The 72,089-nt window shown below is 36.5% G+C and overlaps 4 protein-coding genes and 1 pseudogene across 4 annotated transcripts; 3 read left to right on the top strand and 2 right to left on the bottom strand.

Annotated features, from left to right (window-relative positions):
- The first annotated feature begins 12,946 nt into the window (after positions 1-12,946).
- Positions 12,947-13,885, top strand: LOC113176404 (olfactory receptor 8B3-like). The gene has a single exon (XM_026380887.2). It carries the CDS (start codon positions 12,953-12,955, stop codon positions 13,883-13,885), a length of 933 nt encoding a protein of 310 aa, XP_026236672.2. The 5' UTR covers positions 12,947-12,952.
- A 9,726-nt stretch (positions 13,886-23,611) lies between these two features.
- LOC113176403 (olfactory receptor 8B3-like) lies at positions 23,612-27,919 on the top strand. The gene is made up of 2 exons (XM_026380885.2): positions 23,612-24,541; positions 27,899-27,919. The coding sequence occupies exons 1-2, from the start codon at positions 23,618-23,620 to the stop codon at positions 27,917-27,919; spliced, it is 945 nt and encodes a 314-aa protein (XP_026236670.2). The 5' UTR covers positions 23,612-23,617.
- A 1,151-nt stretch (positions 27,920-29,070) lies between these two features.
- On the bottom strand, positions 29,071-37,680 carry LOC144254318 (coiled-coil domain-containing protein 146 pseudogene; annotated as a pseudogene).
- A 3,219-nt stretch (positions 37,681-40,899) lies between these two features.
- On the top strand, positions 40,900-41,844 carry LOC113176409 (olfactory receptor 8B8-like). Its single transcript, XM_026380893.2, has one exon. The coding sequence runs from the start codon at positions 40,903-40,905 to the stop codon at positions 41,842-41,844; it is 942 nt and encodes a 313-aa protein (XP_026236678.2). The 5' UTR covers positions 40,900-40,902.
- Positions 41,845-65,516: 23,672 nt separating this feature from the next.
- On the bottom strand, positions 65,517-66,464 carry LOC113176402 (olfactory receptor 8D1-like). Its single transcript, XM_026380884.2, has one exon. The coding sequence runs from the start codon at positions 66,462-66,464 to the stop codon at positions 65,517-65,519; it is 948 nt and encodes a 315-aa protein (XP_026236669.2).
- Positions 66,465-72,089: the final 5,625 nt, after the last annotated feature.

The following is a 72,089-nucleotide window of genomic DNA, read 5'->3' as shown; positions in this document are numbered from 1 at the left end:
CACAATTAATCAACAAATATATGAAGAAATGTTCAACATCTCTAGCAATTACAGTAATGCAAAACTACTCCTAAATTTTATCTTACTCCAGTCAGAATAGCAGCTATCAAGAATACAAACAACAATAAGTGTTGGTGAGGATGTGGCAAAAAAAGGTACACTCTTACATTGCTGGTGGGTTTGCAAATTGGTGCAACCACTCTGGAAAGCAGTATGGAGATTCCTTAGAAAATATGGAATGGAGCCGCCATTTGACCCAGCTATCCCACTCCTTGGTTTATATGTAAATGATTTAAAAACAGCATACTACAGGGATGCAACCACATCAATGTTTATAAAAGCACAATATATAATAGCTAAATTGTGGAACCAACCTAGATGCCCTTCAGTAGATGAATGGATAAAGAAACTGGTATATATATACACAATGGAATATTACTCAGCATTAAAAGAGAATAAAATCATGGCATTTGCAGATAAATGGATGAAGTTGGGGAATATAATGCTAAGTGAATAAGCCAATCCCCCAAAACCAAAGACTGAATGTTCTCTCTGATATGTGGATGTTGATTCATAATGGCGATGTCAGGGGAGCATGGGAAGAGTACACAAACTTTAGATAGGGCAAAGGGAAAGTAGAGGAAGGGAGCAGGTGTGAGGGTAGGAAAGATGGTGGAATGAGATGGAAATCATTATCCTAAGTACATATATGAAGACACAAATGATGTGACTCTACTTTGTAAACAACCATAGAATGAAAAATTGTGCTCTATATGTGTACTATGAATTGAAGTGTATAACAAATTAGAATAAATAAAATTCAAAAAATGTGCAGTCATGTAAAATTAATGAGATTGGACAAAAATAGACCATCTAATATACTGGGTTGGAAAAGGAAACTCACAAGTCTTGTCTGTGCTGTTTCTTCTTTGCTCTCTATGTGGCATTCTTTTTTCTTGACTATGAGAGAGAATTTCTTTTAGAATGAGAGTCTTATGATCTACTATCTGATCAGAAAGGTCAGGGATTTCTTTGTGTCCAGCTCATACATACAGAAAGGTGGGAAAAGGTTTGAATATATTTCTAAGTCTCATGATTGGCTTTGGGAAAGAGGGGCCTTAGTTTCTATGGCATGCCTTTAAGAAGAGGAATTCTTAGTTTCTGTGGTTTGCTTTGGGGAATCAAGGGGAACAGAAGGAAGAAAGATGGGAGACAGTCAGGAAGAGACTTCTTTCTGAGCCCTTCTAATGTCCTTCAGTTCAAATACCCAGTATGCCAAAGTGCTATATATTGGAAATCATTCTCTGAGTTCCAAAATTATCAAGGGGACATTTCACAATGTCTGGGGGAAATTTTGATGGTCACAACTAGTTATTTTCTTTAAAGAGTTTTTATGTGGGAGTTAGGATAGGATAGTACTATCATCTAATGGGCAGAAGCCAGGAATTCTGTGCAATCTACACTATACAAAATTAGCCCCACAAAAACCTACCTCATCAGTCAAAAGTGTTAGGATTGAGAAGCCCTACTTTATAATGAATGTGTATGTAAAACAAGTGAAGGAGTTAAAGGTAATATCACCTATCAGTCATTTTTTACATGTCAGACATGGATCTGATATGGTCATCTAACTTAATTCCCACAACTCAATTAGGTAGGTCATTTATGAGCCTCATTTTGTAGATATGCACATGTATATGTAGAAACAAATATAAACAAGGATCAGTGAAGTTTGATCACTTGTCAAAAGTTTTAGAGTCATTGAGTTGAAGTGCGGCCCGGGTTCGATCCTCAGCACCACATACCAACAAAGATGTTGTGTCTGCCGAGAACTAAAAAATAAATATTAAAAAAAATTCTCTCTCTCTCTCTCTCTCTCTCTCTCTCTCTCTCTCTCTCTCTCTCTCTCCTCTCTCACTCTCTCTTTAAAAAAAAAAAAGAAAAAAAAAAGAAAAGTCTATTTAAACTCATGCAGACTTGAAAGCCTACTTTTATTCTTTCAGCCTCTGCTGCAACATCTCTTTATTAAGGTGAATTGCCCAAGCATGTTGAGTGTTAAAGTTATGACCCAATGATTATTAACACAATCCCAGAGGCTTGTAGGAAAGGAATAGAAATAGCAAGTACTATGCCTTGCACTTTCTTCTTGAAGAGCTGAGCAAGGCATGACAAGAAGAGGGACTCTGGAAGCCACCCAGTACTTTGCCCTAGATATCAGGAATTTCTGGTAGGAAATTGTAACTTGAATAGAACTTTGATTCTCAAAAGATCTAATGTTCTGTTATTCAGGATGTAAACACAGTCTCAGTAATTTCTTCTCTCAAGTGGCTCATCCAACTGAGGAAATCACAAAGGACAGCATAATTCTCTGTGCTACTAATAAAGTTTCCCAGAACCAAGGGGCAGGAAATAGATTCTCATTTAGGTGAAGTGATGTTTTGGAGGATATTTAGCTTCATTATCTTAATCTCTTATGCTTTGATTCTTTATAACATCCTTCATATGTCCTCAGCTAAGGGTTTATCCAAGGCCATGAGCACCTGAGGTTCTCACACAGTAACTGTTGGCTTCTTCCCTGGGTCTGCACTGCTCATGTATGTTAAACCATCATCTCCTAGGTCTGTGGACCAGGGGAAAAATTTCTTAGTGTTTTACACTTTGGGGGTTCCCTTGCTAAACCCCCTCATTTACAGCCTCAGAACAAGGAAGTCAAATTTGCTCTGAAGAGAACCCTGAAGAGAATCACAAACAGAGAAGAACCATTGGGGATGCCTTAGTTTCTGTCTCCATTGCTGGGCCTTTTTCCTTCTTTTCCTGCCCTTCTTTGCCACCTTCCCTTTATTCTTCTTCTGTTTTTCTTCTTCATTCTATAGTCTGGGAATGATTATGTAGAATATCTTTTCTTCCTTAAGCATAAAATGTAACCAAGTGGGATAATTTTTGGACTTGAATTTTTCCCTAGTCTCAAGGTGTCTCCCATCTGTCCTATATTCTCAGTACTAGACGGAGGCACTGGGCTGTTTTCTTTTCCTATCTAAAAACAATCCCCCCTCTGATTGTTTTCTTGCCTGTATCTCCATCCAAAGAAATTGAAGAAGTTGGATAAAGAAGATTCCTTTTCTAAAACAATTATATAAACTCTTTCCTGTTTCAAATATTTTATTACTTATACAAGCATTTAAAGAGAAGTGATGACAAAAAATTGTGAACATGGCAAAGTTGTAAAAATTTTGAAATATTTTTCACCATTCTTTTGGTAATGGTTCTTATTCTGGGATTTTAGTCTCCCACCAATAATGGAATTATTTATTTTATTGGGCTAAGGTTCTGTTCTTATTGTTATGATTGAGATATACCACTGCCCACTTATTTCAAATTTCACCTACAGTATGAATGGATTGCTTATTTAATATTTTGTCACCAACAGAACTGAAATTGTCACCTATTTATTTCATGTATGTGTAGATTGGGCCTGGGATTTTGTTTCAAAATTGCACAATATTTCTAATGTAGAACACAGTCATGTTTAATGTCAAGGTTCTTTTTTATCCAGCTGCATATTAAGGATTAGTTTCTGCAAAGGAAGAAGTATTTTTTTTTCTTTTAAAAACACAAACAAAAATATGCGGGATGAATCTTGCTGTATTGGGATTTATTCGTTCAATGTGTAAATAAATATGACTACTCTTTTGTGTCTCTTAAAATAATAATTGGACTCAAGTGTCCATATCATGGGCCACATTCTTGACAAGTCCTATTATGCTTGATTTCTTCTTACCTTGCTCTCTGGATGAGAAATGGCTATGTGACTTGCATTAGGCATAGAGCTAAAGATGCAGAACCCAATTTTTGAACTTATTGTGCACCCTAGGAAGATACAGAAGGAAAGAAAAGAGAATTGTGAAAGAAGAGAGAAATCTTCTGTAGAGTTGTTTCAGTATGAGCCTGACAGTGGGAGTTCTATGAGGCTGATATCCTCAGCCAAGAAGCCATAGCACAGAGATGACCTACACGGCAATAAGAGGGGATTTCTGAGATGCCCTAAATTGAATTACAGGCCAGAGATGAAAGAAAAGAATGGATAATAGGATGTTAATTTAATTGGCAATTATAACTGAAATAAATGAAGCAAAAGAAACCAAAACATAACTCCGCTTCACTTCCCTTTCCCACATGTTGAAGATTAGCCATCAGGGCAAGTTTCTATTCTGCTTTCAGAACAAACCAACTAAAAATAAGCAAAAAATTCTTTTGTGTTGAGAAACTAATATGACTCCATTTTTGAGAAACCAGCCTCTACCTCAGAGCAAAGCCTGTCCAAGGAAGGGGACATGACCCTTGTCCTTGGGAAAACCCACAGAGCACTCCTAGGCACATACCCATCCTGCTGAGTTGTTTGTTTGCAAATAACAGGAGAGATCTGTGGAGCTAGGTGTCCCTGACTCAGTTAGGCAAGGTGAGGACCCATAGCAATTCCTAGCAACCATCAGCATGAGACAGGGAAAATACCTGGGATGCCAGATGACCCCCCCTCCTCCACTAGTTTATGGTGGTTAATAACATGTTGGGAAACCATGTAGTTTAGCACATACATCTCTCTTGGCTTAAACCAATCAGTTCAAACAAATCCCCCTCTTGTACTAACAAATCACCCCTACCCAATTTGTCCCTGCCACTGAATGTGCTAATCAATGTTAAGAGTTGTCATTTGACTTTCCCGTGGTGGTGTGAAATGATTTGCTGTGTGATGTTGTGACACATAGAGTATCCCCGAAAAACCTATAAAATCTCACTGAACAAAGAACCAGGGCTCACTCCTTGGGACTGCTGCATTGAAACCGGTTGTGAGTCCAGGCTCAGGCTCGAGCTTGCAATGAAGACTCTTGTGTGATTGCATCGGATTCTGCTCCTGGAGGTCTATTGGGGTCCCAAAAATCTGGCATTACACCATGGCTTCTTAGATTGGTGGACATTTCCCCAACTGTTTTCTGGCTATGCTTCTGTTAGTTTAGAAAATCTGTCTTCCGACTGGTTCTTTTATTTTTGGTTAGCATCTGTAATACCTAAATAAATCCTTTTATCTCAGAGATCTTTTGGTTTCAGTGTTGATTTAACTAAGTCTTTGATGATTAACTAGAAAAATGTGCATGACCCTTCGGGAGTCTGATTTTAAAGTGATATAAATAGGTTGAGCTATAAAAAATGTTTTATCCCAATATTTTTATATTAGTGATTTTTTTTTTTTTTTTTTAAGAATGGTGAGGCTGAAGAGTTTGGTACAATCCTTCTGGTTAGACATATAATGATTTAAAAAGTAGTGAAGCCAGCATTAGACAGGGAGTCTGTATAGGTTGGTAAACGGAGTCAGGTCAGATCAAGGAGGCCCCAAGGGATTGAAATGTTAATTCCTTCAGAGCCCTTCCTCTACCCTTAACAAGAATCTGTCCCTGCTCCTGCCTGTTGCTAAGGTAACCTGTCCCAGGAATTTCCCCTTCCTACCGGGAGCTATAAGGTTAATTAATGTGTCCTTGGCTGCTCCATTCTGCCCTTCCCCCTTCAGCCCAACAGTTTCCCACCTTTTGGCCATCCCACAGCATTCCTGAGCCTAGTCAGTATGCAAGGAGAAAGATAAGAGGAAGAGAGCAGGAGAACAAAGGAAGCCTAGGACATATTAAAAGGGCAGAAGCCTAGCTTCTTATGATACCAGGATACCAGCTATGGCCTCCTTCTCCCTCCCAGAAGTCTGTTACCCCTTTCTAAAAATAAACCCTGCTTTATGTGCTTGCCTCAGCATGCTTCTCTAATGTTCAAACTTCAACTTGTGAGGGAGCAGAACTCTTCACCAATAACCGGCAGTATCAGGCAGTACCAGTAGAACATGCTTATAGATATTATGCCATCATTTGTAGACAAAAAGAGTTTTTTTAATAAAAGAAAATAATGCACTACAAAATTTTCTTATATAGACAATGAACTATACTGTCTATCACTACCTTGAATGAGTCTTGGCAAATACCTTTCAGCAGATGTATCCTAGTCAGAGGACAATGGCTCATTATCATTGTAACTGTGTGTGTGTGTGTGTGCAATAAGAATTAAACCTGGGATCTTATGCATACTAAATATGTAATCTATTGCTGAGCTATGCCCCCATCCATTGTTATTTTGTGTTTATACTAAGATAACATGATTTTGAAAAGTTCTAAAAGGTTGGTTTATAAGAATAACCTCAGAAGATAATGATTCCAGTTAAGATCTTTTATTTTAATTTGACCATGATCATTGCTATTAATTCAGAAAGTATTTGCATTTATTATAATATTTATCTCATTATTACAATGTGTTCAAAATTTTATTCCCTCATCAGAGTCCAGTGTCTACTTCTATTTTTTTTTTTTGACAACATATCACAGTGCTTGATTAAAAAGAAAGCTTAACACTGTTTGGTTTGATTTTTTGCTTTAAAATACATCTCTTATTAAAGACACATTATCATCCCATAAAGATACCGAATGAACTCAGCAATAAAAGAGAATACAATCATGGCATTTGCTGGTAAAAGGGTGGAGTTAGAGAAGATAATGCTAAGTGAAGTTAGCAGATCCCGAAAAGCCAAATGCCCAATGCTTACTTTGATGTAAGGAGGCTGATTCATAGTGGGGTAGGGAGGGGGAGCATGTGAGGAATAGACAACTCTAGATAGGGCAGAGGAGTTGCAGGGGAAGGGAGGGAGCATGGGGTTATTAATGATGGTAGAATGTGATGATCATTATTATCTAAAGTACATGAATGAAGCCATGAATTGGTATGAATATACTGTGTATACAACCAGAGATATGAAAAATTGTGCTCTATATGCGTAATAAGAATTGTAATGCATTCCACTGTCATATAAAAATTTTTTAAAAAGATGATAGAGAAAAAATATAATCGGAAAAAAAGACACAGAATGAGATGTTGTTTAACATCCATATTTATAAACCATTTGTTCTTAACTAACAGGTGAAATGTGAGTCACAGGCAGCACATAACCTGTGGTCTGAGTACAATATTGTAGGCAGCAGCACAGCCTGGTGGAGAATGAATCAGCAAATAGGCTCAATTCTGACATCAATAGGCTCATTTTATGAGTCTAATTTCTAGTTTTGACTTTATACATATAGTTAATTTAATATTTTAATGATTCAATAATATTTATAGACAGCATTATTTAAACTTAAGGGTAGAATTTTAATGTTAGTATTGTATGGATATGAGGTGTTCCCCTCAAAGCTCCTATGTTAATGCAGAAATATTCAGAGGTAAAATGATTAGATTATGAGAGCTGTAACCCAATCACCCCATCCTACTTTGAATGGATTGACTTGGTGGTAACTGTAGGCAGGTGGGGCATGGCTGGAGGAGATGGGTAACTGGGGCATGCCAGTCTCCCCTCCTTCTGTTTCCTACAATGAATGCAATAACACTCCTCCACCTTGCCCTTCTGCCATGATGTTCTGTCTCACCTTGGCCCAGAGCAAAGAACTTGGTCAAGCACAAACAGAACCACTGGAACCATGAGCCAAAATAAACTCCCATTCTTATACATTGCTCGTGTTGTGTCTTTTGGTCAGAGCAATGAAAAGCTGACTGACATAATAAGTTATATGTGAATTAATATATGATATTACATTTAGAACATGTAATCTCATTTTACATTTTATCGAATGTTTAGAAATATTATATGGGTAACTTGGTAAAGATATGGATATTTTCCATAGATCTTATTCTTCTATTTTATCATAGTTTCTCCATATGCACAATTTGAATTTTTTCTCTTACCACATATTAACATGTTAAAAAGCACATTAAGTCTTTTTTTTAACACAAAAACTTTGTTACATTAAGTATAAAAGGCTTTAATATATTAAATAACATTTACTTGAAAGGGGACTGTCCTAAGATTTACCTTTCAGGGAAAATAACATTAAAAAAATTCAGAAACTTAGTATTTGGTGCTCATAAAATGGTGCTTGCTTACCCATCAATTTTATTCCATCACCCAAAGGAATTGAAATGTTTTCAGGTGGCTCTTTTTACATAGCACTCACGTTTATTAATTAATGGAAGGTTTTTAGATGTTTCTCTCCAAAATTTTCTTTCTTTTCTCTCTCATGAATAAAGATTAGGAAACAGCTTTCTAACCATCACAAAACAGACAAAATGGAAAAGGGGGAACAGGTGAAGGTATTGATCCCAGGCCAGTCAGGTTTGATGTGGTACAGCTGGAACTAGTATCTGGTTGTGCTGGCAGATTTAGGCTCAGAAAGGGGCCCCTTGGAGGTCAAGAGTAAGGAGTTCTGGTGTGAGAGCATAACATGGCTTTGGCAGGAGCAAGAACCATAAGATAAGTTAGTATTCCTGCTCCATTCAAATAGCTAAACAAAGAGGTGCCCCACCACCCAGAGAGAACTACAGCAGTCACAGGACAGAGCCCATTGTGTGCAAGAGGCCTTTGGGCTGCTGGTAGAGTTTGTGTTGTCAGGTGCCCAGGAAGCACCAGGCTGAGCCTCAGGTGCTGTGTGGTCTACAGTTTAGCCTGTGCCCCATGAAATCAGACACTTCTCTCCATTTCTAGCTGGTGTGATCTCATAGTAAGCTGATACTCATATCACATCTTCTACAAATTAGGGCATCTGTGTTATTTTGAAGTATATGAAACAAGTGTCCCTGGGTTCAATCCTCAGTATCAAAAACAAAAACCAAACCAAAACAAACAAGCAAAAAAATCAAAATACAAACACTCATGGTAATAATTGGTGACACTCAAGGCATAAGACCTACATGAGGAGTGAAGACTTCCTGCAATTGTGCATGACTGTTGTCTTGTTAGTACTATGTATTCACCCCAACTTTAATTTTTTTGAGGTTTTAGAAAAAATAGGTTGAATAAAATTCAGACTTTCTTTTATGGACACATTATAGTCCCATTCAAGTGGAAAACCATCCATCCAGCCCAGAATTATGCCTCTGATTGTACTGTGTGAGGGTTTGGGTATCTCTACTATTATCAATATTAGAGCTTAAATAAATTTGATAAAAACAGTTTGATAAGAACAGTTGTTTTCTATAACATATCCCAGCAAAACTTCTGAATAGCATACTGTTCAAAATTTGGGGGTACACAAAATTTTCAGATTTTAAATTTGACATTTTTCTTTTCTTTGCTTTTGTTCTGGTGGGGATATGTGTGCCACGGATTGAACCCAGGGGCACTTAACTACTGAGCCACATCCCACACCCTTTATAATTTTTATTTTGAGACACAGTTTCACTAAGTTGCTTGGCGCCTCACTAAATTGCCAAGTCTGGCTTTGAACTTGTGATCCTTCTTCCTAAGCCTCCTGAGTCACTGGAATTATATGTGTGCACTGCCATACCCAGCTTGATGTTTTTCTTATAAAAAATGTAATATATAAAATTTTTTTATTAGTTCCTTTTAGTTATACATAATGTTAGGGATTTTAATATAATTATACAAGGAATGTAATTTGCTGTAATTCAGTCCCAAATACTTTCCCTTTCTCTCTCTTTCTCCCTCCCCTGTTCTGTTCCCCACTCTGCTGATTTTTCTATTTATAGTTCATATTTTTTTAAATTAGTGTCTTGTGTATATGCATGAAGATGAGATTCACTGTGGTATATTCATATATGTACATAGGAAAGTTAGGTTAGATTCAGTTCACCATTCTTTCCCCATCCCTCCTTCTTAACCTTCATTCCCCTTCCTCAACTCCACTGATCTCTCTTCAATTTTATCTTTTGGTCAGGACCAAACTGCCCCCGCCCTCATGTGGATTGAGCTCTCACTTCTTACTACTATGATTGCAGGAGTCTGCTCTGTCCCTGCCTGGGTTCCCATGAAAGTTCTTAGCAGCAGTGAGCTAAGCACTTCCCACGGTTGTGGGTCTGCCACACTTTGCTTTCCTTGTTCTCTCTGTGTGGGGGTGGGTTTCATTAACTCCCAGCTAGTATCGGTCCTTCTATAATTCCTTGCTATTTTATTTTTCTCGTAGAAATGTATGTGACCTGGAATTGTTTCACAGCTTTACCAGGTTTGGGTGTTAGGTGTTTTTTGTTTTCTGCCAATTTTTACCAATAGAACAACTATATTGTCATACAAAATAAAAAATAATAAATAAAACCATATAGTCATGCAAATTTATGAAGTGGAAACTCATTTGGTATATATGTTTAATTTTTTTTTTTTTCATTAAGAAATACTTTAAATAGAGCAAAAGTTCACATTAGTTAGTACACAGTTCTGGACATGACAAACACATGAAGAAAAATACAAGATAATTCTCCATCCTCCTTTGTAAGTAAAACTTCCCAACCCTTAACTATGGGAATCCACTGATCTGCTTTCTGTTGCTCTGGTTTTGCCTTTTTCAGAATGGCATGTAAGTGGAATCGTGCCAAATCTTATCTTTGACTACTCCTGGGTCATAAAGCTTTTATTTTTTATTGTCTTTTAAAAGTGTTAAAAGTTGAATGTTTACATTTATATCTATGATTCATTCATTCTATGGCAGTTTTGTTAACAGTCTAAGGCAGGGATTAAGGTTGGTTTTATTTATTTATTCTTTGTGTGGCTATGTGAACATTTTATACAAAATGTTTTATTGCTCGAAAAGCTTGTAATTTCCTCATTAACCTGCCTATGCACTATTGTCAAAAATCAATAGACAATTCTACATTTATATATAAGTTCAGTAGCACAGTAAAAACATTATCCCAGGCCCAAGAAAACTACCATCTTACATTCTGTAGATTTGCCTATTCCGAACATTTCACATAAAGTATTTCTGAGCATGTGTGGTGACTGGTGTAAAGGGTCAGAGGTCATTGCAATTAAGAATTCTCTTCCTAAGCATGTGATAAGTATAGGAAAGATTATAAAGGATTTCAGTTAAGAATATAATTTCCACAAATATTTTAGGAGTTTCTTCTACATGTTCTGCACTGTACTTAGCACCAAGAGATAAGTGGTAAGTAAGGTAAAATCATCTTTTCCTTACAGAACATATATAGTTTAGGGAAGAACAGGAGGAGGTAAAGGGGTAAAATCTCTGATGAGGGTTAACATAGAGAATGTACTAGAATTTATGAGATCGTGCATTATAAATGCTGATATTTGTTTACTATTTACTTGTGCCAGATACTATGCTAACCGTTTGGCTTAAGATAGCTCATTTAATTGAAACAACCTGTTGAATAAGTAGTTGTTATTATCATATTTTATAAATCATGTGTCTGAAATGCAGAGAGGTTAAGGTATTATAGTTAGTAATACTGAGGGAGATTAAAACAAAGGCTCTCACAGTCCCCACTCTTCTCTATAATGAGAAAATATTGATGAGCCTCATCACTGAAATGTTACATTTAAAGACTTAGTGGACCACTTAGGTAGAATTTTCTAGGAGGTATACAGAAGCAAAAACATTTAATAGGAATGTTAGCTATTAAAAGATATTTTGATGCTATTCCAGGTGATCTAACACTTTAAGTGACTTAATGAAATCCTTGAAATTTTTCAGATAAAGAAATAAAGAAGTCTGGAGGCAGACCCTGTGGGAAATTCTACTTAGGATGGGGAAAAAGGAGAGTAAGAACACAAACAATATATTTCCCTACAGAATTCAAGAGGGCGAAGAGATAGGAGTTCATTTTTGCCTCTGTCTTGGGGATGTATGATCTCTAGAGTGAAAAGAAAATAACTAAAATAGCAAGTCCTCCAGGAACTAAAGATAGATCATCATCCACAGTGTGAATACAATTCCCTTATTTCCCTTGTACATCTAGAATCTGTTCTTTGGCAAAGTGACTGAGCACAGTTCTACCTTGTTTATAACCAAGTACATTATATCATGAAACTAACATGTAGTCTTCTGTGTCTTATCAGGTAGCAATCAGGATAACAATAAAGACTTAATGGTTGCTGGAAAAGATTGAAAGTCATAACCATAAATTATGATCTGAAGCTCAGACACAGTTCAAGGACATATAAGAAATTAAACCTGGATCTTATCCTCCTAGAATCAAAGGACCCTGAATCTTGGAAATTACTTTTCCAAGAATACAGGGACAAATAACAAGGATAAGGAAGTGCTGAGGTCTGGATTAAGAAAGGTGAGTTCCTGAATTCCTGGTATGTTGATACTGTCCTTAACAACATATTTATAATTATGTCAAAATGGATTCTATTGTCATGTATAACTAAAAAAAAAATAACAATGAGAAAATAGAAGGCCCACACTCTAAATTATACCATTTCCTCCCAATTTTGCACATTCCTAAGATTCAAGTGAAATAGGTAGAAGGAAGTTCCTGAGGAGGCTTGAGCATCTCTATCAGTAGTTCCCTCTCCATGGACAGCTCTCTCACTCTTCTAGATTCCTTCCTTCCCTCCCTCTGTCCCTCCCTTCCTATCTCTATCTCTATGTCTATCTTTATGTATATGTGTATCTCTTCTTTTTCTCTCATGGGTTATTAAATAATCTCTCCAGTTTTTTGATTAGAAACAATGCTTTGAATTCTACCCCACCAGCATTTAATGTTCATTAGAGGTCAGCACCAGGTTGCCTTAGGCTTCTGCCTCCAGTTCATCTGGTGAGAGAAGGTGCCGGTGAGGAGAGAAATGATAAGAAAAGAGATAAATTCTTCTTTCCAGGTCTACTCTTCTCCACCGTCCCCCCCACCCCCAAATTCATGTTTGTACTTGATATCATTGCTTTTCTTGTTATAGGGTCAGTTAGTTGTGCTCTGCAAGGGCTGATCCTATATGTTAGGTTGGGTTAGTTTCTGACATCCCCAGTGTGTATCTGAACCTTGGGGGAAGGAACAGTGTTTGAAGAGCTGGCTTGTCCTCTAACGTAGCTCTTTCTCCAGTGTCTATAGGCTCTCTTGAAGAATGTCTCCTGGAAATGGCTCTTTTGTGACTGAATTCATTCTGGCGGGGCTAACAGACTGGCCAGGCCTCCAACTCCCTCTCTTCTTCCTATTTCTGGTAATGTATATGGTCACTGTGTTGGGAAACTTGAGTTTGATAACTCTAATTGGGCTGAATTCACATCTTCACACCCCCATGTACTTTTTCCTCTTTAACTTGTCCTTCATTGACCTCTGTTACTCTTCTGTCTTTACACCCAAAATGCTGATGAACTTTGTATTAAAGAAGAATATTATCTCCTACAGAGGATGCATGACCCAGCTTTACTTTTACTGTTTTTTTGTGATTTCAGAATGCTATTTGTTGATGTCAATGGCCTATGATCGCTATGTAGCCATCTGCAATCCACTGTTGTACAATTTAGCCATGTCCCCTAAGGTGTGCTCCAACCTTATGCTTGGTTCTTACTTGATGGCATTTTCTGGTGCCATGGCTCACACTGGATGCATGCTGAGGCTGACCTTCTGTGATGTGAACATCATCAACCACTATTTCTGTGACATCTTGCCTGTGATGCAGCTCTCCTGCACCAGCACCTATATCAATGAGCTGGAGGTTTTCATTGTGGCGGGCATCAACATCATTGTCCCCAGTCTCACCATCATTATTTCCTATGGCTTTATCATTTCCAGCATCCTCCAAATAAGCTCCACTGAGGGCAGGTCCAAAGCCTTCAGCACCTGCAGTTCCCACATAATTGCTGTCTCTCTGTTCTTTGGATCAGGTGCATTTATGTATCTTAAACCATCTTCTGCTGGGTCGATGGATGAGGGCAAAATCTCCTCTGTCTTTTATACCAATGTTGTTCCCATGATGAACCCTTTGATCTACAGCTTGAGAAACAAAGATGTCAAAATTGCTCTGTGGAAAACACTGAGCAGGAGAGAGTTTTGATCAGGTACTGTGTCTTCGTCCATGCAGTTGCAGAGTAGGGAGATTCTGTGTAATTAATTATACTGTTTTAGTGTCAGCCTTTTTAATCTGTTTATTTTTACTTAGATAATTTTTATTGTACTTTTTAAAATCTAAAGTATTTTAATTTATTTAATTGACAGAAAACACTATGCAATTTTAACATGTATAGCATAATGGTTTGAAATCTAGATAGGTGACATAAAGATTAAATCTAGTCCTCTTTCTTTTTAATCAAGGTAAAGTAAATTTATATTCTCTCAGTTTATTTTTTTAGAGTGTGTTTTTCCCTTTTTTTCCCATTTTCACTATTCCTTTTGCTATTCACCATGCTTATTACTTAAGCATAATGATGTTAAGAAAGAAATTCATTTTTGATTTTTATTTTTTCATTGTTACTATGGACTTTCTTTCTTTTTTTTTCTTGATACCCTTAAAAACATGTATGAGGGCTGAGGATATAGCTCAGTTGGTAGAGTGCACAAGGCCCTGGGTTCAATCCTCAGCACAAGAAAATCAAACAAATAAAACAACAACAACAAATATGTATTATGTGACACAAGCTCAATATTGTCTTTTTTTTACTTCCCTTTTTATTGCTAAAAGATGATAAATGGTCTACAGATGATAAAAAATAGTAACACTGGGATTTTTTCATTGTGTGTTGACTTTTTAATCTTCCACTTGTAACATGCCATTAAGAAACTGAACCAGAAAATCTGACTCTTCTCCCTGGGCATCCTCTGTCAGGCAGAAATGTCATAGTCATTGACATTAGAGGCTCCATAAATTCTTTCAATTGTAACCCATTTTATAGCTTTATCTGTGTTTTTCATTAAGCCTTATTGATACAGATTTCATAACTGGTACTTAGTAGATTGCCAACAAACATTTATCATATGTACATGATATGAATGCTCAGAGAGGTTAATATTTACTAAAAATCTCATAGCTTCCTTGTAAAAAGCCTAGAATTTCTTATTTGTTTCTTATTTTAAGTATATTATTCCCTCTAGTATACTTTCTGTCTGCTTCATTTATTTTTATTTTAGAAAACATGAATATGAGAAAATATTTGTATTTTCAGAATTAATTGTGCTTTGTTCCTGGATTTTACAGAAATTTTTTTCTTGGTGCTTTATGTTTCAGTTTCTTTAGGATCATTTATTGTTGTGGTGACATTGGAACAGAGAAGACATTTTAGAATAGAGCATTAGATGTATTTAATTTTTTTTAATAAAATGACTTCAGGATATTGTATTCAGAGAACAGGATCTGAAACAGAGGGATCTGCTTCCCCAAGCTCCCATTTCTCCTTTTAACAGGAGTCACAATAGGCACATATGCTTATATATTTCAACTTGCCATAAGCTGACTCTTAAAATTATCCCACATACTCTTACCTTTGACAGCCTGTCTTTACATCTTTTTTTTTTTTCTGATTATTTCCCCACAAATAACATGAAAGAATGTTGCTGGCTGGTTGTGGTTCAGTGGTAGAGCACTTGCCTAGCACAGGTGAGCCACTGGGTTTGATCCTTAGCTCCACATAAAAATAAAATAAAGGTATTGTTCCACCGTTAACTAAAAAATATTTTAAAAAAGAATGTTGCCTATTATAAAGTTTATATTTCTGAGATCGAAATATTTCATACATATTCTAAGGCTCATCAAATGAAAGATTAGTTAGTGACTCTGTCAAGTTATCTCATGTAGTGATAAAATACATAAGAATAAATATATTTCTGATATGTTTACAAAGGATACTAAATAACACAAATGTTATTTATCTATTTAGCTGAAATTTATTTTATAAAGGAAAACAATTTTATCAAAAGGAATGCTAAGAGGAATTAGCATTATTGTTAGAATTATTGTTAAATGATTCTTCCTAAATCCCAGGTCAGCAGTAAGTTATTATATTCAATATCTTATCTAATCTCATAAGTGACCTTTGTAGATACCAATATGAGTAGCCCACTCGTATTATAGATCCACTCATAGTAGATTGCTTCTGTTCACCTCTTTTCCCAAAATATGTATTTCTGAGAATCTTGCAGTAGAGTGTGGCATGTAACAGTTCCAGAAATAGTGAACAGCCTCCCAGGGCCAAGATTTTGTGCCCTTTTCACATTCTCTTTATCTTTCTGTGAAGTGGATGGAGATAATAATGGAACCTCACTTAGATCATAAAGGTGTAAGGAAAACCCAGGAAGTGTTTGCAATAGAATCATGATTGAAAAGGAAAGAATGGATGGAGTTACCAGTAAGAATATGTATAAGGTCTGGGGTGCTGGCAATTAATTACAGGTCTGCATAGTGGTTATAAGCTGCTCATTTCATGAAAATTTACTGAAGTACATAATTTTTATATGTATTTATGTATTTATATATGTATTCATGCTAAATTTTATAATAAGACTATAAAACTTTTATTAGCACTCTACTTATATTGAATAATAAGCACATATTATGCAAACTTTAAGAATAAAGGCCCAAGTATATAAAAACAACCTAACAGAATGGTTCTGTAGAAACAGCAGAGACAGGTAAAATTTCAAAATAATCTAAACTGATCGATCCAGTGCAAAGACAATTCTTTTTCCTTAAGAAGGTAAAAAGACATCAATGTCTATCATAGGTGGAAAGTCAGTGTTCAGTCACCTTGTATAGATTTGTAGTATTATATATCCTTATTTTTATATTTACAGTATTGTATATTTCTCATTCTATATACACAATTTTATTTTCTGAATCATTTCCTCTATCTTGATAAAGTATTTTCTCAATGAACTTCTTCAGATGTTATTTTGATATATCTTTTATTATTTTAGGAATATAGAAATATTTAGGCGTAGTGAAAAGACTGCTACAATGACCAGAACTGTTATAGAACATAATAAAAAAAATCAGAATCAGGTGTTAATGCTGTATTTTAAGTTCATAGGTGATTGTGCAATTAGTAACTTCGTTTTGAGCCACAGAATATTTGGCTAGAGCATTTTAGGTTTTATTTTCCTGGGTAAGCTTTGTTCCTGGGAGACCAAAGTACACATAAAACTGAAGGTGGAAAGTCAAATATATTCAGTTAGTGAAAGTGAGAGAGAACAATTGATTGACCCTTGGTCTTCATATGCATTTATTTATAACGTGATCATGGGTTTTCAATTTCTATAATATGTCACAATATATAACTTTGAATGGGTTAAGAAAAAATAGTTTGATTTATAAAAATGATGAATATGATGACCTAAAATGTGGTGAAAATGAATATTTTCATAATTACTGCTAGGAATGACAAAGAACAAATGAAAGAAAATACTAGAACTAGAAAGAGTGAATGATGTAAAAAGAGCCAAGGATAAGCACTTGCTTTACAATATATTTACTTAAGTAGTGTAAGTCAATTAAGTATTGAATTTTTTCCCTTTGGTTATGAATATCTAATTGTTCCAGCCTCATTTTTGAAGAGCCTGAAATTCCATGAATAAATTGCCTTTGTACTTCTGTAAAAATCGACTGACTCAATATGTATATATGTGTGTGTGTACGTCTTGGAATCTATACTAATTTATTGGTTTATCCTTTTAGCAATACCACACAATATCATTATTGTAGCATCACAATGAGTCATAAAATAAATTAACATGAATTATCATTTGAAAAATTATTTTGATTATTCTTTTTTTCTTAGGATTTCTCAGAATCAGCTTTCTATAAAACATCCTGCTTTAAACTTAGTGTAATTGCTTAAAAAGTCTGCATCATTTTAGAGATGATGAACACCTTAGTAATACTGAATCTTTTAATCAATAAATCAGTGTGTCTGTCTTTATGTCTTCTAATTTTCATAGTGTAATATTGAACTCATATCTGTGGTTTTGATAAAATTCCTTATGAGTTCTAGGAGTGTTATCTTCTTATACATTAGGATATTTTTATTTTGACACTGTGTTATCATGCCACTTATAAATTTTAAAGTGTTATCTTTCTGTTCCAAAGACCTGCCATTTATTTATTTATTTATTTATTTGTTTGTTTATTTATTTTTTTATTACCTATTGCATTATATAAGATTTCTAGTACTGTATCAAAGAAAATAGTAAAAGTGGAAATTCTTGCCTTTTTAAAAGTTCACCTAAAGATTCATTATTTATTTACCTTTATGTATAGTATTTAAAAGCAATCAGTATATCTTTATGTTCCAGCTTCATTGCCATTCTCATGAGTATCACTTAAAAGACTTTTAATTCTTGCTTGTTAATTGTTGAGAAAAAATAAAGTGGTATTGAAATGCTTATAAACTGTTATTTTCCTTTTGTGATCATTCAGAGCACAAAGAGTAAAGGTGGGGAGGAAAGAGGAAAAGTCTTTTCATCTTCTCTGAACTACTCTTTGAAAGAATTGCTTCCATTATATCTTAACATTCAAACACTACAGTGATTCTCATAGTGAGAGAAGAGGAAATAAAAATAAATAGCAAAATAATTACCATGATGTTTTAATTCATAGTATTTTTCTGTAGCTTTTAAATTTAGGCATATATATATATATATATATATATATATATATATATATATTTGGGGAACTCAATTTCATCAAAAAATATCTTAAAGATCTTTCATTTGGTATATTCTGTAATTTTTATCTGTTAATTTAATTAAATCTCGATTGGTTAAGTTAAAAGTTCCCATCAGAGGGAGCTCTTGACCTAGATTACCACAGAAATATTCATTTTCAAATGAGAAAATTTCCATTCCATGATAGGAACCTATTTAGATTACACAACTATATTTCTTAATTCATAAGATGATTAACATAAATTTCCTTTTCACATTGCAGTAGTTTAGGCACAGAAGATAATTCTTATTTTGATAGAAATTGGGATTTTTAAAAGGTTATTTTTCCCTGAAGACCCAATGTTCCCTTTGTTATTTGCCACAAATTATATTGTAAAACATGTAGAGAATTTATGATCTAAAAAGTTGTCATAGGCAACAGATTTCTCTTGTAAGAAATAATTATATGTATAGACATTAGGACACAGAAATAGTCATGGAACTCCCACAGTATAAAAATAGATGCAATATTGAATAAATTGCTTTATTTAATATAATTATTTAATATAATTACATATAATTATTTATTTTCTGTACAGAATTTCCATGCACTTGATCTGTTCAGAATTCCAAATTAGTAAGTTTTGTGGAAGATAAAAGAGATCTCTTTGCTGAGATCCCCATAGTAACTACAAAAACATATAATATGTACAAAAGTATTAAGAGGAATGAATTAAATTGTATCACTATAAAAATCATCAAGTCATCTATAAGACATGAAAGAAACAAGAAAAATACAAAAACTGACCAAAAAAATTAGCAAAATATTGAGTAAATTCTTATTTATCAATAATTAATTTAAATGTAAATAAATTAAACTCCTAATGAAAAGACATACAATGACTAAATGGACAAAAATAAAATCAAGATACAATTATATACTATCTACAATAAAGTCACTTTAGATTTTAGGACATACATAGGCCAAATGTGAAGTGGTAGAGAAAACAATTCCATACAAATGAAAACTAAAAGAGAACAGGGGTGGTTATACTTACATGAGACAAAACACACTTTAGTCAGGAAGTGTCACAAAAGTTAAAGAAGGCCATTATATAATGACAAAAATGTTAAGTCAACAGGAATATATAATAATTGCAAATATATGCATCCAACACCAAGTCACCTATGTATATAAAGCAAATATTGTCAGATCTGAAAGGAGACATGGACACCAATATAATAACAGAACACTTCATTTTCCAGTCTCTCCAATGTATATATTATTCATACCAAAAGTTAATAAAGAACAACTCAGTTGAACAACATTATAGAACTAATGTGTCCAATAGACATAAGGAGAACTTTCCACCAAACAACGGAATTCATGTTTTTCTAAAGCTTGAATAGAACATTCTCCAGAATAGATTGCATGCTAGTTCACCAATCATGTTTTAACAAATTAAGATTAATATGACTTTCAACATCAAAAAATTAGAAATTCAGATTCATGAAAATAAATCAATATATTCTAATATATTCTTGGATAAATATTGGGAAATCAAAACAGAATTTAAAATGTATCTCTACGTCTGCCTTCCTATGTTTGTTAATGTACTGTTCACAATAACCAAGATATAGAATCAATGTATGTGTCCATCAATGGATGAATGAGTACAGAAAGTATGGCACACATGCATGGTAGAATATCATTCAACAATAAAAAAGCTGATATCTTATATTTTGTGGTAACATATATGAAAGTGGAGGACATCATGTTAAGTGAAATAATACAGATATGGAAGGATAAATGATAGATGATCTCACCCATATGTGTAATTTAAAGAAGCAGATCTAATAGTAGTGGGGAGGAAAGAATGAACAGTATATGAAGGAAGAGGAATGATGAGAAGTCTGTCAACAGGTGCAAAGATAAGCAGAAGGAAGAAAATGTGTTGGTGTTCTACTATACAAAGGATCAATAATAATGCATTGCACACTTCAAAATAACTAGAAGAGAGGATTATCAATGTTTCACCAAAAAGAAACAACAAATGTTTGAAGTGATGGACATGATAATTACTTTGGTTTGATCATTAACAATTCATGTATCAAAATATCACATTATACCCCATAAATTTATATAATCATTATGTGTTGGTTAAAAATGAAAAATACTAAAATAAATCTCTAGACAAACAAAAATGAAAATACATCATACTCAAACTTATATATTGCACTAAAAACTCCTAGGAAGGAATTCATAGTAGTGCTATGTTTGAAAAGAAGGCTCTCAAAACAACTTAAACTTCCAAGTCAAGGAGCTAAAAAAAAAGACAAAAATAATGTGTTTATTAAACCCAAAGTCAGCAAAAGGAAGGAAATAATGATTTAAGTCAAATACAGAGTATAAAAACAATAGAAGAAAAGTGCATATTTTTGTAGAACAAAAGCTAAATTGAGAAACCCTTAGACTAAGAAGGGTGGAAGAAAGACTAGAGAGAGAGAAGTCTTCTGTCCTTATGATGTTTTGATTTGGCTTTGAAAGCAAGATAATGCTGCCCTCATAAAATGAATTCAGAAGTGTTCTGTTATGGTTTGGATGGGAGGCGTCTGCCAAATTCTCATGTACAAGAAGTTTCAGAGGAGGATTATAAGAGTCTTAACACAATCTGTGATTTAATCCCCTGATAGGGATTCATTGAGTGGTAACTGAAGTGGTGGGGTGTGGCTGCAGGAGGTGGGAAAGGGATGTTGCTGGAGGGATATACCTCTCTAGCCAGTGGAGTCTCTCTCTCTGCTTCCTGCTCAGGATGTTACCTGCTTCCCTCTGCCATACTCTCGCACCCTGACATTCAACCTTGCCTCACGAGCCTGGAGGAATGGAGCCTGCCTTCTATGGACTAACACCTCTGAAGCCATGAGCCCTCAAATAAACTTTTCCTCCACTACAGTTGTTCTGGTAGGGTCCTTTAGTCACAGCAGTGAAACAGCTGACTGAAATTTGTTCCCTCTACTTTAGCTATTTGCAAGACTCTGAGAAGGATTGGTATTAGTTATTCTTTAAATGTGTGGTGGAAAATTCATCAGATTTCTTTCTTTTCCATGGTTTCCCCTGGTCAGAATATGCTAGGCCTTCAGTTCTCTGAAACAAGCCATACAGTGCTAATTTTTCTGGTCACCTAGAGATAAACTGGGTCATTGGACTTAGGATACATGACTTTTCCTCATTAGGGAAATGCTGGGATCTGGGATTTTCATGTGCTACAGTTTTGATGAATCTTGAGGAGGAGCTTTGATGATGACCAGTCTAATCCACTATCTCTGTTCTAAAGGACCTGAGCAGCAGGAGACCTGTGTCCCTTAAGCACTTCAAGTAGCCAGACCTCTGGGTAGCGCCCAGAAAATGTGTGGCATTGAAAGTGTAGTGCACTTCTTCCTTCCTTAGGGAGAAGCTGGAAGTTTTCAACTCCTATCTTTGTGCAGAGCTGAGGAAAACCACTAAACCACTCTGTCTATTCTCACTGGCACACAGTGAGCAGAGTATGTCATGTCCTGTGCCCAGTGAGCGCTAGGAGACCAGCTAGAGAAAATCAAGTTCTCTGCATAACTTGCAAAAAAGATGGAGACATGAATGTATGCTACACCTCATTCCCTTCTCAGAGAAAAATTTTGCCCCAATTCTATGGTGCTGTGCCAGGAATAGGGGTGATGGCAAGAGGGTAACTTGTATTCCTTCAAGATTCAATGGGATTGATTTCATGCTAGAATGGTGTGTAGGAGCAACATAACTAGTTTTTTATATTCTCCCAAATGGAATCTGTCCAGAAATGCTTTTGAATTACTGTGTCTGTGGAGGAAGGAGGACTTACTGTTCTACCATTTTGCTGACTGAGAAATGAAAGGCTCTGTCTGAGGCTTATGTGCAATTGCTAGAGTGAAAGGGATGCTTGAGTAAAACATGGAGTCCCTAAGGATACATTATGGCCCAGGGTGTAACTACAATCATCTTATTTTCCTATTACATCCATGTTCCCTGGAGAAGACACTGAGCAATCTTCAACTGTGCTTATAACCAGTTCCCTTACATCATTAAACTCACCTTAAATCTATGTCTTATCAAAGGGTAAAAGTGATAATGATAACTTTTTTCTCTGCTGCTTGAGAGGACTTAAAGTTATAATCATAACTTCAATTGTGTAGTTTAGAAAGATCTCCAGGACATATTGGAAATAAAGTCCTGGTTGCAATTTCCCTTGGGGAACCACCAAGGTAAGGTAAGTAAAACAATAAAGAAGAACCAAGGTTTTCTGACCATAGAAGTGTGAGTTTCTGAGTTCTATTTATACTAATGTCTTTCTAAAATATAAAATAGTCCCCTTTATTTTCCATTATTGCATGGACTTGAGATTCCTGTGAATGTTGTACAATAATCTGTTAAAAGGGGAGCAGAGAGTGCTCAGAGACATGAGGAAGCTCAGGGAATGCAGACTTCGTTCAGTATTTCTTTCTTCCTCTTCTAGATTTATGACTTTTTATTTTCTTGTGTGGTGTGTGTGTGTGTGTGTGTGTGTGTGAGAGAGAGAGAGAGAGAGAGAGAGAGAGAGAGAGAGAGAGAAAGAGAGAGAGAGAGAGAGAGAGGGAGAGAGAGAGAGAGAGAGAGAGAGATGAGACAGTAACTAAATCATTTCTATACCTCTCTTTTGATTTTGATTAGAAATAACATTTTAGTTCCCACTGCATGAGAGTTCAATCTGTGTGAGAGGCCAGCAACAGGTTGCAAAGTTGTTTTCCTCCAACTTTATTGGTGAGGGAGAAATGATGATCTGAGAGAAAGATAATTCTGTCCTGAGTCATGTATTTCCTTCCTTAGAACCTGATTTTTCAGCCCTCATATTTGCACATGGCAGCACTGGCATTCACTCTGTAGGGGAGATGTTTCTGCTATATTGACTTTGTTCAGATTCTAATAAGGGGAAGAAAGTGTCATTCAGCGTCATGATAGTAATAAAGGCTGATTCTGTGCATCCACCTTAGGCTAGTTTCAGTCAATTCCAGTGATGTCCCAAATTGTGTAAAAAACATTCTGGAAAGAGTTAGGTTGTCCTCTCATGTAACCCATTTTCCCTGTATCCACAGATTCCTATAAAGAAGAATGGCTCATGGAAATGGCTCTTTTGTGACTGAGTTTATTCTGGTGGGGCTTACAGACCAGCCAGACCTCCAAGTCCCCCTATTCATCCTCTTTCTAATAATATATATGGTCACTGTGTTGGGAAACTTGAGTTTGATAACTCTAATTGGGCTGAATTCACATCTTCACACCCCTATGTACTTTTTCCTCTTTAACTTGTCCTTCATTGACCTCTGTTACTCTTCTGTCTTTACACCCAAAATGCTGATGAACTTTGTATTAAAGAAGAATATTATCTCCTACAGAGGATGCATGACCCAGCTTTACTTTTTCAGTTTTTTTTCTATTTCTGAGTGCTATGTGCTGACATCAATGGCCTATGACCGCTATGTAGCCATCTGTAATCCACTTTTGTACAACTTTTCCATGTCCCCTAAGGTGTGTTTCAACCTTATGCTTGGTTCTTACTTGATGGCATTCTCTGGTGCCATGGCTCACACTGGATGCATGCTAAGACTGACCTTCTGTGATGTGAACATCATCAACCACTATTTCTGTGACATCTTGCCTGTGATGCAGCTCTCCTGCACCAGCACCTACATCAATGAGCTGGAGGTTTTCATTGTGGTGGGCATCAACATCATTGTGCCCAGTCTCACCATCATTATTTCCTATGGCTTTATCATTTCCAGCATCCTCCGAATAAGCTCCACTGAGGGCAGGTCCAAAGCCTTCAGCACCTGCAGTTCTCACATAATTGCTGTCTCTCTGTTCTTTGGATCAGGCGCATTTATGTATCTTAAGCCTTCTTCTGCTGGGTCGATGGATGAGGGCAAAATCTCTTCTGTCTTTTACACCAATACAGTTCCTTTGATGAACCCTTTGATCTACAGCTTGAGGAACAAAGATGTTCAAGTTGCCCTGAAGAAAACCCTGATGAGGAGAAATTGATGACCAGAAACACCATCTTTGTCTGCGTGTAGTTTTACAATAGTTCATTATACTGAATTACAAAAAAATTTAATGGTAGAATTCTTATCCCATTACTTTCTTTTTTCATTCTTTTCTTTTTTTTTGGCTAGCAAAGGAGAAACACAAGGGACTTCTGACCTAAAAGCTTTGATTCTCCTCCATGAACAGGAACAGTGGGCTTTTAAAGAGGTGATTCAACGGCCATATTCCACATGTTTTCTTTTGGAGTTGTAATTCACTTGGTAATTTAGGAGATTGTCATTTCTGAGATTTTATGGTACTATTTCCAAGGTCCGAATTACTTTTTTTTCCATGGTGGATGTGTATTAAGGAACAGAAAAATCTGCCTAAAATGGGGAAGAAAGGTAATCCTGTTCCCCTGAGATTAGGGAGGGGAGAGATTAAGCAGGAACAGGGAGAGAGGAAGAGAAAGATACATGTCCACTTAAAAAATAAGTTGCAGTGGCACAGCAGCAAGGGCTATATTCAAAGCACAAAGTGGACCACTGTTACATTTTTCCGCTGTCAATTCCTACATTCTATTTCTATGGACAAATGGGAGACAACATTTCCAAGCAGCTTCCTGCTGGAGCAGGAGTGAAGTTGGGAGAAGTAATCCAAAATTCATGCTCTCTTTCAGATAGGGCTTGGACAGTTAAGGGTATTCAGCATTGGAGCAGTCCAGAGGTCCACAATGGGAGATGGCAAGTGACCAGACAAGGCATACATAGGGCAGGTTATCCCATTACAGTCTTACCATGGTGAAAAAATTTGAGTTTTCTCTCAATAATTTATTTCCACTTTTTTTTTAAGAATGTCTTCCTTTTCATAGCATTTGCATAATTCCTTTATTCTCACTTTTTTCCCTTGAATAACTACTTTAGGGAAGAAATGTGTGCTTTTTAAATATTATTTTCAACTTTATTTTTTTTTCTTATGTAAAGATGTCAATGATGTAATAATGTCAGACCAAGTAATGCAAGGTTTACATCATGTCATTGTGGGAGGTGGACCTTTTTCACTTGCCATTGGAAGCATGCATCAGGCAGCATGTTTCTATTATCATAATTATTTCTTCCTCTGGGAAAGATCTCCTTTCAATACCAGAAATATAAGGTCCTACAGATGGTCTACTAGTGCACATTTTGCATGTGCAAATACTATGCACTCTTTTAATGAAGAGTTTTCTTATTTGTTAAGTTAATACAACATATAACAGAACATCAGTATGTATTTATTGCATGTATGCTAAAGTGAACCTCAGAGTGATTTACTTAATGATCTACTTAAAGTTACAGGGCATCTTAAAGAAAAACTCCAGATTAAACACTTGGATTTCAAGTCTACAACTTTTCTACAATACTTTACCTTTTTTTTTTTTTGGTTTAGTAAACACAGGATATGACAATAAATTCCTGCTTTTCAAGTTGGCTATGCTTTGTTTCAGTTTAACACGAGTTTCTTTTAGAATAGTTATTACCTTTTCATTGTTCATTTGCTTAAGGAAAATGATTTGATGTGTCTTTTCATTGAGAAACAGTAGGCATTTTGGGTTAGTATGATTATGAGATGATTTGCTACAATAGGGAATTTAAATTTTGAAAGAAACTTTTGATGAAATAAGCCAAATTGTAACTATATCTTTTTTTTTGAGTAGGATGTTGAATTATTTTTCTTTTGGGAAACATGCAAAAACTGATTACTCTAAAAATTCTCAGTCTATTAAATTGAATAACAGTTTAGACATTTTCTAAGATACCTAAATATTTTTATTATTACACCATTTTTATAAATTCTACTCAATATATACACATTTTGAAATTTGGCATATATGTTCTGTTTGCCTTTGTTTTGTAGATGTTTGTTATGGTTTAGATGTGATGTCCCCCAAAATCTCATGTGTAAGATGATGCAAGAAGTTTTAGAGGAGAAATGATTGGGTTACAGCCTTAAACTAATCAGTGAATTGATCTCTGATGCGATTAACTGGGTGGTAACTGGAGGCAGGTGTGGTGAGGCTAGAGGAAGTGGTTCACAGGGGCGTGGCTATAGTGATGACAGGCATGCGCTACTCCTACTCCCCTTTGGTGGAGTAAGATGGCTAGAGTTGACTACAGCCTGCTATTTTCCTTCACTCTGGTGAGTTAGGCTTTAGTAACATTCGCACCCCCCCCAATAATAATAATAATTTTGGGTAAAACAGTTTCATCCTGAAGCAGAACCTGTTAGAAGAGCAAAGTACAAAATTGTAGAATTGCTTTTCCCTCTGCCCGCATTGCGAAAGGTCTGTGTGACTTTGTGATATTTACTGTGAGAACATGATTGATTTCCTGGATATAAACTTCACAGAGGTGTTGGGGCATTCTGTAACTCAATCCCTAAGAGATTTTAAATCTCTTAATTGTTCATGCTGAGTCTCCACTGGAAATAGATGCAGGCATGTTTTCTGCTCATCTTTTTCCACTCATGTAAGCCAGGACTCCTTGTAATTGACTGTTTAATCTTGGTAGCAGAGGATTTCCTTGTGTCCCCATTTTTCTCTACAGATGCAAGAAAGCTTGTTGACTTTTCAGTCTGTTCAGATTTTCTGTTGTTCCTGAATTGCTTTTCATTCATGTATCTTCTTTGCAGATGTGTCTGTTCACATCACTTTCTCATTTATTTAGTTCACTGTTTATGTACTTACTTTTGAGTTTTAAATGTTTATTATATATACAAGATTAGTTACTTATTAGATAAATGCTCATTAAATATACTTCCCAATGTTTGTTTTCTCACCACATATTTTAAATATTGTTTTTCTCAGAGTAATGTTTTTGGTTTTGATAATATATAACAACTATTTTTTATATTTATGATCAAATTTTTTGTTATCTGAAGATAGCCTATTTCTGGACTCTCTTCTGTTATACTGAGTGATTTATTTATCTTTTTTTCCTTTTATTTTTACTTAAAATGTGAGTAAAATCATGCATTTTATTTGGCAAAAATATTGCATTTTGTAAACATTAAATTCATATATTAGAGCAGAAGAAATCATAGTTCTTAATAAAGTTAAGGAAAATATTTTATTTTGATGCATTTGTCTAAAAGTAATTATTGATTTTGAACTCTGAGTTTCCTAGGCTAAAACAGTTATAATTCATACAGTAAAAATTTACAAGTCACAGAAACCTGAATAGTGCAATTATTGCTATTAGTTCTGAAAGGAAGATTGCCATGTAGTAAATAAAGGCATTAAATATATACATAAGTTTAGAAATGATGGGCATCCTATCATGAAGCTTCCGATTCATAAAAATAGTCTATTTATTTTTATATGTCTTCCACCTGTTTAATTGGTCTGTTTAATTCATATGTACATATTTTATTGCTTATGCTTAAAGGTTTTTGATTTTTTGGTGCTGTTTTAAATAGTAGTACTTTTTAAAACTTTCAATTTCCTATTCTTGATTGTTAATCAAAAATCAATGTTGACCTTATATTCTGTGGTATTACTAAAATATGTTATAAATTCTATTATGATTATAACATAAAATCACATATTTACCATTTTTTGTGATGAAAATACTTGAAATGTATTCTTAGCAATCTTTAATAATACATTGTCATGAAGAGAGTACCATGTTTTCCACTAGACCTCTTAAATTTACTCCTCTAATTGAAGTTTTGTACACTTTGACTAACATATCTCAACAGCTCTTTAGTTTCTTGTAACCACGATGCTACCCTATGCTTTTTTAACTCTACCATTTTTTATATTCAGTATGTGAGATCATGTGGCATTTTTCTTTCTAGTTTATATTGATAATTTGTGTCTCCATTTTTTTTGCCTAACCAGTCTGTTTAGAGAATCATCATTTTTATTGATCTCAAAGCAACTTTTTAGATTAACTGATTATATATTAAATATATATAACTGATTATATGTATTTTACTGCTTTTTCTGTTATCTGTAGACAATTTTTTCTGTTTGTGTTTACTTTGATTTTTCTTATATAGTTTTATAATATGGCGAAGTCTTTGATTTGAGGCCTCTCTTTTTTAAAAAGTCATAAGCACTTAAGTGCCATTAATTGCCAATAAGCACTGCATTTATCTATATTACACACATTTTAACATATTGTCTTTATATTTTACATACTTCAAATGTTTTCTGACTTACTTATTATTTCAAACTTAAAACTATAGAAAACCTTCTTTTTTTCTTGATGATAATATCTTTTTTTTTTTGATGAAAAGTTATTTTATTCTGCACTTGTCTACTACATATTTCTGAAACTATGAAGAGTGAAAAATACACGAGTAATTAAAATATTTGCGTTGAAGTGTGGGGCAATTCTGTGTCTTTCTCAACATCATGTGAAACACAGAAGTTGGTTAGTGTAAAAAGAACCAAGTTGTACTGTTGCTGGTTGCGCTTCATTGATCTGCAGTGTGAGAATGATGATGCTCACGTGCTCTGGCTGTAGAAATGAGGAATCCTGGATTGGTCTACACATTCAAATTTCAATTGGCTTTATAACAGGTTTCCTTATATGCCTCATATTGGATCCAGGTTCACTGGGCTTAAAAGGAGCCAGAGCACCGTATGGCTTTGGCACGGGAAGAGTGGCGTCTGCTTCCGGAATGTAGGCATTTGGGCGCTGCTCCGCTGATGTGTAAACACCATTGGGCAGCAGTTGATTATCTCTTTCTCGCAACTCCCGAAACTTTTCAGTGAGGGCCATTTCATACATTTGTTCATCTCGAAGTACCTTCATCCATTCTCTCTCAATGTCTTTATTGAGTGGCAGACCTTTTTCTAACCTGGAATTGCAATAAAAGATGAATTCTTCTTTCTCTTTGACTTCCTTCTGGAGTTCAATGGTCAGGGCTTGTTTCATGGACAGCTCAGCAACAAGAGCCATCATTTTTTCAGTAACATCTTTGATCCTTTTCTGATAGCCATTCATCTTCTTAGCTAAGAGCAGCGTGTCCTGCTTGCAGGCCTCAGTTTTGCTGCAGAGCCTGTCTGTAAGTCGGGAGACCTGTTCGAAGATGAAATCCTTCTCTAGTCACTTCTCCTCCTTCTTGGCCAACTGTAGTTCCAGCTCATCTAATTTTTTGATCATTTCTGCTTCGGTCAGGTCCTTCCCTCGAAGGAGACGTATTCTGTTTTTATCCCCAGGATTTATAAACTGTTTCTCCAGGTCTCTTATTCTGTCTGTACACGGTGCAAACTGAATCTGGAGCACCGCAAGATCGGCATCCAAGGCACTCTTGACTGGCAGTAACTTCTTTGTCACGCTAATCTGTCTTTGCTTCTCGGCTATCTTCAGTTTTAGGAATCGGATTTTTTCTTCCAGGACATGTATTTCAATTTCCCCATTTAGTTTCAACTTCTCTTGGATATTTATTTTTTCATAAAAAATGCACACTTCTTCTTCTCACTCAATCAGCTGAACACCACTTTCATTTCGCCTCTGTACAGCCTTCTCATACTTTTTGCGGAGTCGCACCATCTCCTCTTCTATCGTTGTGATCGTATTGGCAAGTCTGTCCATGCTGGTTAGCTGGGTTTCCTTCTTCTCTTTCATTTATTGAAGTTTTGATAAGATTTTGCACACATCGTTTTGCATGCTCTCTCTGATAGTAACGTTGTTGGCATGTTTCAACACAGAATTTTGTAGCTTTCTGTCCTGAGTAATGGCACTATTTCTTAAAATTTCCAGTTCATTTAATGACATTTTATGCCTTTCTTTTATTTCATTTACTTTCTGGTGAGCTTTGTGAAGTAGGTTAACAAACTTGTTTCTTTCATTTCGAATTGTGTCATACAACTTTGCAAACTCTCTGAGCCTTCGATAAATTTCACGTTTTTTCTTCCTGTATATTCTGATTTCAAGATCCTTTGCTTTGATTTCTTTAACAATGTTGTTATATTTTTGCTGAGCTTTCAGGAAATCCTTGGACTTTTGGTCCTTTTCATCAATTTTGATTTGTGTCATATGGACAAGGTGGAACAGCAGTTCTCGGAAGTGTTCTTGCTCCTTTAAAAGCTTGTTTTCTTCTATAACTTGCTTTTCTACCAACTTTAACTCAGCTTCTGATAGAACTTTCTGTTGGACCAAATTCCTCTTAGCTATTTCAACTTCCCTGTGGAGTTCTTTCCTTCTCTCAGATAATACAGAATCATCTTTAGGGATTGCTTCAATCTCTAATTGAAGCCTTTTATACATGGCTTGAGTTTGAGTAAGTGAATCTGAGGACACTTTCAAGAGCATCTCCATCTTTTTTAAATTTCGAATATCTCGCTCATTCTCTCTTTGCTTGTGAGAAAACTCATCATGGTAGTTCTGCTTGTCAATGACATTGTTTCGTATGCTGAGATCTAAGATCCCTTTTTCACTTAGTGAAGTGGCTTCATTCTCTCTGGTTAATTCCAATAGCTTGACTAGTTGGTTATATTCTCGTTCTTTGATTTCAAGCAAGGTTCTTTTGCCTTCAACTTCCTTCATTACATCCTCTTTCTCTTCTATTACAGCACTAATTTTGTTTTCAACTTTCTTTAGGGAGTCGTTTAGCTCTTTGACTTCAAGTTCCAAGATAATATTTATCTTTTCCATTTCTACTTTTCTGCGTGCCATTTTTTCAATCTCTTTTACAATCTGTACAGGAACAGTTTGATGGTAGACCACTTCATCCTTTAGGACAACCTGGTGTTCCAGCAATTCTTCTAGATCCTTCTGTTCCTTTACTAATTGCTTTTGCTTAAATGTCAAATCTTCCCGCAAATTTTTAATTTCTAATTTTTTCTGCATTATTTCTTTACGTAATTCTTCAGTGCTGTCTCTGAGTATTCTCATCTTCTTCTCCATTTCTCCTGGCTTAGGTATCTTCTCAAATTCCTTTAACATGAGGTCCTTTTCTTCTCTTAAACTGTTTAGTCTGTACTGATTATGGTACTCTCTTTCCTTCACTGCGTTATATTCATTTTGATACTTGAGCAGCTGTTCTCTCATCTTGGAGACCTCAGTGGAGAATGCGCCTGGGAAACTATCAGCTTGCTGCAGGTGAAATTGCTGCTGTTGTATTTGCTCAGTAAAATTTTTGGCATTCTGTAGCAGCTGGACCTCTGACTCTTGGGTGCTCATCACGGTGTCATGCAGCAAGGTGTACTTTGCTTTTAATTCTGCCATTCTGGTTCCAGGAATTTTTCCCATGGCATGTAAAGTTTTATATTGGAGGTCTCAGGCCACCGACAGCTTGCTCCATTCCTTAGGGCTCAAGGTGAGGCAGGATTTCAAGGCAGAGGAGTATAGTGAAGGGAAGCGGCTCACATGATGATCAGAAAGCAGAGGATGATAATATCTTTATTGACATAAAGTTCACAAATTTCAACCACTGGTCTCCTTTCTATCCATAGATTTGCCTCTCTTGGACATTTCATGTAAAATTAATATGAGACCCATTCTTTGTGACTGGCCTTTCTCCCATGGCAGATGTTCAAGACTCATCCACTTTGTTAAATCTAAATGTGCTTCATTCTTAATGGTTTGGTTGCATGACATTTATAATGTGAATATAACAAATTCAACTTACCCACTCATCAGTTGATGAGCATTTGGACTTTTCTATTTCTTGGCTATTATAAATAATATTATAAACATTCATGTTAAGGTTTTTATATGGGGAGATATATTTTCATTTTTCTTAGGCATGTACCTCAGAGAAGAATGCTGAGGCACACAGTAATTCTCTAGTTAACCTCTGATAAAACTGCATACAGTTTTTCAAAGTGGCTGCAGTGATTTGACATTTTTGCAGTACTATATGGGCATTCCAATTTTTTAACACCCTCACTAACATTTGGTATTTAAATGTCTTTTTAATTATAGCCATCTTAGTGAATCTGAGGTATTTTTTATGGTTTTGATTTGTATTTACCTGATTATTAATGATTTTTAGCCTCTTTCACAGTGTCTTTTGGCCTTTTGCATGTCTTCTTTGGAGAAATGAGTGTACAAATTATTTGCCTATTTTATTTTACTTTTTTTATTAGTTCTTCTTAGTTATACATGACAGTAGCATCAATTTTGATAAAATTTTACAAGCATGGAATATATCTTATTCTAATTAGGACCCCCATTCTTGTGGGTGGGCATGATGGTGGGATTCAATTAGGTGTTTTCATATGTGTACATAGGAAGATTATGTTAGATTATTCTACTGTCTTTCCTATTTCTATCTCCACTCATTTCCTTTTGTCCCCTTTTGTCTAGTGCTCTGGATTATCTTTTTCCCTTCCTCACCTTTATTGTTATTTAGCTTCCACATAGTAACTAAAATATTCTACTTTGATTTTTGGGGATTGGCTTATTTTACTTAGCCTGATAGTCTCCAGTTCCATCCATTTACGGAAAAATGTCATAAAGTCATTTTTCTTTATGGCTGAGTAATATTCAATTACATATATATACCATAATTTCTTTATCCATTCATCTGTTGATGGGCATCTAAGTTGGTTCCATAGCTTAATTATTGTAAATTGAGCTGCTATAAACATTGATGTGGCTGTATCATTGTAGTATGCTGATTTTAAATCCCTTGGGATAACTGTGTCATATGGTAGTTCCATTTCTACTTTTTTGAGGAAACTCCATACTGCATTCCAGAGGGGCAATTTATTTTTTGAATGTGGCCTTCTAGTTGTTATAGCATTGTTTGTTAAGAAGCTTATTTTCTCTCCTTGAATCATCGTCATATTCTTGTTGAAAATCAAGTGACCATAATGTGAGGGTTTGTTTTCAATTTCCAATTCTAGTTCATTTGAAAAATACGTTTATTATTTATATCTGTCATGTATTTAAATGTGATTGATTTGTCTCTATGCACTCACACTTTTTTTTCCACATGTCATTTATATGCATTCTTTAAAACACTGCATCCCTTTTTTTATGAATCTTTTTTTAAGGGTTAAAAGCAAAGGTGGAGGTGGCATTGAATGCTTTCATGTTACTTCTTATAGGATTGTGATCCTTCAAGAAAATTGAAAATGGACTGGAAAGGGGAGAAAAGTCTTTTAACATTTTCTCTCCTGAACTACTGCTTGAAACAATTGCTTCTCTTAGCTCTTAACATTCTTCTAGACTCTCATAGTTGAGTTAATGGGAAATGAAATAAGAGTGCAAAATAATTACCACATTATCATTGGAATTTTATGCAGTTATAAAAATTATACTAAGATATATTAAGGATTTCAATCTGATTTTGCAATCTTCTCTTCAAAGCTTTCATTTGGCATATTCTCTAGAGCAAATTTCAAAGTTCAAATATTGGCTATCTCAAAAATTCCCATCAGAAAGAGATGGTGATCTAGATGACCACTGAAACATTAAATTTTTTTAGGTTGATTTCCAAGTATTTTATTTTATTATTGTTTTTGCTATTGTTTTTTTTTCTTTTTTAAAATTTTTATTATTAGTTGTTCAAAACATTACATAGTTCTTGACATATCATATTTCATACATTTGATTCAAGTGGGTTATGAACTCCCATTTTTACCCTGTATACAGTTTGCAGAATCACATCGGTTACACATCCACTTTTTTACATACTGCCATACTAGTGTCTGTTGTATTCTGTTGCCTTTCCTATCCCCTTCCTATCCCCCCTCTCCTCTCCTCCCCTCCCATCTTCTCTCACTGGTCATCTACTGTAATTCATTTCTCTGTCTAATTGTTTTCCCTTTCCCCTCACTTCCTCTTATATGTAATTTTGTATTACAATGAGAGTCTCCTTCCATTTCCATTTCCATGAATCTTTTGGGTGCCCAATAATGGATAAATGAATAAAGAAAATGTGATATGTACACACAATGGAATATTATTCAGCTACAAAGAAGAATGCAATCCTGCAATTCGCAGCAAAATGGATGAACATGGAGGACATTATGTTAAATTAAATAAGGCAGACACTGAAAGACAAGTATTACATGTTCTCTCTTTATGTAGAACTTAAAATATTGACATGAAGGTAGAAATAAAGGTAGAATAGTGATCTCTATAGGTTCAGGGAAAGGTGGATAAAGGGAAGCTGGATTTAATCAATGGATGCTAAGATATGTGTGGGAATAGGACACTGAACTCCATTAATATGTACAATTGATACATATTAGTAACAATAAAAATAAAAGGTGAAAAAGAGAGTCTTGTAAAATATCATAAGTAGTTGTGGAATTTCCTGGGCCCATTCCTAATTTCAGTTTATACAATTATAATTATCTCTTAAACATGGATTATCCTCTACAATGGTGCATTTTCATTTTCTTATCTAATATATGTATTTAGGAGTTCTGAAACCATATGCACTGTACTGAGAAGAAACTAAATAAGAGATAGCAAAGAAAAACTTTAGACTAAAAACTGAACTGTCAAGAGAGAATATGTTAATATATCAAAAATTCAGTGTTTAATCAGTTCTGTCTTCCAAAAAAGATATCAAATATATACATATGTATATAAAGAAAGAAAGTTGTACCCCCTCCCATAGGCTTTTGTCTTTCAGATCCCCTTCTTTTCAGGGGAGTCTGTCTCTCACTTTTTAAAATAAAACTTACTCTCTATACTTGCCTCAGTGTTTCTCAGGTGTTTATTCTTCAACACTGAGGAACAAGAGCCCAGTCCTGGTCTCTACAAGATTGATATCAATTCCTCACTTGATGTCTCCAACAGTAACTGCTTAATTTTTACCCAATTATTTCTACCTGTATGAAATATTTGAACTTGGTTGGATGCTTCTTTTCATTTTTTTCCTTTTACTTATAGTCCCTCTTAATAAAATTGTTTACTGAAAAAAAGTGTAATTGAATAATAAAATAATATCTGTGTTATTTGGTACTCTTTGTAGAATTGCAGAGATGTGTCCAACCCTTTGATTATTGTTTGAACTGACCAAGAATAGATTAAACCGGATCACTAATCCTTCATTTGAAAAACCTCAGAAAACAAAGTCTGTTTCATTTTTTTTAAAAAAGATAAACTGTTAGTACAAAAGACCAAGCCGGGTGCAAACTTCATGAATCAGCAGAGCCTTTATTCAGCTTCATGAATCAGCAGAGCCTTTATTCAGCAGTGGATTCACACCTCTGAAGGACCCGCTTTCCTGGTGAAAAATGAGTCACTGGCCAAGGGGAGAGCCTGTTTTATATAGGTTACACTGAGAGGTGACTTGATTAATGAGAGTGTCAGTTTGGGCTATACGTCTGTTTTTACTGGGCCAGATGGAGGGTCTCAGGTCAGTGGTCAGTGGGCCAGATGGAGGGACAACGGTCAGTATTTATCTCTTTCCCTCTAGGGTCCTATTGTACTGTCACTGGGAAAGAATTTATTTTGGGAAGGATTACTGCTTTGGCTTCTTCCCAGAGATGGCCATTCTAGGCTTTGATGGATATATCATCCCCAGGGATTGTCTTGCTACTGTGTGATTTTTACTTCCTTTCTAGGGATTGTCTGTCTCCTCACTGGGAAAGAATGTATTGGCAAAGGATCAATGTTATCAATGATTTAACTTCTCCCTAACTCTCTGTTCCCAGGCCACACTATTTTGGAGTTAGTCATTTTCCATATCTAATATAAACTTTCTTTATAATTTAGTCCCATATTTTCTATTTTCTTATAAAATTAATTTTAAAAGCTTAAATGCACTTTATAAAATCTAAGGGCAGCAAAGTTTGAAAAGAGGCAATTTAGTTGCTTTAGTTAGCAATTTAAGCTCCATTTATTTGGATTTTGTTCCAAAAGAAGGCAACCAAGTCTGGATATTTATCTGCACTACATAGAGTTATCTTTTGTTTTTCATTATGTGATGGTGCTAAAAAAAATTATGAGAAAAATAAAATTTGACTGAAGTTGTCACAGCTGAAAGTTAAACTGGAAACCATAAGATTCACCTGTACCAATGTACTAGAAAAGGAATATTCTCTACATTAGAGAAAAAGCTTATACTTTTTGGTCTGTAACAGAAAATAGTCCTTTTAGTTGAAGATCAGAAAGAAAGTTTCCTGATGATACCCTGAATTTATTACTGTAAGTTTCCCCTAAACAATCTGCTCAGGGTTAATTTTGGTTGAAGGCTAATGAAGTCAGAAATAAAATGGGCTTTGAGCTCTAGATCTTTGACTTCTTCAAACCCAATCTTATTGAACCCCTCTCTCTATCCACTTCTATACTGAATTTCTATACACAAATACACATACACACACACACACACATGCAATAACTTCAAGATTTAGGTTTTATGAAAGGATTGCTTAACATTGCTTGACATCAGTTAAATGGTACAGGATCCCAGTTCTTCCTTCTGCAAGCACATTTGGGGAGATGATTCCTGATTTTTAATTCCAGAGAGGTAGGGCTCATCAGGATGTACTTGTTCAATCTAGCAAGAGGAAATGTTTGATTGAATTATTCACTTATTTATATAAACACACATATTTCTCTCAAGCAAGCATTTTGCAATAATTAAGTGGTTAGCATTTTGTGACAATGTGCTATATGTCACCAACATAAATGTGGCACAGTAAGAGAAAGATATATAGGCAAATTCCCAGAATGCCATAGTGTAGAGGTACAGCCTCTGTGGGATAAATTCCAAATGGTCTTTAGCCAAAATTACTCTGAAAAATTATTATATTGGCATAATGCCCATCTTGGGGACTAACAGAATATTTCCATAAGTTTGGCACAACTGGTTTTGGTCTCTAGCATTGGGATATTTCACTCTTAATTAAGCTGAGCACTAGATGAAGGAGGAGGTTTATTTTCTGTGCTTTGTTGCATAAAGTATGTTGCTTTAAACTTTAAAATTTCACCAGTATGAGGAAGTTTTACACTCTGAGGGAAGAGCCTCTGTCTTTCTCCGAGAGTGTGAAGCTGTTCTGTTTAAGTCTTAGTCATAGAGTAGATTCAGCCAACTTCAACATCAGTGTAGAGACACAGTCAAATGTTACCATTACCCACAGGAGGAGTGTCATGAACACTCTCCTCTGTACTCTCTGCCAGTCTCTGTGATCTTAAGGGAAGACCTAGGAGATGAACAGGGGAGGGAATCTTAGTTCCTACTTCACACATGATGGGTCTAATGTTCAGAGATGTTCATGACTTGTTCCAAATCACAATTTACAAGAAGTAGAACTGGGACTGTGCATGGGTTCTCTCTCGTCCAGCGAGGAGGTCCACAGAACAAGGTCGAAGAGAGTGTGGCTGCAGAGTCGCTAATCAAGACCAGGAAGCAGGTCTGATTTTATTGTGCAGTTACCATGTATATATACTTGGACAGTAGCTAAGCAGATTACAGGCAGCCACCAATATAATTTCTAGCGACCAATCAAGGAGCGGGCCATGGAGCAAGCACAGAGACTGCAACACGTGGCCTCATACCCAGGAATGTGCTTAACGGAGGTAGGTGGTTTGCCACTCACATGCCTAGCACAAGGGGAGTGGCCTGCCATTCTGATGCCCTTAAGGTATGCCATGCATGCAGTACTCCATGCTCTTATCCCCACAGGACTGGTGATGCACTTTACATGTTGGAAATACAGTAAGGACTCATGTAGTAAATGAAAGTAGTGAGGGAGAGAGAGGAGATGGAGACAGGGTTGTAACAAGGGACAAGTTCATGTTGAATCCTGTGGACATTTGTGAAACTTGGGCTTTTTCTCTAAGTGAAATGGAGTATAGGAGCTTAAACCACAATCTGACTTGTGTTTCTGAAAGAGTCATGGCTGCTATTCTGGGAGAAAACTGTAGGGGGCAATGAGTGCAGAAATAATTTAGTTATGAGGGCCTGGTAGTAATGCAAGTAAGAGACAATGATCTGTCAAGTTAAGGTTGTGACTTACATATATTGAAGAAGACATTTGAACATAAAGCTTTAAAACTTTTGCTTACCAAAAGAAATATTATATAAATCAATGGGTTAGAAAAAATACAGTTCAAATGCAGATTATAGATAACAAGATTAACAAACATTATATTGTTCTGTTGGACATGAAGACAGAGAACAACCCCACGGGGATAGGATAAGGACAGAAACCCGCAAGTCACCAAAAAACAATGCAAAAGGATTACAAGTTAATGAAAAGATATTCAAATGAATAATAGAAAGGGGAATATAACTTAAAGTAACAGTGGTATTTCACTTTATACCCATCAGACTGTGCCATTTAATAAATGCCAATGTCATTTTTGCTGGTAGAAGTGCTGAGAGAAGAAAAAGGAGTTTTATACTTTGTCTGTGGCGATATGATCATTACCTTTGTAAAACCCATCTGATAGGAAACTGAAAGACATCCTGGGGGGCTGGGGAAGTGGCTCGCCTGGCATGCGTGGGGTGATGGGTTCGATCCTCAGCATGACATAAAAAAATTAAAATAAAGATGTTGTGTCCACCGAAAACTAAAAAATAAATATTAAAAAATTCTCTCTCTCTCTCTCTCTCTCTCTCTCTCTCTCTCTCTCTCTCTCTCTCAAAAGCAAACAAAAAAAGACATCCTGGGAATTTATCCCACTGAAATAAAAGAACTAGGATATCACAATGTGTGTACAATGATGATTATCTGAGAATTGTTTTTGGTGTAAACTAGAAAAAGAGTGAATCCATTAATATGGACTGGGAGGGCAAGTTATGCTATATCCACAGCCTAGAAGATGGGAGATATTTCAATGAAGTATTTTTAAATAACAAAAGCATTAGACAGAAAAAGTATGCACTTATAATTTAAATGCAAAGTCCCAATAAATGCATTTGATTATACAAACTACTAGGAAAATGTGGGAATGTGTGTCTTAGGTTAAATACAAGAATGACTGGGGGATACAAAGGGAGCCGACAAGGGAAAGGCAGTCCTAAGAAAAAGGAAAAGAAGGTGATTTGTCATAAGACAGATATTCAGCATTATGTATTATACAGTTATTATATACTCGTTATATGTCAACATAAAATTATATGTGTGGGAAGATGTGTATGCACCTGGAATAATTATGAGAGGTATTTTTAAATGCCATTAGCTTGGTTATCAATTATATCAAAGCATAAGAAAAAAATAGAGGGGAGTGGAAAGTTTTCTACCTCATCTACCCTGGGGATTGTGCAATCCCTGGTGTAAAAATACAGTTGAATATCACCTTCAAAGACACTAGGGTAAAAGCATCTTCACTGTATAAACAAGTTGTTAAATCCACCTTTCCTAAAGGATTTGAATTATGGAGGGGCTCCTGGGAAAGCCTCAGTATCAAATCCCAAAGAATAATTTACACAATACTACCTGTTATTATGTTGAAGAAAAAATTGTGCACTTACGATATTTTGTAGTCTAATAATTACCAGTGGGAAAAATATAATAAAAAATCATGATCTTCGTCTGACTAACTTTCAGAGCAAGTCAAAGATAGATTCATAAATGCCCTGAACCTTTCCACACAGGAGGAAGAGAAAGGCTTTTAGTTCAAATCTATTACCTCTGCAGGGGAGCCATTTCTGTTTGGAAAATAGTATTGGAGGGGAGACCACAAGGACAGTTTGGTTGCCCTAGAAGGTGAGCATTGAATCTTCTGTTTTTACAGCCTTCCACGGCTGGCTTCCTCCCTTCCCTCCCTACCTATCTTCCCTCCTTCCTTCGTTTTTTCCTTTATCTTCACTTTCTTTATCATCTTTCCTTTTTTCAGTCCTGGAGATTGAACCCAGGGGCACTCTACCACTGAACGTTTTATTTTTATTTTGGCCCCTTTTTATTTTTATTTTGAGACAGGGTGTCACTGAGTTGCCTTAGTGACACTAAGGCTGGCTTTAAGCTTGCTGTCCTCCTGACTAAGCCTCCTAAATGGCTGGGATTAAAGGCATGGGCTGCTGGGACTGGCTTTTCCATGGCAGTTTCTGCTTTTCTTAGTTCTGCTCTGAGGTGCCGGTGATGAAAGTGTCTGAGTGGGAGTAAAGTAGAGATCACAAATGGTGCTGAGATGACAGTGTTTGCCATGCCTCCAACCTTTCTGCCTCATAGAGATTTTCTTACGAAGGAGACCCAGGTTCCATGACAGACTTACTGATTTTGTTGCTGTGCATGCTCAGGAACCCTTACAAGCGGCTGTGAGTCTCTGTTCCCCTAACTCTGCCATAGATGTAGTGTGCACGGTCTCCAACCTACATAGTATTCCACTTTCTCTCAAATAGCTGAACCTCAGCAGAGTCTGGACTTCCTGGCTGCAGAAGGAACGGGCTTGGCATTGCATTGGCAAATCTGGGTCTACATCAAATGAGACTCTGCTCTCCTATCTTTCAGAACCTGCTGGAAGAGAATGGACATTGGAAACAGTTCCTTGGTCACTGAGTTTATCCTGGTGGGTTTAACAGAATATTCAGGGATCCAGCTGCCCCTTTTCTTTATCTTCTTGGGAATCTATGTGGTCACAGTGGCAGGAAACCTGGGCTTGTTTACTCTAATTGGACTGAATTCTCACCTTCACACTCCCATGTACTACTTCCTCTTCAATCTATCCTGTATTGATCTCTGTTACTCTTCTGTCATTACCCCAAAGCTGTTGGTAAACTTCGTGTCAGAAAGGAACACCATCTCCTATGCAGGATGCATGACTCAGCTCTTTTTCTACTGCTTCTTCGTCAGTGCAGAGTGCTATGTGTTGACGGCCATGGCCTATGATCGCTACGTGGCCATCTGTAAACCCCTTCTGTACATGGTTACCATGTCCCCTCAGTTCTGCACTCAACTGGCTGTGGTCATATATGTGGGAGCCTTCATAGGTGCTTGGGCCCACACAGGGTGCATGCTGAGGTTGACCTTCTGTAAGGCCAACACCATCAACCACTATATGTGTGAGATCTTTCCCCTCCTGGAGCTCTCCTGCACCAGCACTCACATCAATGAACTGGTGGTGTTTATTGTTGTGGGCTTTGATGTTGCTGTGCCCACTGTCACCATCACTGTCTCTTACACATTCATCCTCACCAGCATTCTTCGCATTCGTTCCACTGAAGGAAGATCCAAGGCCTTCAGCACTTGTAGTTCTCATATAATTGTGGTGTCTGTTTTCTTTGGGTCAGGGGCGTTCATGTACCTCCATCCTTCTTCTCTTTTGTCCATGGACCAGGGGAAGGTGTCTACCGTGTTCTACACCATTGTGGTACCCATGCTCAATCCTCTCATCTACAGCTTCAGGAACAAGGAGGTAAAGGTTGCCGTGAAAAAAACCTTGAGCAGGAAAATATTTCTTGAGCTCTGAGCAGTATTACTTACTATAGGAGAAACCAGATTTCCCTTTAAACCATCCCTCTTTCTAAGATAGACACAAGGACTTTGAGTGATGGCAGTACTTATGAAAAACAAGTCAGGTGAGAACCTACAGGGCAGGCTTTTCTCAGGTCTGCTCCTAAGAGAAGAGAGACACAGCACCCACATGGGAGTGTTAGGCTGTCTCCCTCATCAAGAAGAGAGAGTTGGTTTTATTCAGGTCAAAGGGATATTCTTGGGAGAAGGGGGACTAAGTTATGTTAATTAGCTTTAGATACATTTTAAGGATCTTTTTTTTTTTTCCTTGAGGGCACTTGAACTCAGGAAGTTTCACTGACCAAGTTTGGTCATTCTGGATCCAAATGTTGGCTTTTTGTATGGGTGCTGCATTCTGTAGCAACATCTCTATCTTGTGATTAGGATGAGTTGTACCTGGGAAGAGAACACAAACCTGGGCAAGGAGCTCTTGAAGACCTAGGAATGTTCCCTTTTGATGTCTCCTCAATAATTTTTATCCTTTGTGTAGTTTGTCCTGGGACAGTCATGGCAAGAGTTTCCTGGCACTAAAGATGCACCTGGACTCTGAAGCCAATAAGGTTGTTTGAGGGGGATGGGTAAGTCACTTAGCAGCAAGCTTTTAATACTAACAGGCTACAAGTTAAGGCGGGAGAGCAAAGAAAACACAGATCCTATCCTTTAGGCCCAGGAGGCACTGGACCTTTGCCCCTATGGTGGTCACTCTCTCACTCCCACATAACCCTAGAGCTTTTTCATATCCAAAGAAATGAAGCATAACCGAAATAGCATTGGATTTGGAATCAGAAAGCCTGGATTGAAACCTCTGAAATATAAGGACATCATTTTATTTCATAGGATTATTAGAAAAAAAAAGTTAATGTGATTTAATATGTAGCTCAACACTGGGACCTTATTCTCTCTTTATCTCCTTTTCTTCTTCCTTTTCTTACGCTTGCTCTGTCTTTTCCCCTACTGTTTCCCACTTATATTTTAGAGATAATTTCCATGCATTTTTCAAATAGGTTTACTAATTTATTGCAGATTGAAATATTCTGATTATATAAAGAATCCCTTCCTAGATAACCTCAGAATTAACATATGAACTTCAGATTATGCATTTAATTGCCTCATATTTGCATTTGAATTCTCCATATGCACCTGAACTCAAAACATCAAAATTAACCTTTATCACAGCAGCAGCCCCAATATTGCCTAGCTCCCTGCTTTTCCCACTATCATCATCACAGTGAAGGCATCATCTCCTACCTAATTATTTAGACCCCAGGTGGGTGTCACCTCCATCCTTCTCATGCTACTTATCACTGCTCACACCCTTTTGCCCAGCACTTGGTGCTACTGTTACAGGAACTCCTATCTCTTGAGCAGTTTCCAGATATTTCCAGATGTGATCACTAAACTCCCATGAGCCTGTCTTCCTTATATGAGCAAAGCCAGATCCAATTGCAACTCCCTGTACTTGCCCAGATATAGTCATTCTTGTTCTATTAAACACTTTTCCACTACTGTCCCCTTGGCCTGAAACCCTTTCTTAATCATTTTTGCCTAGCTCATTTTATCCATCCTCCAGGAATGAGTTTACCCACAACCTATGGAGAGTCTTTCCTGTATAGAAATACAGGTTAGAGGATGTTAGGGTATCTTCTCACAGCCCTCTATATGTATACACTAGGATGCAGTTATGCTAGCAAAATTCCTTTTTCTGTTGAATTTGTTCCCTACTAGTCTATGGGCAGAATGTATCCCATTCACTATTTTATCTCTATAACCTAGCAGGGTATCAAATCCCTGACAAAACAAGCAGTTAATACATATTACATTTATAATTTGATTCAATTTATTCAATTATAAGTGAAATCTAAGAAATTGATTTTCAGGAGGATGTTCATTTAGCAAAGGGACTCTTGGCTTCTCAAAAATAGTAAGCAAGTCACTGAGAATTCATGGAGTGTGAATGAAGAGAGGAATAGAGTCAGGAAGCTGAAGGTAGAACTGTATCTCTGTGCAACTTAAATTCCATTCATACGCTAATAATACAACTCAATAAGAAATTAATTTGGGACTTTTTCATGATGCAATGTTTGGTTTTCCTAAATTACTTAAATGATTTTGCATGTTTGTGTCATATTGGTTGGAAGTAAATGTTTTCTAATTACTGGTTATAGTTAATAAAAGTTTATTTTATATCCATTTTGTGCAATGACAAAATGTAACTATAAAATGTAAATTTAATTATTTAACCATGTATTTGGATTGCCTCTGTCTCCTATTCTCTCATACACACACACCCACACACGTCTCAACATTTTCTCAGCATGTCACACCTAATAATTATGTCTCTAAGAGAATTTTCTATTTTGTAAGAAAAACATATTTGATAAAAGTAAAAATAAAAAATTATATAAGCAACATATCATAAATAAAATACATAGCTATTATGCATTCCCCAGCCACTTCAGGTATAAACACTGTGTTCTAATATCTAAAATAAGCTCAATGCACAATAGACATCAGTCAGTGTTCAATGGAGTATATACTAAAGCACTTAAAGCAACTTCATGATATTATAACTAGTGTTTGGTATGATAACACACCGGTACTTTATTTCAGAGCAACATTAGCCCTTTTTGCATGCTCATTCTAAATGCTAAACTTTACATTTCATTTTCCAGTCAATAGCAAACTGAAAAAAGGGGGTGGGGAATAAGGGAATCATGGCAGGACGAACATTATTTTTTATAGTGGGGAAAAATGCTGTATAATCTGAACCCAAAGTCCATCTGCAGCCTAATTATCTGTGTGTGGACATGGATATTTATTTTATTTCTCTCAGTTGCATTATTATCAGCATTTATAGCATGAATTCTATAGCATCTCAGCTATATTTCTCAATAAAAATGTTAAATTACAACTCATTTTAGCCTATTAGTGTCTTATGATCCAAGTAACTGTGAGCTTCTTTTCTGTTTTTGGTGCATTGCCAAAAAAAAAGGAATATATTAGTTCTGAAAATTAAGGAACAGACTCTCATATCTTATTTAACATGAGAGCGAAGGCAAACATAACCAACATGGTTTTGGCACCATTATGAAAACACAAATAACTGGGTGGAAACAGATCTCAAATTGATCAGCAAGCTTTTCTTTATTCCACAGCAGGGTCAATCAATCAGGCACTAAAAGGGCTCATTTTCTGGGCATGAAATGGCCGTTGGGTTATAGAAGGAGTCTGTTTTATAGTTTACAATGAGTGTGAATTAATCATTGGAGACTGTGGACATGTAGTTTGGACAGTCCGGGACCTAGTTGTGTAGGTTAAAATTTTAACTCAGGAAGGCAGTTGTAAAAAGTTTGAAACTCATTGTCACCAAGGAAAGCTCAGAACTCTGTGTTCACTTCTTATCCACTTTCTCTGGTACCCACTGTGACCCAGAGCCTCACTATTTGCTTTTCTCTTTCCAGGACTCATCAGCAATGCGGAAGGGTAAAAGTCCAGGGCTCAGTATTTCAGTATCTACCTCTTGCCTTCAGGACCCATTGTTCCTGGAAAAGCATTTACTGGGAGAGGTTTAAAGTTTGGCTAGTTCCCTTCCCTCCTCCTGAGCCATACTGTCTTTCTGTGTCTCCTGGGGGCTGTCTTGTAGGAATATTATTTTTCATAACCCTTCAGAAAGCGCTTCACATAGACGCCTCTTGAAGATACAGTGTTTTTCCTGCTTCTCTGGCTTTTGCCCAACCACAGTAGTACCATTCAAACATCAAAAGAGAGACAGAGGAAGAATTTAGGAAAGAAAATAATTTCAAAAGAGATACATGATTATTATATGTAATAATCAAATCAGCATAATTGGCACATCTATAACATCAGATGACTGATCACTAATATGTGAAAATATTCAGAACCTTCTCTTCTAGGTATTTTGAAAATTAAAAATAAAACAACTAAAAATCTGATCAAAAGAGATTGTTCATTGGAAGTAAAAAATAGAGTAGTTCTTGAACTCATTTCTTTTGAGAACTAGAATTAGCAATTTTACGATCTGAGTATAATTCCTTTGAGATGAAATCCCTTTGGAAGTGGTGATTGAAAATGAATTTTCTCGGAACCGGCCCCTCCCCCAGTGCCTGCAAGCTAGGCGAACCTGCAACCCACAGGCGGGTCAGGTCCAGCAACCAGCGGAGTCACAGAACAGCTACAGGCGCCTGCAGGGAACGCGGGCAGGACCCACCAGTAGGACAGGGCTGGCGGCCCGCTGAGGGGCAGGCCCGTCCCCTCCCCCAGTGTCTGTAAGGTAGGAGGGACTCTGACCACCAGCAGATCGGGCTGAGCGGCCTGCTGAGGGGTGGAACCGGCCCCTCCCCCAGTGCCTACAAGCTAGGCGAACCTGCCACCCATTGGGAGGTTAGGCCCAGCAACCTGCGGAGTGACAGAGGTGCCCCTCGCGCCTGCTGGGTAGGCGGACCTTTGACCGACCAGCAGAGCAGACCTAGGGCCTGCCAGCGTAACAGACAGATCACACAAATTGGAGGAGGATCACAGCCACTACCTGCCCTGCAAGGTGATCTTTCAACCATACAAGAGCAATATAAATAAATAGAGGGAAAATTTCAAAAACACAACAGTTTCATCAAGCAGAAAGAAATGCCAGCAGTATGAAAAGACAAGGAAAGAAAGGACCACAGGCAATGCAGGTCAACTCAACTTTAGAAGAGGTAATAGGTGCAACAGATGGAATGTCAGATAGAGAGGTCAGGATATACATGCTTCAGATGATCTGGAGTCTCAAGGAAGACATGATACAGCAAAATCAGACAATGAAAGATCACATTGACAAACAAATCCAGGAAGTAAAAGATCAATTTCACAGGGAGATAGAGGTAATAAAAAACAAACAAATAGAAATCCTAGAAATGCAGGAAACAATAAACCAACTTAAAAACTCAATTGAGAATACTACCAGCAGAGTAGATCACCTAGAAGAGAGAACATCAGAAAATGAAGACAAAGTATTTCAACTGGAAAAGAACATAGACAGCTCAGCAAGTCTGCTAAGAAACCATGAGCAGAACATCCAAGAATTATGGGACAACATCAAAAGACCAAATTTAAGAGTCATTGGGATACAGGAAGGCACAGAGCTCCATACCAAAGGAATAAACAGTCTATTCAGTGAAATAATACGAGAAAACTTCCCAGACTTGAAGAATGAGACAGAATCCCAAATCCTAGAAGCCTACAGGACGCCGAATGTGCAAAATCATAAGAGACCCACACCTAGACACATTATAATGAAGACGTCCAACATACAGAATAAGGAGAGAATTTTAAAAGCTGCAAGAGAAAGAAAGCAGATTACATTTAGGGGTAAACCAATCAGGATAACAGCTGATCTCTCAACACAGACTCTGAAAGCTAGAAGATCCTGGAATAACATATTTCAAACACTGAAAGAAAATGGGTTCCAACCAAGAATCGTGTATCCGGCGAAATTAAGCTTCAGGATAGAAGATGAAATTAAAACCTTCCACGATAAACAAAAGTTAAAAGAATTCACAGCTAGAAAACCATCTCTAAAAAAAATCCTTGGCAAAACATTACAGGAAGAGGAAATGGAAAATAACATTGAAAACCAACAATGGGAGGTAGGACAGTAAAGGGGGGAAAGTAGTCAAAGAGGATAACAAAGCAGGTGTAGCAACATCAATAAACAAATATGGCTAGAAGAACAAACCATATCTCAATAATAACCCTAAATGTTAATGGCTTAAACTCACCAATTAAGAGACACAGGCTAGTAGAATGGATCACAAAACAAGACCCAACAATATGCTGCCTACAGGAGACACATCTGATAGGAAAAGATATTCATAGACTGAAGGTGAAAGGTTGGGAAAAATCATACCACTCATATGGACTGCGGAAACAAGCAGGAGTGTCCATACTCATATCTAATAAAATAGATTTCAAGCCAAAGTTAATCAAAAGTGATAAAGAAGGACAATTCATACTGCTCAAGGGAACCATACACCAACAAGACATAACAATCATAAATATATATGCCCCAAATAATGGTGCAGCTGTGTTCATCAAGCAAACTCTTCTCAAGTTCAAGAGTCTAATAGACCAACATACAATAATCATGGGAGACTTCAACACACCTCTCTCACCACTGGACAGATCTACCAAACAAAAGTTAAATAAGGAAACTCTAGAACTCAATAACACAATTAACAACCTAGACTTAATTGACATATATAGACTATACCACCCAACATCAAGTAGTTACACTTTTTTCTCAGCAGCACATGGAACCTTCTCAAAAATAGACCATATATTATGCCACAGGGCAACTCTTAAACAATATAAAGGGGTAGAGATAATACCATGCATCTTATCTGATCATAATGGAATGAAACTGAAAATCAATGATAAAAGAAGGAAGGAAAAATCAAGCATCACTTGGAGAATGAACAATAGGTTGCTGAATGATCAATGGGTTTTAGAAGACATCAAGGAGGAAATTAAAAACTTCCTAGAGTCAAATGAAAACACAGACACAACATATCGGAATCTATGGGACACATTCAAAGCAGGTCTAAGAGGAAAATTCATTGCTTGGAGTTCATTCCTCAAAAAAAGAAAAAAACAACAAATAAATGATCTCATACTTCATCTCAAATTCCTAGAAAAAGAAGAGCAAAACAACAGCAAAAGAAGTAGAAGGCAAGAAATAATTAAAATCAGAGCTGAAATTAATTTAATTGAAACAAAAGAAACAATTGAAAAAATTGACAAAACTAAAAGTTGGTTCTTTGAAAAAATAAATAAAATTGACAGACCCTTAGCTATGCTATCGAAGAGAAGAAGAGAGAGAACCCAAATTACTAGCATATGAGATGAAAAAGGCAATATCACAACAGACACTTCAGAAATACAGAAGATAACCAGAAATTATTTTGAATCCTTATACTCCAATAAAATAGAAGATAGTGAAGGCATAGATAAATTCCTTAAGTCTTATGATCTGCCCAGATTGAGTCAGGAGGATATAGACAACCTAAACAGACCAATAACAATAGAGGAAATAGAAGAAACCATCAAAAGATTACCAACTAAGAAAAGCCCAGGACTGGATGGGTATACAGCAGAGTTTTACAAAACCTTTAAAGAGGAACTAACACCAATACTTTTCAAGCTATTTCAGGAAATAGAAAAAGAGGGAGAACTTCCAAATTCATTCTACGAGGCCAACATCATCCTGATACCGAAACCAGACAAAGACACTTCAAAGAAAGAAAACTACAGACCAATATCTCTAATGAACCTAGATGCAAAAATCCTCAATAAAATTCTGGCGAATCGGATTCAAATACATATAAAAAAAATTATACACCATGATCAAGTAGGATTCATCCATGGGATGCAAGGCTGGTTCAATATACGGAAATCAATAAATGTTATTCACCACATCAATAGACTTAAAAATAAGAACCATATGATCATCTCGATAGATGCAGAAAAAGCATTCGACAAAGTACAACATCCCTTTATGTTCAAAACTCTAGAAAAATTAGGGATAACTGGATCATACCTCAACATTGTAAAAGCAATCTATGCTAAGCCACAGGCCAGCATCATTCTGAATGGAGAAAAATTGAAGGCATTCCCTCTAAGATCTGGTACAAGACAGGGATGCCCTCTCTCACCACTTCTGTTCAACATAGTCCTCGAAACACTGGCCAGAGCAATTAGACAGACGAAAGAAATTAAAGGCATAAAAATAGGAAAAGAAGAACTTAAATTATCACTATTTGCAGATGATATGATTCTATACCTAGCAGACCCAAAAGGGTCTACAAAGAAGCTATTAGAGCTAATAAATGAATTCAGCAAAGTGGCAGGTTATAAAATCAACACGCATAAATCAAAGGCATTCCAGTATATCAGCGACAAATCCTCTGAAACGGAAATGAGGAAAACTACTCTGTTCACAATATCCCCCCAAAAAATAAAATACTTGGGAATCAACCTAACAAAAGAGGTGAAAGATTTATACAATGAAAATTACAGAACACTAAAGAAAGATATAGAAGAAGACCTTAGAAGATGGAAAAATATACCCTGCTCATGGATAGGCAGAACCAACATCATCAAAATGGCGATATTACCAAAAGTTCTCTATAAGTTCAATGCAATGCCAATCAAAATCCCAACAGCATTTCTTGTAGAAATAGATAAAAGAACCATGAAATTCATATGGAATAATAAAAGACCCAGAATAGCAAAAACAATGCTAAGCAGGAAGTGTGAATCAGGCGGTATAGCGATTCCAGACTTCAAACTATACTACAGAGCAATAGTAACAAAAACAGCATGGTACTGGTACCAAAACAGGCGGGTGGACCAATGGTACAGAATAGAGGACACAGTAACCAATCCATAAAACTACAACTATCTTATATTTGATAAAGGGGCTAAAAGCATGCAATGGAGGAAGGATAGCATCTTCAACAAATGGTGCTGGGAAAACTGGAAATCCATTTGCATCAAAAAGAAGCTGAATCCCTATCTCTCGCCATGCACAAAAGTTAACTCAAAATGGATCAAGGAGCTTGATATTAAATCAGAGACACGGCATCTGATAGAAAAAAAAAGTTGGTTATGATCTACATACTGTGGGATCGGGCCCCAAATTCCTCAATAGGACACCCATAGCACAAGAGTTAACAACTAGAATCAACAAATGGGACTTACTCAAACTAAAAAGTTTTTTCTCAGCAAAAGAAACAATAAGAGAGATAAACAGGGAGCCTACATCCTGGGAACAAATCTTTACTCCACACACTTCAGATAGAGCCCTAATAACCAGAATATACAAAGAACTCAAAAAATTAGACAATAAGATTACAAATAACCCAATCAATAAATGGGCCAAGGACCTGAACAGACACTTCTCAGAGGAGGACATGCAATCAATCAATAAGTACATGAAAAAATGCTCACCATCTCTAGCAGTCAGAGAAATGCAAATCAAAACTACCCTAAGATACCATCTCACTCCAGTAAGATTGGCAGCCATTAGGAAGTCAAACAACAATAAGTGCTGGAGAGGATGCGGGGAAAAGGGCACTCTTATTCATTGCTGGTGGGACTGCAAATTGGTGCAGCCAATTTGGAAAGCAGTATGGAGATTTCTTGGAAAGCTGGGAATGGAACCACCATTTGACCCAGCTATTCCCCTTCTCGGTCTATTCCCTAAAGACCTAATAAGAGCATGCTACAGGGACACTGCTACATCGATGTTCATAGCAGCACAATTCACGATAGCAAGATTGTGGAATCAGCCTAGATGCCCTTCAGTAGATGAATGGATAAAAAAAATGTGGCATTTATACACAATGGAGTATTACTCTGCATTAAAAAATGACAAAATCATAGAATTTGGAGGGAAATGGATGGCATTAGAGCAGATTATGCTAAGTGAAGCTAGTCAATCTTTCAAAAACAAATACCAATTGACCACTTTGATATAAGGGGAGTAAACAAGGACAGGGTAGGGACGAAGAGCTTGAGAAGAAGATGTACATTAAAATAATTATTCTAAGTAAAATAAGAATCAAACAGGAGGTTAATAACTATATGGCTTAATTTGCATAAAATTATTGCAAATGAAAAGTAACCTCTAGTGAAAAATAGCATGGAAGTGTAGGAGGAAGGGGTTGCCAAGGAACAAGAGGAAACATTTAAATCTGATGGTTATATTCCCAATGCAGATAGTGGTGATGATGTAGTTACTGTATGTATTTGTCAGCATTTATCCAATTGTACCCTTTAAATATATAGAGTTTATTGTGTGTCTATTATGCCTCAATAAAATAATTAGAAAATAAGAAAGAAATGGAGAAAAAAATATAGGAGCTCAGCTGGTCAGTTCTTCTCAGCAAGCACAACTTTAAAACTCTGGTTTTACAAGGAATTTTGAAAAATGGGTGGAATGCATGGGCAGAGATGTTACTCTGAATCTCTCTACAGGAAAGAATGTGGCCCTGGAAATGCATCCCTTTTGACAGTGGAGGCTGGAAGAGAAACAGTGGGGAACTTATACCTTGAGTAGATGAGGTTGTTCAGCATGATCACTAACTACTATTTAATTCATCCTCACAGGAAATCAGTCATTATACTGGGAAATACAATGAGATAGGAAGAAATAGGGTGTAGAGGAGAATTTGTTAGGGCTGCCTCTCAGGCCCATATCCATAAACTTAGTATCCTAAGAGTTTGAAGGAAGTTTATCAATTATTGAATTGAAGGTAGAATTGTCAGTTGTCTATGCATTTTGCTAGAATAAATTATCCTCTCATAAAACAGTCTCATTGACCTAGTTGGTTTGCTGGTAATGATATCCTCAAAGGACAGGTATGTGTGTGTGTGTGTGTGTGTGTGTGTGTGTGTGTGTGTGTGTGTGTGTTTGCATAAACTTCAATGAAAGGGGTAACATCTATCAGCTGTTGTACAGGGAATGAAAATTGTTCTAAGAAACTTAGAAAATAGTTTTAAGAAAAAGAGGGGGTCAAATGATCACCATGCCCCTTAGTCATGGTGAACACTAACTCTGGGGTAGGCCACATCTCTTCCTAAATACTTTAATGAGAATGTATTTAACATCCTTATTCCTCAAGTTGTAGATGAAGGGATTCAGAATGGGGATGACTGTGCTGTGGAAACACAGAGGCCACCTTCTTCTGGACCATGCTGCTGCTGCATGCTGGCTTGAAATACATAAATATGATGGACCTATAGAAGACCCCTATAACTGTCAGATGAAAGCCAAGAGTACTAAAGGCTTTGGAACTGCCCTCAACTGAAGGTATTCAAAGAATATTGGTGAATTTGAGGGAATAAGAGATGGTGATGGGTGCAGTTGGTGTGAACACATTGAATCAACCTGAGTATCAGCAGAAGCTCATTGAGATGGGTGCTAGAGTGGGACAGCTAGCTGTAGGAGGGGAATTATGTCACAGAAATAGTGATGGATGTCATTGTTCCCACAGAAGGAAAGTCTGATCATGGAGGAAGTGTGGGCCATAGCTCTAAAACCTGCCATGATACAGACTCCTGTCACCAGCACACTGCATATCTTTTGGGACACAGTGACACTGTAGAGCAGTAGATTACAGACAGCTGCATATCTCTCATATGCCATGACTGCAGGAATATAGCACTCATCAATAGCAAATGTGCAATAGAAAAGGAGCTGTGTCATGTATCCAGAATGGGAGATAACATTTTGTTCCCATATAAAGTTTCCCCAAAATTTGAGGAATAGAAGATATCTAAGAATGACAAATTACATAGAAAAAAGTACATGGAAGTTTTGAGCTTACAGGGTCATACCCAGGTTTCCCATTACAGTGACCCCTAGAAACAGGAGGAAGAGGGGCAGCTGGAGCTCTGGTTGGTCTGTTGTTAATCCCTGAAGGACAAATTTAGTCATGGTTTTTGAAGGGAAAGTGAGGAACGAGAGACAGGTAAGCAAGAAATGAAAGATGGAGACCAGGCAGAGATACACATGAGAGTTTATTTGTCAGAGCTGACAAATAAAAGCCATCTCTCTATAGTGGAGAGAGGCAAAACAGGCTTGGGTTCTGGGACTTTTATGGGGCAGGCTTAGGAATCAGATCCCAGCAGGTCCTAATGCTGGCAGTAAGGTGTTGTTAAAATGGCAGCTGTCACTTAAGATGACCGTCATGATGCTAAGCAAGAACCTTATAGTTTTAAAATTGCATCTGGTCATTTCCTCCGGGAAATAGGATGTGAACCTAAGAAAAGGGAAAAGTCACAGAAAGTAAGAAAGCTCCATTGCCAGGGTGGGAAATTGTTTTATTTCTTGTGTGACAGAAGAAAAGAAAGCCTGATTATCAAATGAATACAGTTTAATGATTGTCAGCTTTAAGCTGGAGAATTAATTTTTTTCATGTAAGCTTTGAGTTTCTTTTAGTAAAAGATCATTATATGGTATACAGAAATAGAGAAAAAGTACAATATGATCTTAATTGGGACATATCTGACCAGGTCAAGGTTGCCTCCCCTACCTCTTTTTTTTTTTTTTTTTTTTTTTAAACTTTCAGAGACTGATGTCTGGAACAAAAAGGCAAGTTGGAGCTGGAGCTAGAACTTCATCTGACCTTTCCGTGACTACCGACTGTTGGGATCCTCCATGCTTTTAACACCAAGGTTAAATCCATTGTTAAGAAAGGAACTTCAGGGCTAGTAATAAGCCTGCATGTGCACTGGGTGATTGTTTACTATAGAATAAACAAGAACTTGGGAGACAATGCATATCTTAAGGTCAGGGTTCAAGGTCATACAAGGAAGCACAGCAACCTTGATGCTCCAAGTTAAGAAGTTCCCTCTACCCAAGTTCCTGAAAATCACTAATCTTTTGTCTTCATAGTTTTATTTTTGCTAAAATGTCATATAATTGGAGTTAAGCAATATACTTTTCCTCTACTTAGCATTTTCACTGAGAAATATGCTTTTACATTTCCTGCAGGTCTTTCTATGGTTTGGTAGCTCATTTTTAAAAATAATCAATGAATAATATGCCATTGTATAGATTTACTGCATTGTTTATTCATCCATCTGTTAAAGCACCTTGGTTGCCTTCAACTATTTTTAATAATGAAATGCAATACACCTGCAATTTTTGTGCCTTGCACAAAAGTATAACTTGCATAAGTTTTTCTTCCTCCAAAAAGTAAAATAAAAATTTAATTTTATACATTGAAAATGCTAAAAGTCTATGTATACTACAACTGCAGATGCAAATACCATTTACTGTCCTTCTTGTTCTCAGAATTTCATCTCTGATAGTATTCCCCAAACCTTATGTTCCTTGGAGAATATTCTATTCATACATCTCCTTGGAGGACAAAGACCTACAATCAATAAAAGGGGATGATCAGGATATGAGATGGAAAGGGATCTCATTCTCTCTCATCTAGTGTCATTAAATCCTAGAGGTATAAGAGACCTGGAAGATCCTCTATCCTAATATACACTTTCATAAAAAAGTAAAAGTAAAGTGACTTTCCCAAAGTTACACAATGAATTAGCAACATAGCTGTGGCATGAAGCAAGTTTTAGAGATGGTCACCTGGGGCTCTATTTCTTCTTCATTTCTAATAGTTTCTATGGGGTTTTTCAATGCTCATAACCCACATTCTAAACAAGATCAGCAAGGCACTAGGTGGGGCATGTTTTCCATAAAGCCAACTATGTGAATTCATCTCACATCATAAGAGAGCAAACATAACCCACGTAGGAACATTCAAGTAAGTGCTCATATAGGAAAGGCCTCACTTCCTTAAAGCTTTTGCTGTAAAATAGAATTACTGATGGATAATTGCAAATTTATTTTCCAATAAAACTATCTATCTCAAATATATGTGGATATTAACTCACCCAATGCAACTGAAGTTGGAGGAAACAAGTTTTCTCTTGCCTGTGATGTGCAATGGGTGGAACCATAGAAAGATGTGTCTTCTCTTTCTCCTAATTTCATCAGTGTCCTAAGTTGTACCCACAATATAGAAATGGATAGGTGGAGCACAGGGGAATTTTAGGGCAATGAAACAACTTTGTATGATAATGTAATGGTAGATACATGCCATTTATATTCTTGTCAAATAAAACTTCTTTTACTTTTTCTTTAAACCATGTCCTTATTACTGGATTGGCACTGGAGACAAGGACTGCATTTTGTTAACAACTGGACTTTACTAACCTTCAATAGTTATTATTGAGAATCTTTACATGGTGAGTTTTATAAAGAACTTTTTTATATGAACATCTATTTTGACTCAACTAAAAACTTTCTTGTAAAATTACATTTTATATTCTTATTTTCTTGGAAATCTCTGTATATTTGATGTTATTTGGTACATGTGGTTTGCTGAAACCCTCTCCTTCTTTTTGTTTTGGAGACTACAAAGATTGCAACAGGTCAGATGATCAAAAGAATTCACAAAGAAGACATTTGGTATTTGTTTTTTAGGGATTGGCTAGCTTCACTAAGCATAGAACAACCAATAAAAAAAAAAAAAAAAGAATTCACAAGAATCCCGTGAGCATTCTCATGGAAGGCTTTCTATACAGCCAAGGAGAAAGGGCAAGCAGGTGTCAGAAGCCCAGATAAAGTAATAGAGTACAGATTTATTGAAGGTGAAAGTAGCACTCTATTAGGTAGAATGGAGTGGGTCGAGCAAGAAAGAGAGGCTCAGGCCCCAATGTGTGAAAATGAGGCTTTTCTATCCTGAGCTGCATGGCCTTCTCTTCCCTATATGGATCTGATTGAAGACCTTACCTCAGTTGCTCCCATTGGTTATTTTATGATACCTGACTAGAATATTTTCCAATATCTCCCACCCCTGTTGGTTATTAGAAAACCTAATCAGATTATTGTCCACTTTATTCTCATTGGTCATTTTAAAGTTTGAACCTGTGGCAGGAATTGTAGTGGTGATAAGTGTCAGTGGCAGAAGTAACAGCTTCTTTTTAATACCCTGTATCTGCCATCTTGGTGTTTCTGAACTCCTAGCTAACACTTGGTTGTAAAGTAAAAGAATGTTCTCAAAAAGCATCTGAAGAAATCTATCTGCTCCGTGGGCACACAACCTATTCTCTCTCTCTCTCTCTCTCTCTCTCTCTCTCTCTCTCTCTCTCTCTATATATATATATATATATATATATATATATATATATTACATAGAGAATAGGTTATATATATATAACCTATTCTCTATGTAATCCCCCTGCTTGTAGGACAGCCATTGTATTCCAGCACAGTGCCACTGCTGGGAGCACCTGAGTAGTAAATTGTGTAAAATCTTTCCATTGAGTATTCCATTTTATTTTCCTAGGATCAGAAAACAGTATGCCTTGTGTGTTTGCAGGCCCTAGGTTGAAAATGATCTCACTAAAGTGCTGAGGTTGCCTTTGAACTTGTGATTCTCCTGACTTATCTTCCTTCCTTAGCCTCCTGAGTCACTGGGATTACAGTGTGACACTATGCCTGGTCTCCAAATTGTTTTAACTTCTAAACTTCCTCACATTGAGAATAGAAGCTACTCCTGGACCAGCCAGGTGCTGATGAAAAATTTTGTGTCTAATACTGGGATAAATCTGTGTATGTATATTTCCTAACTTGTTCCCACTTTATTTTTCTCTTATAAAAGCTTTCTTGCCCTGAGTTTTCTGAAGATGAAGGTTTGGAAAAGAAATGTTTTCTCTATTTTCCTTCATACCAATTTGACTCCAAGGGTATTTGTAGAACAAGATGAGCAGTAGAGTCTAGTTCATCACCACTCCCTAATAACTCTTCCACTTGGTAATGTTGTGGAAATCCCATTGAGCAAGGGACCAAGCACCACTCAGAGGACTAGAAAACTCAGGTTTATTTATACCACCAGACCCAAATGATCTATGGCTCTGAAACTCTGGGCCCTGCGCTGAGGTTACACAGGGTTTTTGTAGGAAATTTGATATTCTTTCTTTTTTTTTCTTTTTTCTTTTTTTTTTTTTTTTTTGGTGCTGGGGATTGAACCCACAGCGTTGAGCCTGCAAGGCAAACACTCTCCCAACTGAGCAATATCCCCAGGCCCTTGACATTATTTCTTAACCATTAAAACATTGTTGGGTTTGAACTCTTGGCATATGTGACCAGGGATCATGAAAGGAAATTCTTCTGACAAGCAGTTTACCAAAGAAGATCAAAGACAGGGAAACATCTGTAAGTGATATCTGGAAGTGGCCTTTATCACAGGCAGCAGTTTCTCAAGATAACTACAAGTGTATAGTCCTATGAGGTATAATTCAAACCTAGCATAGAAGTGTTACAATTTAAATGAGTGTTTAAAAAATACTCTTACACAGACCAGTAATTAAGTAACACACTTACAAAAAGACCAAAGCTATAAAGTAATATTTCCCCTCTTCATTCCCCCCCCCTTTTAATGCCTGTTCATAGCATATAAAGCATCAACCTTTATAAGGGTGGATATTTAAGGTCTTTCTATTCTATTGCCTTATAAATAGAAGGAAGCCAAGACCATCTGTAGTTTTATTGCCTCTAGGTGTGACATAATAAATGGGATGCAGGCATTTTAAAATGTAAACAAATATCAGGCTTAAAAGTATCATAAAGAGGGGTCCTGCCAGGGGCAAGAGCTAGGCTTCCCAACCCTAATAGTTTCCCTAAATTGACCAGAAGTTTTCTTGTTTGTCTCTCCTGCACTCCAGTTTTATTGGGGATTCTGGGAAAGTTTCCAGAGAATCCAGCCCTGGTCCACCACTTAACTTTTGACTGACAGCAGGATGACATCAGACTTTCAAGTACCCACTGTCATAGTAACTCTAAGTCACTTTGTCCTGTGTTGACCAATTCTAATTGGATTCTTAACTATACATTCTTACAGATTTTATGGTTAGGAGGAACTATCTTTATCTCTCAGAGTCTGAGGATCTGCTCACAAAAATCTCCTGGGTTCTTCCCATTGATAATATCTTGGGCCTGCATTTATTCTGCAGTTAACAGATTGCTGGGGAATGTGACATATCCTGTGCACTTAGGCCAGGCAGGGATGCAGGTAAATTGTTTCTTAGAAAAGAAGGCATGTGAGGGTAAGCATAATGGGCCCATTTTACAGACATATTCTCTTAACCTTGTGTTCCCACTATCCTTGTCTGTCTGTCCTCTAATAGTAACACTAATTTTAATATTTGTTAGGTATATGGCCTTGAACAAAACATTAACCTTTCTAAGTCTCACATTGTGTCATTAAGAAAATGATAGTTTGAGTTATATAGACTTACTTCACTGCCAATAAGAGATTCAGTTTATTTTTTTATAATTTTCTGGGTTTTGATAGCTTCGGGGTTAATAAACTAGGGAAGAAGTTCTAAAATATTTGTGTAAGGAGTAGGAACCTAGGAAAGAAATGCTACTCTTACTGAAAGCTTGGTCCTTGTCCCTGATGCCAATCCAATAGCCAGGATACAGTTTTGATAAAAAGGAAAAAGAAGTTTTATTGTTTTGCTAGCAAAGGAGAAACACAGGGGACTCCTGTCCAAGAGGCTATGATTCTGCTCAGCCAGGGGAGCATGGGGCTTTTAAAGAGGTGGCTCAAAGGCTATATTCCATGTTTTCTGTCCAGAATTGTAATTCACTTGTTAATTTGGGAGGTAGTTATTTCTGAGACCTAATTTGTTCCTGTGGTGGGTTTGTGCTCAAGAACAGATCATTCTGCCTAGGATGAGGCAAAAAAGGTAATCCTATTTCCCCTGAGATTAGGGAGGGGGAAAGTTAGGAGGAGCAGAGAGAGAGGAAGAGAAAGAAACATGTCCATTTTAAAAATAAGTTGCAGTGGCAGAGCAGCAGGGCTATATTCAAAGCATAAAGTGGACCAAATATACTATTATTTCTTCACGCAACTTAACTGAGGAAAATTAAATATTTTAAAAGTACCCTTTTAATTTTTTATAAAAATTTCCATGTTTAATCAACATGATAATAAAAAATTTGAGCTCTAGAGCCTGAGTGATTAAATTTGAATCCATCTTTGCTTCTTCACTTATTAGCTGAGATTTTGGACAAGCTACTTTTTCTCTCTGAGTCTAAAATTTCCCATTGACATACAAAGGGAAAAAAAGAGAGGGAGAGAGAAGGGGCAGGGAACTTCAACCAACAGGCTTTTGTAGCCCATTTCTACAAATGTGATACTTAATAAGTTATTTATTTATATTTTTTATTATCAGGTAATATAGTTTTTTTCTTATCTTTCAGTCTTCTCCTCGCATTATGACCTGTAAAACCTTTAAACATTTTGTTCATGAAACCAGAGTAAAATCTTTGGGTGGATATAAAAAAGTATGAAGACTGGAGTCCAGTGCTCTCATAGCAGAAACATACGTGTATCTAGGGGTTTGACTGCATACATGGTCTCTTTCTATTTAATTTTTATTAATAGGAATTAATAAACTTATTCATCCAGTAAATACTTGAACATCTACACATCATTTATTGCTCTAGGAATTGAAGAGAAGATGTATAAGACAGATATGGCCACTGACATCCTAGCTCTTACATTCTAGATGGGTGAACATACATTGTTGCCAGAATAAGGTCCAGGATGACTTCCACCCAAAGGCCCATATTTGGGAGAATCAGTTTATTTAATAGGAATCAGTTTATTCAAGGGCAAATATCTTGGAAGATGGAGGAGTTATGGATCTGAAAGCTACTTTTTTTTCTTCTCAGAAACACAAAGAACTTTTTCAGAGGAGAAAGGAGGAGCAAGGCAGTAAGGCTTCCTGCTGAGATGGAACTTCAGTGTCCAGGGCACCTGTACCCTGTTTTCTTCTTCTCTTGCACATCACCTTGACCTCCTAGGGTTAGATAATTCTTTTAGACAAACATTACTTTTGTGCAAGTTAAACTGCACATCGATTTACATGCTTTGTAAAGACTAAGGAAGGCTGTTACAAAGGTCACCATGTCACAGGAAAGCAGGGAGCTGAAACTGTCAACCTCAGCTGTTGTGTTCCTACAAAAGAAAATTTAAAGTCAACCACCAAAAGTCATGCAAAAGAACTTTATTACAGGTGAAAGTGAGGCGAAAATAAAGTAAAGGAAAAGTGAGTTGTCAACAAAGAGCACTTTCAAGGGAGAGAGTGGGCCATCTCCAAACAGAGAATGACAAAGAAGACAATGTTTTCTCCAATTTTATTACTGTTTGATGTTTACCAGGAGAACTGGGGACCACATTCTGTACTCTTTACCAATCAAGTGTTTAACTCCTCCTTCATGTCAGGCAGTGGAGTTTTTGACCCTAGTTGGTCCTCTGAGGAGATGTCATGGTGGCTATCCTGCTTAGGGGAGCTTCAGCTACAAGTCAATCCCTTGTTAATGTGGACATTGGGGTCAATTCCTGGTCAGAAGTTACCTTGGTTTACCTGGGCTCCTGAAGGAATCTTCCTTCCCAGACAGTTGGAGACACTCATAGCCATAATTCCTAGCTTTACATTAACATCAATAAAGTTAGTTCCATTAATCCTGTTATCTTGATGTGATTTCCAACTAGCTGCCTTGCTTCTGTTTATTTTCAACAAATTAATTATCACCCTTTGCTTTCTCGTCTATGTTGGAAGTAATTTAAGGAAGAGCCCTAAAATAACTTAAAGAACACTTGTGACCTTGCCTGCATTTCACTGATCATTGTTACCTATTACCTAACAACCAAATATTGTAGTCTCTGTAACTATAAAGAAGGAATTAGTTAATATCTTAATAATTTAGGCGGGCTTCTCTTTAGAATTTAGAATGTTGGGCAATAGGGAGGGGGCATAATATTGGAAGAGGATGAGGTAGGGCAACAATCTTGTGGAAGGGCAAAGGGAAGGCAAACAACAGAAATTTTGTCAAGTAGGACCCCAGAGGCACTGCCTTGTTACATTATTATCTAGCTATTGTCACAATTAAATACTAGATTGTAATTACAACCAATGTCACCAAGGAGTTATACAGGCCCCTATGAATTCATATGTCAGAAGGCCTGATTTTGGGCTGGGGTTGTGGCTCAGTGGGAGAGTGCTTGCCTTGCATGTGTGAGGCACTAGGTTTGATTCTCAGCACCACAAATAAATAAATGATTAAAATAAAGGTCCATCAAAAACTAAAAATTAAAAAAAAAGAAGGCCTGATTGTTTCTGTTCAAAGAATCTGGAAGCAAAGTTAGAATTATATAGCTGAAAACAACTTCTCCATCTCAGAGACACAAAGAAAACTGTCAAAATTTATAGACATATTTTACAGCATATTTGTTGACATTTCCTATACTCCAACATAATAATTTTCTTCTGATACCAGAGCAGAGTCAACACCCTTTGAAAAAGTGGCAGTATATTGTTTCAACTGCATATCTTCCTGCTGTTTTCATCCCTGGGTTTTGCTTTTTGGATTTATTTTATTTTATTTTATCTTTGGACATTTAAAAAACTTTATTCATAGGGCATCCAATATTCGATAGTTCCTTTTACTGTGATTTTTCAAATATATTACTCATCCCATCAGTCCCTGAAGCATACTATTTAATCCTAATTCTTATATAACTCCAGCAAGGGAAAATTAGAATATTTTCAAAATAATTGCATAATATTCATTCATTCTTTGTGTGTGTGTGTGTGTGTGTGTGTGTGTGTGTGTGTGTGGTGTGGTGTGGTGCTGGGGATTGACTCAGACACTTGGGTGTGCAAAGGAAGCACTCTAGAAACTGAGCTGTACTGTTAACCTCTCCCTACCCATTCATTCTTAATAAGCCCTTAAGAACCTAGATGTCAAATCTGTACTAGGATATTATTCTTCCATATGGCTTAAACTGTTCTGTTTAATTTTTTATCATTTTAACATATAGATATGTCTTTAAAAGTCCACTCCAATGTAATTATAGGTGAATGACTCCATGTTGAAAGTGAAAGCAGTTTAGGTAATATATTTCCTTTAGAAATGTGTGAGGACTGTTATGGCAACAATATACTCACTTTTCTTAACTTTCTTAGTGGTTTATAATTTCCTTCTTGAAATTTGCAACCATTTTGGTATATTTATTTTTTATTTTTATTTTTTAATATTTTTTGCTTACCAATGTACCTTTATTTTGCTTATTTATATGCAGTGCTGAGAATCAAACCCAGTATCTCATAGATGCTAGGAAAGTACTCTACTACTGAGCAATAACTCTAGCCCCTTTTGCTATATTTCTTGAACAAATGTTTTTTTCAATAATATGTGTTGGTATACAAACAAATTGTATAATATTTGCTGTGCTTCAAGGTTTTTTTTTTTCTTTTTTTTTCTAGTAAGGGAGATGTGACCCTCAGCATGAATTGAATATATCCTATCCTAGCACAAGCCAGCTCCTTCCACTATTTTCTTACCTTTGGAAATTGCAAATCAATTTTCCTATTTTTTCAGTCCAAAAACATTGGAGTAATCTCCCATTTTTTTTCTCTTATTATCTACATCTTATGTATCAGTAAATCAGTAGATGTTGTCTCTCTCTCTCTCTTTTTTTTTTTTGTGTGTGTTTGTGTGTGCCAGGGAACTACACCATTGAGCTCCCCAAAAGATTTTCCTAATTAAAAAACAAACAAACAAAAAAAACTTTTTAATTTTGAGACAGGGTCTCATGAAGTTGCTGAGCCTGGCTTATGAACTTGTGATCCTCCTGCCTTCACTTCTTTAGGTTTTGGGATTACAGACATGCACCATTGCACCTGGCAGTAGATGTTAAGTGATGATCCTCAAGATACAGCTTTAATTCTTCTTCCTCTCATAGCCTTTTTTGTATTCATCTTCGACCGTGTCATTTTTGTCTTTCAGCCGATGCATATAATAATCTCCTATTTGTCCTCCCTTCTTCCAGATATATCCTATTATGTTTCATTAGCTAAAGATAAGCCAGGATGTTCACTTTCTTCTCTATTTCTTATCATGGGATATTTAGATGACAGCAAGTGCATGGTAGCAGGAATGAGATCATGAGAAGAATTTACTAAGATAAAGAAAGCAATTAAAAGGGTTAAATTGAGGAAAATACTCTGTGCCCTCACAGTGGGAGCAGTAACAATGACATCTGCCTGCTGACTCAGAGGGCATCTAGCCTTATAAGCACTTAAGTTCTTTGTTTGCCTTTGATGGACTTTTTGTTAGGGGTGTTTTATGCTAAGCAAGGGTGATTGACAGAGTCTTGGATCTCACCCATAATGCTTATTGTGTGTATGTGTTAATGCTTGTTCCTAGGTCTTACATTAGATGCATGAGATACAATTAATATATATGATATCTTAAGTAGGGTATTCTTCCTTTTAGGTTACTATAGGTCAACCTTGGTGGTCTCTGCACTTGTTCCTTAGGATGGTTAGGCAATCTTTTTGAAAAACAGAATCTCATTGTTTACACTCGGGGGAAGTTAGTCTCTCTGATAACAGCAAAGCGGCAGGATAAAAGGAAGGTTCACAAGCTCACATCAGCTCTGCTAAATGAGGTAGTATTGAACCTGGGACAATCTATTCTGCTTCATTTATTTTCTTGAGCAATTTATAAGCAACAGAAAAGTTACAAGAATAGAAGAATGAGCATCACCTGTATTCACTCATTAATATTTTATCATATTGATTGTATCATTCTCTTTCTCCATATGATAATTAATGAATAAAACGAACACATACACACACATATATATGTAATCCTAGTTGTATTATCACAGAATGAGGTCCGAGAGGGTCCCCCAATGGAAAAGAGGAACTCAGCTCAGCCCTTGCAGGTTCTCAACCTGCACCACAAAAATGAATTTCAGGATGCATCAAAAGAGGCACAAGAAGATATTTATTCGGGAAAGCAAAGAATAGTGCAGGGTACACTCTAATGAAATAGGAGTATGAGTGCTTGGAGATATATTTTGAGGATCTCAGACTTTTTTCTTTTAAAAGAAAGATTTTAAATAATGAACATGACAAATTTAATGGGGTGGTGTTAGCCTAGTGAGCTCCATTTCTTTGATCATAGAATCCATACCAGGCCATGGTTGACTTCTTAAAATCTTCAGGTTGATGCTTTCTATTGAATATACAGCTCTTGGACTATACCCATGTCATGGATTTTTAACAATATCTCTCTTTCATCTTCTTTAATCAGCCTAAAAATGCATTTTGTGAACTAACAAAGCATGTAGGCACTAATTAACTGGATTCATAGTATTCTAAAATTCATTAGATCTTTCAAGAAATCAGGTCTGGAGGTAAACAGGTCTGGGGGTGAAGGGGAGTGTGTTTAGGGAGGTTTTAGGTAAACCTAAAAGGTTACAGTCCCTCTATCCTTCCAACATACTTTTATTTCTTCTGTCATTCCTCAGTATTGTTTGAAAGATGGTTATACATCATGACACTTTGTCCTTAAATACTTCAGCATATATTTTCTAAGAATGAAGACATTCTTATACAACCACAAAACAACCATAGTATTCAGGAGGTTTAACATTGGTACAATTTTATCACAGAATATATAATCCATATTTAAATGTGATCAGTTTAACAATAGAGATTTAAGTTCTTTACTTTTTTGTCTCAGATCTTACCAGCATAACAATTATTTGTTATTTTCCATTTGTATGCATTAATCTAAAATTGTTTTTCAGATTTTTTTTCTTGTTTTATGATACTGGAATTTAAAAACAATCATAATTATGTCTTTTACAAATTAGCTCTCAGTTTGACTTCTTATTTTTTTCCTAAACATTAGATTCAGGTTAATATACCGTACTAAGCTATGTTGTTGTACACTTAAACTTATACCAATGGGCAAGAGAGGCTAGGAAGGGTGAAAAAACAGTGGTTGTTTGGAGTAGGGGAAATAAAAAGAAGTGAAGTTACCCCAAAGTAAACCATTTAGACATTTTAATGTTTAAATGCACTAAGTTGATTTTGCACTTGAACTTGAAAATCAGTTACTCTTAAAAACAAGCAAAAATAAAAGATAAGAGAAAATGTATGTTTAAAATTACCATTTAAAATATGTTATTTTCTACACAGATCTGGAGAGCATCCACCATTCAAAACTTTTTTTAAGGCTTCCTTGACATCCTTGTTCCTAAGACTGTAGATGAGGGGGTTAAGCATGGGAATCACTGTGGTATAGAACACAGAGGCCACCTTCTCCTGAGTTCTGTCACTGGTAATTGGTTTAAAATACATGAAGATGATGGAGCCGTAGAAGATCCCAACAGCTGCAAGATGAGAGCTGCAGGTACTGAAGGCTTTTGACCTTCCTTCAGCTGAGCGTATACGCAGGATGCTGGAAAGGATGAAGGCATAAGAGATAAAGATGGCTAGAGCACATGCAAATACATTAAATGCAACCAAAACCATCACCAAAAGCTCCTTGGTGTAGTCTCTTGAGCAAGATATACTCAGAAGAGGGAGGATGTCACAGAAGTAATGGGGGATGACTTTAGTTCCACAGAAGGAGCGGCTAGATATGTAGCTGGTATGAACCAAGGCCCCAAAGGCCCCCGTCGAATACACACTGGTGACCAGTAGCAAACAGACTCTGTGGGACATGGTGGCACTGTAGAGCAAGGGGTTACAGATGGCAACATAACGATCATATGCCATGGCGGTCAGCATGTAGGAGTCGTCAATGCCAAAGAAGCAGAATACAAAGAGCTGCACCATGCACTCGGGAAAGGACGTGAAATTCTTCTCTGACACAAAGTTCACCAACATCTTGGGGATTATGACAGAGGAGTAGCAGAGATCTATGAAGGACAAGTTACTGAGAAAATAATACATGGGGGTGTGAAGCTGAGAGCTGATCCTGATTAAAATAACCAAGCCCAAGTTTCCCAGCACTGAGACCACATAGATCAATAGAAACAGAAGGAAGAGAGGGAGCTGGACCCCCGGGATATCTGTTAGCCCCTCAAGGACAAATACAGTTGCTGAGGAATCATTTCCTGTGCCCATTCTTCTCCCTATTGTTATAGGTAGAGTGGTACAGGGGGATGTTCTCACTGGACACACATTGTCATCTGGCAACATTTAGCAGTTTGAGATATGAGGAATGACATGAATTCCAACTACTCCAAATTTCATAATCGAAACCCAATAGGCTATAATCTATTCTTAATTTAATTCTTATTAAGATGGTGATACTTCATTTGACTGCAGCTTTTATTACTCCCATATAATATTTACAAGAAGAACTCATTTAATCTCTACAAATAGAGCTCTAGTTGTTCCTGTGAATGAAAAATAACTTCACAGAGCTGTTGTTCCATTTAGTTGGTTTTCTCTCTACAAAAATTCATGTTATCTGGGCCTGGGGTTGTGGCTCTATGGTAGTGGACTGGTCTGGCATGTGTGAGGCACTGGGTTCGATCCTCAGGACCACATAAAAAATTAAAAAAATAAAATAAATAAAGATATTGTGTCCATCTGCAAATAAACAATTTTTTTAAAATTGTGTTCTCTTCTGATGTCTTGGAACTTGATGTCTTATTGATGCCCCTTGAGTTTCCCCTTTGACTTCAGCTTCTGTATCCAGCTCACTCTGTCCCCGCCGACTCTAATCTCAAAGGGCTTTGCTCTCCTCCAAGCTTCCCACTTCTCCTTTGGGTTCCTGGTTTTGAATTTGCTGTTCCTTCTTCCTACTCATGTTATGATACAGATGTGAGAGGAGTGAAGCAGGCTGGGGATAAGGGATGAAGGCAGTGCTAGAAGAGCGCTGTTATCATGTACTCAGAGACTGTGGAGAAAGAGAGCAGTAGCCAAGCAAGGGCCTGCAGTGATGGAGATCTCTCATGTGCCAGGCGAAGGTGAAGAACATGGTGTTCACTTCATTGCATCTTCAAAACAACCCAAGGTAGAGACAGAGCTGTTGTCTCCACTTCACAGATGTACTGAGTGAGAAACAGATTAAGTAAGCACTTGTTCTATGTCACAAAGCTTGAAAGTAATCTTATTTCATGATTTTACAGATGAGTTTATGTAAAATTTCTGAAGTCACCTGGTAAGCACAAGAGCCAGGATTTGCATCTAGTTAGTCTTATTTAAAAATCAATGTGCTCGGTAAAATATTTTTCCCACCTGAACCTTAATACTTGGTAACTTCTGCACAACTCCAGTTATTATGTTACTCACTACTATTAGTTCTAAATTAATTTCTTTTAATTTTTTTCCCTGAAGTTAGAAAATACCAGGGTAGTTTTATATACTTTTGAAGCATTGATAGCATTTTGTCCTCATGTAAAAATTAGATTGTTTTGTCCCTTCAATACCCTTAAGGTGGAAAAATCAGAAATGGAAGACATGTATGTGTGCACACACACATAGACACATGCACACACACATACACATGCTATCCTGCCCCTCAATTCCTACAATGTAGATGTATTATAAAATAATAACAACAAACTCTTTGGGGCATGGAAACTCTTTCTTTAGCTTTTCAATTATAAAAGTGATATAAAATAAAAACATGTCTGCTTTGAAAAGAGTCAATGGAATAAAAAGAAAATAGACCTCTGGTTACTAAAAATAGGATAAAACATGACTGAACATGCAAAGACTTGGTGGAGCATGAGTGACACTTTGGAGCAAGTACAAAGAAGGACTGTGAAAAATAATATTTGGGCAGTATGTGAGTGACCTTAATCTCTAACGTTTTTCAAAACAACTCCCTCTGGTCAAGCCAAGCTCAGCAGTGCTCCACAGATCTCCTTCTTTTCTCTCTGTTTTTTTGCTCTTATTCCTGTGCCTGCTCCCATTTATACTTCCAGGCAACCATTCACCTTTCTCAGCTATGTAAAAAGTCTTGCTCTCCAGGTGAGTTTTCTGAGTACATGAAGTTTCTTTTGCTATGATCTCTTTCTTTGCTCAAAGCTACTTTGTAACTATTTAGGAACACATATACTATAGTTGTGTTTTTGTCATATGAAGTGGTAAAGAGCTCAGGTTTTAAAGTTGAATGAAACTGGATTCATTTTTAGGTAACTTTGGCTTTGTGACCTTGAAGAGGTTATTTTTCCTGTTTAAACTTCAGTTTTCCTCTACTGCAAAAGAAAAATAATTTCTATCATATTTAATTTTTAAAATGGTTCATTTGTTTATTTATCCAAGCTGCTGAGACTCTTCTGTGTCCAGAAGATACATATTAAATGACACAAGTTCCTCCTCTCATAAAGCCTATGTTCTAATAGAGAAGATCAATAAAAGCACAAACATAGAATTTAGAGTCAACTAGTGAGGAAATATTATAAATAAAATAGCAATGTAAAGAGCACAGTTGGTAATTAGAGAGAGCAGTCCGGTGAGGACTCTAAAGAGGTGATATTTGAGTTGCATTCCTGAATTCAGGATAGCGGTCTCCTTGTTTCAGTCAGGCTCAGAGAGCATGTGATTGGCATCTTTGAGGATCAGCCAGGAGACCAATGTGGTTGCAGCAGAGAGAACAAGGAGGAGAAGTATAATAGTGGAGCTTGGTCTTGGTGAAAAACTACAAATCTCATTCTAGGTGTGATGAGGTACTATTGGTGAATTTGCAGAAGTTAGAGTACTGTGTGCTGTAACTCATATTTCTCAAAGGCTCACACAGTCTTTGATTATTCTATTAAGATTATTCATTAAGAAGTCTCATAGGAATATATTCAGGAGTCACATAAACAAAATGTGCTCCATTTGTGAGAGGATTGCTTGAGTCAGAAATGGTGGAAATGTTAACCAAACATCTTTAACAAAGAAAACAAAGGCAGAGTAATCTGGTGGGGGTGGCACATGTTGAATATGGTGCTTGAGAGGAGTAGCAAGTTTTGGATCAACAATATGGGCTTAAGATGCCCAATAATGGTGTTAGACAAGCAGGTTTTGGAGGTATTTCTATGCCTGTTATAAAGCCAAATGCATATGTTAAATAGAAAATTTGATATATAGGTCTAGAGTTCAAGGGAGATGTGTATCTGGGACATAGTTTTTCTGAGTCATCAGTGCATATATGATATTTAAAACTATGAAACTAGAAGAGATCCCCCAGGGACGCTGTTTGCAGAGACCCTACACCAATGGTGGGTACTTGGCAAGTCATCAATAAATTTTTAGCATTGCTATTTTTACTGTTATTATCAGAAATTGTGCTGGATAGAAGGATGTTTATAGCCTCTTCTTTATTCTCTTTTCTATTCCTTTTTACTCCTTTACCTTCTTGAATAACTCCCCACTGCTGTAGTTCCAGAGTAGTAATCCAACTGAGCATCTGTCATAGTGGATCGGAATCCTCGAATACAGAATCTGGGACCTAGTGGAGATCCTGTGCCTATTTGTTCTCTGTTCTATCTTCTTTCAACTTCTACCTATACATTGACTTCTGCACACTTCCTAATTCTTAATTTCTTACAAAATTCAAAGGAAGTAACTCAACCCAAGATACCAAAATTATCATATTTTCTTTCAATTCTTTGTCTTTGGTTATGTTCTTAACATTTTTATGTTTGTTTTTTAGACAGTTTTATATAACAATTGTTACAAATAAAGGAAAAGATTGAATACAGTACCATGTTTCCACGTTGATGTACTTCTAACAAATATTAAAACATATTCCTGTGTAGAGTATGTGCCATTAACAAATATGATTTGACATTATTTTGCTGGACAAGTTATTTGATACAAAGATTCTTTGACTTTCCCTAATAGAATAAGAGCCAACATCAAAGGATTTTTATCATTTGTGATGAAAAACATCTAACTTATTGAACACCCTGGCAGAGGTTTTTCATAAATAAGGGACAGAGGAACAGATAGAAAGATTATATGGAATAGAGCAAACAAAGACAATGTCAGGGATGCCAGTTTTTCACTTTTCAGGCTAGCTTTCCAGACACTTCTGAATTACTGTTGGGAAAACATAAAATGGGGAGAGCATAATTTTTTAACCCTGGATGTAGTGGTTAATGAGATGGGCTGAAAGTCAGGAGCTTGAATTTTTATATATAGATTAACCAATTTTTTAGAGAAAGTGGATTAGTAGATTAATGTTAATATCCTTTTAGTAACAGATTTCTGATTTGGAGTAAGCATTATAATATTATGCTATTTAATGCATCTGAGAATGTAAATGTCAAAGTTCAATACAATAAGAGATATTACAGGAATAGACTTATAATAGGGAAGGAAGCCAAGAGTTTGAGATCAGGACAGTGTCCAAGTAAGTGGAAGGAGAAATAGTCTCTGCAAAGCAGTCTGTGCCCACCTTGCCGCGTCCGGCTAACTGGAACCAAGTCCGGCGAGGGACGATGAGGTTAAGAAATACACAGGACACCAAGGTTCTTCATCCAGGAGTCTCTCTTTATTACTAACATCCTCCCCTTATATCCCCCAAGCAGCAGGAGTGGAAAATTACTCAGAAAAGGGAGGGAGAGGGGAGAAATTCGGCTACGACATCTGCCATTGTTAGACACTGAAACTTTTCTTATCAGGGAGTCCACCAGAGCAGAAAAAGATCAAGACGTTCCTGGCGTTCCTGTGGAACACATATGTCTCAGGCAGACAAGCAGGAAAACCGCAAGCCTGCTTTCATGGCCTAGTGAGCTGGCCACTTTGACATGCATTACAAAGAACTGGGCACTGGGCCTCAGGGGCCTGGGAAAGGCCTGCTACCTGGGGGCTGGGCCTTAGGGGCCTGGGAAAGGCCTGCTACCAGCACACCTGCCTGCCATGAAGCAGAGAGTGCCTGCCTGCTCTCTTTTGTCCATCAAGGACAAATCCATAGTTCTATCAGCATAGATGAGAAGAATTTTTAACCATCTTTGGAAGTTCAGTTTTAACCAATGTATTTTTTACCAAAGCCAGGTAGAACTTTCTGACTTACCTGAATATTGTCACTAGGGAAAGTGCTGCTGGTCCTCTATGAGTTTTTAACCCTAATATCTCTCTCTCTCTCTCTCTCTCTTTAATTTTCACACACACACACACACACACACACACACACACACACACACACATATATATATATATATATATATGTAAATACACACACCCACGTGCATACTTGCACACATCCATAATACAATTTTCAAATAGTTTTATAATCAAATACTAAGATCCAAGTACCTTTCAGATCCTGGAAAAATAGTAGAAGTGACTCTGAATAAGAATTCAAGGACTATTAATGAAGAGAAGAGTTTAAGATCCGTCCAAACAGAATAAGAAGAATGATTCCACAGACTTTTAGTTTTCTATTATTAAAGGAAAACTTTATTTGGATTTGTTTGAACCTCCTGAGATGATTGTGAGCCAATAGTCCCTTTAGGGACTTCTCATCCCAGTAGTTAGATGCTATAGGGAAGGAAAAAATTACAAAAGTTTGTGTTTGTTGTCAATATAGCAGCATTCCTATTAATCCCTCAAGTATTTAAAACATAAGATAACAACATTTTCTCCTGAGTGTTAGGAAAATTGTCAACATGTAAAAAATTAAATTACTTAATAAAAAAACAAAAAGTACTTTCTACTTAGCATTTTAAATTTTCTGTAAATTAGCCCAAACTCACTTGATCTTCTCCAAATATAGGAGCAATTTATTTAATTGCTAACCCATCT

This window comes from Urocitellus parryii, chromosome 4 (genome assembly GCF_045843805.1).
Source record: "Urocitellus parryii isolate mUroPar1 chromosome 4, mUroPar1.hap1, whole genome shotgun sequence".
Classification (NCBI taxonomy): domain Eukaryota; kingdom Metazoa; phylum Chordata; class Mammalia; order Rodentia; family Sciuridae; genus Urocitellus; species Urocitellus parryii.
This window is presented reverse-complemented; position numbering and strand designations above follow the sequence as displayed.

Excerpts from the sequence above, each read along its gene's own strand:
- LOC113176403 (XM_026380885.2), top strand. The coding sequence starts at position 23,618 with ATGGCTCATGGAAATGGCTCTTTTGTGACTGAGTTTATTCTGGTGGGG. Across the intron at positions 24,542-27,898 it reads AGAAAACCCTGATGAGGAGA|CTGTTTAATTGGTCTGTTTA; the intron begins AATTGATGACCA and ends TATGTCTTCCAC.
- LOC113176409 (XM_026380893.2), top strand. The coding sequence starts at position 40,903 with ATGGACATTGGAAACAGTTCCTTGGTCACTGAGTTTATCCTGGTGGGT.
- LOC113176404 (XM_026380887.2), top strand. The coding sequence starts at position 12,953 with ATGTCTCCTGGAAATGGCTCTTTTGTGACTGAATTCATTCTGGCGGGG.
- LOC113176402 (XM_026380884.2), bottom strand. The coding sequence starts at position 66,464 with ATGGGCACAGGAAATGATTCCTCAGCAACTGTATTTGTCCTTGAGGGG.